Source organism: Peromyscus maniculatus, chromosome 1, assembly GCF_049852395.1.
Source record: "Peromyscus maniculatus bairdii isolate BWxNUB_F1_BW_parent chromosome 1, HU_Pman_BW_mat_3.1, whole genome shotgun sequence".
NCBI lineage: Eukaryota > Metazoa > Chordata > Mammalia > Rodentia > Cricetidae > Peromyscus > Peromyscus maniculatus.
This window is the reverse complement of record NC_134852.1, coordinates 5,633,871-5,705,959: the sequence shown is the minus strand read 5'-3', so window position 1 is coordinate 5,705,959 and position 72,089 is coordinate 5,633,871. Positions and strand designations below refer to the sequence as shown.

General features: G+C 41.8%; 1 protein-coding gene and 2 pseudogenes across 1 annotated transcript; 2 read left to right on the top strand and 1 right to left on the bottom strand.

The window, feature by feature from the left end:
- Nucleotides 1–859: 859 nt before the first annotated feature.
- On the top strand, nucleotides 860–3,521 carry LOC143272673 (insulin-induced gene 1 protein pseudogene; annotated as a pseudogene).
- Nucleotides 3,522–11,747: 8,226 nt separating this feature from the next.
- Nucleotides 11,748–22,683, top strand: LOC121826195 (leukocyte immunoglobulin-like receptor subfamily B member 3A). Its single transcript, XM_076568576.1, has 8 exons — nucleotides 11,748–11,822; nucleotides 11,987–12,022; nucleotides 12,195–12,479; nucleotides 12,617–12,922; nucleotides 13,871–14,155; nucleotides 14,271–14,579; nucleotides 14,824–15,126; nucleotides 18,322–22,683. Exons 1-8 carry the CDS (start codon nucleotides 11,789–11,791, stop codon nucleotides 18,531–18,533), a joined length of 1,770 nt encoding a protein of 589 aa, XP_076424691.1. The 5' UTR covers nucleotides 11,748–11,788; the 3' UTR covers nucleotides 18,534–22,683.
- Nucleotides 22,684–29,532: 6,849 nt separating this feature from the next.
- LOC107400377 (coiled-coil-helix-coiled-coil-helix domain-containing protein 2 pseudogene) lies at nucleotides 29,533–29,990 on the bottom strand (annotated as a pseudogene).
- Nucleotides 29,991–72,089: the final 42,099 nt, after the last annotated feature.

Genomic DNA, 72,089 nt, shown 5'->3' with positions numbered 1-72,089 from the left:
CTAGCACCTGGCCTACCCTGGTCAGATTAGTGAATATCCTAACTGTAATCAGAGGCTTCATCCAGTAATTCATGGAAGCAGATGCAGAGATCCACAACCAAGCACCAGGTCAAGCTCTGGGAGTTCAGTTGAAGAGAGGAAGAGGGATTATATGAACAAGAAGGGGTGGTGAAGATCATGATGGGGAAATCTACAGAGACAACTGAACCAAGTTCATAGTAACTTGTATACTTTAGACCAACAGCTGTGGAACCTGCATGGGACCAGACTAGACCCTCTGCATAGGTAGATAGTTGGACAGCTGGGTCTGTGTGAGGGGCCCCTGGCAGTGTGATCAGGATCTATCCCTGGTGCATGAGCTGGCTTTCTGGATCCCATTACCTATGATCAGACACCTTACTCACACTTGTTGAAACAGGGAGGGGCTTCACCCTGCCTCAACTGAATGTACGAGGCTTAACTGTCCCATCATGGGAAAACGTATCCTTTTGGAGGAGGGTATGAGAGGTGGGTCAGTGGTGGAATGTGGAGGTAGAGCAAATGGAAGGAGGAATGAGAGAGGGATCTGTGGTTTATATATAAAATGAATTAAAATTTTAAAAAACAGAGGTGTAGGTATTGCCTGGCTTCTGCCATCCATAATACTGTTTCCTTCTAAGATATAGGTATCACCTGGCTTCTGACATCCAGCATAATTTTCCCTTCAGAGCTTAGGTATTTCCTGTCTTCCATTGGCCAGGATACTTTTCTCTTTAGAGCAATAGGTATTGCATGGCTTCTGACAGCCAGGATATATTTCTCTTCAGAACTGTAACACTTAAAAATATAGTCTGGGCCGCTCCTGGGCAGTCCAGGAGCGCTACCCTTGGTGTCGTGGTGTGCTCCTCCCACTGTGCGCCTGGCCGCCGATGCCCAGGCTGCACGACCACGTCTGGAGCTGCCCAAGCGCTGGCGCTGCGAGGCCGTACAGCCTCCCACGAGGCACGATTGCGGCAGCCCGCTGTCCGCAGGGCCCCGGAGCCCCAGAGCCGGCGCCCCGGGGCCAGTGAGCGGGAACGGCAGGATGTGGCGCGCGGCCCGGCAGCTGACACCACGACCTGGTGCAGCGGAGCCTCGTGCTCTTCTCGTTCGGTATGGTCCTGACCCTGGTGCTCAACCTGCTGCAAATCCAGCGGAATGTCACGCTCTTCCCCGACGAGGTGATCGCCCCCATCTTCTCCTCCGCCTGGTGGGTGCCCCCTTGCTGTGGCACGGCAGCCGCTGTTGTTGGCCTCCTGTACCCATGTATTGACAGTCACCTGGGAAAACCACACAAGTTCAAGAGAGAGTGGGCCAGTGTCATGCGCTGTATCGCCGTGTTCGTTGGCATCAACCATGCCAGTGCCAAATTGGATTTTGCCAATAATGTCCAACTGTCCTTGACTTTAGCAGCCCTGTCTTTGGGCCTGTGGTGGACGTTCGATCGCTCCTGAAGCGGCCTTGGGCTTGGGATCACCATTGCCTTCCTAGCTACGCTGATCACTCAGTTTCTTGTGTATAACGGTGTCTACCAGTACATGTCCCCAGATTTCCTCTATATCCGCTCCTGGCTCCCGTGTATATTTTTCTCAAGAGGCGTCACAGTGGGAAACATAGGACGACAGTTAGCTATGGGCGCTCCAGAAAAGCCTCACAGTGACTGAACTTCAGGGCATGGTTCAGAGTGGAAGCAGGATGCAGAGACACTGGTCCTGGGTGTGATGAAGACTCTTTTTCCTCAATGTCCCATTTAGACTGGGCTGACGATGATAAATGACTCCTGAAGAAGTGTTCACATGGTCTAGACTAGCAAACGGAGGCAAGGACTACTGACCTAAAAGTCTTACCTTGCTCACCCACCCTCACACCTGTCTGCACTGGAACATTCCATCCCAGGCTGTATGTGAGAGTGGGGCAGGGGGCCAGTTTCCTGAGTATTAGATTTCATTCATCATTCAAAGCAAGTTGCCCTATTTCAAAGCCTTGAATCAATGAATTACCAACCTGCAGTTTTGTGTCAGTGCCCAAAGGGGAGAGGTTGATGGTGCTTAACAGACATGAAGTATGTGTAATAAGAATATTTATCCAGAATTAAAATGGAGGGTGTGTAAGGGGTGGGAGAGAAGAGCAGCAGTGAGGCAGAGGAAGGCCATGCTCCCGGTCGGTCCCAGTGCAGCCACATCTCCAGGGCACGCTCAGGCAGGTGCTCACATGTGGGCCTCACCAGTGGGGACCATGCTTTTCACTGCCAGGGATTTGTAGACAATCTTACTGAGAGCCAAGGGCAGCGCAAAGTCATGACTCTGCACCGTGATGCTGGACTTTTCACCTCAATTTAAATGAAGTTTGGTCCACGAGCTGGACGATCTAAGAGTGGGTAGCTGTCTGTGCTGTTTCAGTCATAATGAGCCGAAATTGTTTGTGTCACTCCAGAGTGGAGAGGACTTTTCCACAGCCCTATGGAGCTTGCAATCTGTGATTGCCTTGTAAAAGGTTGAGTGCGCATGTCACTGCGTTAAACACACGGTGTCCTGTATGCATTGAATGGCATAGACCACGTGGGACCTAATTTGCAAGTATTGGGTCTTCAACTTCAAGTGCAATGTGTATGAAAACCAATCGGAGCATTGTATTCTCTTAAATGTTTATTTTATTTTATTTTATTTTTAACCGCGTGAGCTGTTCCAGAGAAGGGTTCTGGGGTCATTTCAGAGCTGCGTGGAGGCGAGCTCAGCAATACTTCTGTCAGCTGTGACACTCCCTCAGTCACACCCTCCACTGCGCCCTAGTCCTCTGACATACTCCAGTTCTGTGAGTTTAGTAATTTGTACTTACAAATTTACTTTTTTTTTTATTCTGCAATGTAAGTGTTTTGGGTTTGTTTTAGATTCTGTAGAACTGACTCGATGAAACAGAAGTTGGGCCCTAGGCAGGACAGGAGCTTGGTGCCTGTGTGAATATCTGGGTTTGGGTTCACTCACGTGGTGATGCTCATTGGGGTTTTGCTTATTTTGTTTTGAGGAAAATGTCTGGAGTAAACTGGTTTTCTGAAACTACTTAGGTTAGGAGAAAATGGGTTGTTCTGGACTTTGGAGCAACCCTTAAAATTTCCTGGAAATAAAAACGAATGGTTGGTCCTTCGAAGGCATTCTTCAGCTAAGACTTAAGTGTCTTACAAAAACCACAAGTGACTAGAAGAAGAGCAAGTGAACTTGGCGATGAACTTGATCATATATGATGAGTATTTTTTTCTCTTAAACTGGAAATAAATCTAGTAGAAGTAATGTAGCCAAAAAATGTGAACCCGAAGGATATTTTTGCCAATAGCTTATAGCAGGTACATTGAACCAAAGTGATCAAATTTGTAAAAATGATAATTAGTACCAACCACATTCACTGTCCCCGATCTGAACACCCAGCGAGGTTCACGTCCATGCTAACTTTGCAGCATTGTGTTCTTTTTGCATTCTTTTTTTACTTTTATTAAAGGTTCAAAACCAGAATATATATATATATATATAGTCTGGCTTATGTTGGCCAGAATATATTTCCCTTCAGAGCTGGAAAACTTACAGGTATAGCCTGGCTTTTGACAGCAAGGATACCTTTCCCTTCAGAATTGTAAAACTTACAAACATACCTGAGCTGTGTATTTCCTGGGGTTCACTGGGCTTAGACCACATATAGGGACTTCTTGGTAGCCATAACATCTAAACTTCCCACTATACCTGGTTGTCACAGGACCCATATGGAAAAGATCCTAGAACTTACCAGGAGAGATACATATTGTGAGTCCAGGGGCTTGGAGTATACCCCATCTTCCTTGGTCAAAATGAACCTGTCATGGGCTGGAGAGATGGCTCAGAGGTTAAGAGCACTGACTGCTCTCCCAGAGGTCCTGAGATCAATTGCCAGCAACCACATGGTGGCTCACAACCATCTATAATGAGATCTGGTGCCCTCTTCTGGTGTGCAGACATACATACAAACAGAACACTGTATACATAATAAATAAATAAATCTTTTAAAAAATGAACCTGTCATATCTCTCCCATGAGACACACTGGAGTGCCATGCTCCTTCTTGAGGCCACCACAGAGCTGGACAGGGCTGACAATCTAGCTGACAGGGCTGAAGAATAATCCTACAAAGAAGAAAGTAGCATGTTACATGTGCTCATATAGCCTACCTCATCTTAAGAGTTTCCCTATGGGAAGAATGTTATGCCCAGATTGTGACCCCCCCAAAGAGACCACCGAAGACCTTGGATGTCCAGAATGCAACAGCAAGGTTATTCTGCAGATACAAGTCTAGACAGGGACTCATTCCTACACCCAATACAGTGAGGCAGGGAGGAGTCCCTCTTTCTTGGGAAGTTAGTTTTTATAGGCAAAACCCATAAAATTTCTTAGAGGGGAGGGGGTTAGTAAGGGTCCATCCTTGATTGGTCCAGTTTTTCCCGAGCCTGGACTTTACCTTATTCTAGCTTATCTGTTTGCCCTGTCAGGAGACTTACCACTCATTTCCGGGGTCTGGTCATGTTATCTCTGGAGAGGGGCATCTCGTGGTTAATTGGTTACCATCAGACATCCTGACTCTGTTCTTTTGTTCCTGGGGCTGACGCCATCATTTCTGGGGACTTGAAACTGGCCTGGGTCTATCTATATTGTGATATCTTTGTCTAAGGCCCCCTTTTTGAGACAATAGAGTGAGGGTCTTATTGTGCCTAGATCACTTCTCCAAAGCTGCTACTGGAGACTTTAGGTACAGAATGCAAAAGTAAGGTGTTGTCTAAGTATACAAGCCTCCAGGGAGGCTCTTCTAAATCTCTCACTCACAGCAGGGAGGTTGGAAGGAGCACTCCCCTTTCTTTGTGAGGCTAGTTCTTAAAGGCACAGACCACATAATTCATCTCCCACTGCCTGCATCCCTCTTTTAGGTTCATATCAGTAGTTTTTTTATGTTATCTTTATTTCCCGTTTGTTCAGCAACCGTGTCTGGGAGTTTTATGAGCTGTTTCCAGGGTTTGGGGAGTTTGGGATGTTTTATGACCACTTAGTCTCTGCCAAATGGTCGTATATCTGTGTTTTCTTAAATTTTTGTAGTTGATAAAGCCACCTGGAAAAAGGCGTCTAAGTTCTTATCTACATTTAAGAATCCTGGTTTTAGCTTCTCTTTGTCTGTAGGGGATGAAGTAGGTGGTTTACTGAGGTTTCACAAGGAAAATACCCTTGAGAACAGACCCCTTTTGTGAAACCTCAGAGCTCCTTCCAACCTCCCTGCTGTGTGAGAGAGGTTTGGAACGAGCCCCCCTGCCGAGGCTTGTAAACTTTATTTGAATAAACCTTGCTTTTGCATTCTGTACCTGAGGTCTCCTTGGCTTCTTTGGGGACATGATCTGGGCATAACACCTTTCATGAAGTTAGGGACTTGGTCAGGAAACCTAATGTGTCCACTTTTCTGTCCCCACCACAAGATAGGAAGATACACAGAGTGTATGTAGCCTTTAGGTGGTGGGATCTCCCTCCTATCACAGGCTGTCCTTTCATCAGCCTCAAAGGAAGAAGAATTTCCTTCTTTGGCCAACTGTCTTTGGTTTCCCAAATGCTTCAGCTCAACAAGGATCTAGATTATTATTTGTAGAAGGAGTTTCATGAAGCATAGACAGTGATCAAACTCATGATGATCCTCCCTCAGCTTCCTCTGTGCTGGGATTATGGGCCAGTGATGAGCTAGTCTTTTCTCACAGAATGAGCTTTTCTGTGGAATCTTCTATATCAGTCTGAATGATTTTCATGTCATCAAAGGCCAGGACTTAGCAATTAATGTCCTAGTTTCTTCTTGAGAAGTAACTTCCTAACTGAGAGTGACCTAGGCGTGGCCATTTTCCCTCAGAGCCTCCATGTCAGTCTTCTTCACTCATTCATCCAGACCATCCTCACTGTGGTGTGTGGTCCTAATCACAGCCAGACTGCTCCCCAGCTGTTAAGTTGTTTTGAAGACATTACATGAATTTTCCTGGAGACACATAAACACTGCGTACTCAACCAGATGGGGCATAACTAACAGAAAGAGTGACACAACTCCACCATGCCAGGCCTGGTGAAGGAGTTAGTTTTGTTTTATTGGTATTAAAGGTGAATTAGCATCTGTTTAATGTCCACATCACTGAAGAAAAGATTTTCCCCAGCAACCTTTAACTGCCTATCTGCTATCTGTCCTTAGGGAGAGGTATCATCTCCTGGGATTCTACATGAAAGAACACCTTAATGGGCCCAATCTTATATTCATCACCTCTAGGCCATCATAGGGACTAGGAGTTCAAGAAGGCAAATGTCATCCCTTGACTGCAGGACAGCATCCCACAGCAGGGGAAAATGCATATTGATGCTTCAGGGCAGAAGCAAAGCAGAGAGAGAGAGACAAACCACATGATTTTACAGCTCACAAGGAGCTTCTATCCTGGAGAGGAGCACAGAGGAGATACACAGGGAGATAGAGAGGGAAATGAGGCTCTTTTCATGGCACTCTGGCTTTATGTTTCCTTTGCCAACTTGTTCCCTGTAGATCCCTCCTCCACTTCTTATTAACACAAATCACTCCATCTCCCAAGAAGCAACATTCTCATCCATTCTTGTCTCTTTGGTATGCCATATTTCCCCATGAGATTGAATACCTGTGGTTGTCTATTTTTTCAAATATTCTCATCTTCTATGTCTATGTATTTATTTGTATCTGCTTTCTTGTACCAAAATGTTGCTCCTCTGCACCACACTACAGCTCAGTTGATTATGTTTGCATCCATGGACCCCTTATTATGATCCAGCAGTACACAAATCCAGTGTAGGGGCTCATGTCTATAATCTAAGTGTTCAGATGATGGCGGCAGGACAACCATTTATGCCACCCAGTGCATGCATTTAATATCAGCCTGGGATACATCAGACCTCGTTCAACAACAGACAAGTGAATGAACAAACAATCAGACACCTATACTGTACAGGTAATCCCTAACTTTTCCTCATATCCACTTCTAAGGAGACATGCTCATGCTCTTTCAGACACAGCAGCACCCAAGCCCTTGCATCTTATTCATGCTTGTCTGGTCATACACAGTATCACACATAGTGTTTCTTTCCTAATTATTCACAGATACTTGTTTTCTCTGACCTGAGAGGATGTGATGAGCTAACCCTGTGAGTCAGTCATACTTTCACTCAGGAGTCTAAAGATTCATATCTAATTTATTGTTTATCTTAACCAAGAAAAATTATAACTATCTAGTTTTTAACTACATCAAAGACCTCAGAAGAATATAATATTACCTAAGTAAACAGAAAGTGCATTGTAAGCAACTTTCAAAAATCTAGAATGACAGAGACAGCTGGCTGCCTGGACAGTCACCTAAAGTTCTTCTGCAATATTGGGACATCCATTTTCAGCCCATAGACCTAGAGACTCAGTCATTTTTTTCTGTGTCCTGTAGAATGTCTGGTAGTTTCTTCTACCCAAGCAGGAACCTGAAGGACCATCACCTTGAAGAGTTCAATGGTCACCTTCCTATGGGTCCTGCATGTCCAGTTGATACAACATTTTGTCAAGCAGTTCAAGCAAGAACAGTTTCTTGCCCAAATGGCTATTTTTGCCAAGAAGAAGATAAATTCCATATGGACTGTCTTTGACGCCCATCATCTTCCTTGAAGTAATTGGTCCTGGCAGAAGCAGACATGTCTCGTCGTCCAGAAAAGTCTAAGTTTTTAAAACATTTTAAGGCCAGGCGTGGTGGTGCATGCTTTTAATCCCAGCATTTGGGAGGCAGAGGCAGGTGGATCTATGTGAGTTCGAGGCCAACCTGGTCTACAGAGTGAGATCCAGAACAGGCGCCAAAACTACATATTATGTAGGTCTTTGAAGTGTTTGAAGATTACCTTCCTAATTGAAATATATATATAATATATATATATAATATATATATACATATATATAAACGTGACTGTAAGTTTGACTATCATAAAAGAATAATTATTAATCTGTATTAATTATCCATTACAATTTAAATGAGTTACATAACATAATACCTTAAATGAGAGTAGAAATAGAAATATACATACAGTATAACAAAATTAACTTTAAATTTGTATCAACAAACTAAAATCTATAGCAATGTAAAACATTTTAAACAAGTTGCTCTTTAAAAGTAGGTTCAGCAATCCACCCTTTTATCCTATCATATCTACACCTTATACTTCCATATCAGAAGGGACTGTAACCCTCCAGTGTTGGTCACAGTAGTCTTGGAAGATTCATGCTGTCAAAGGGAGGGGAACACATCATGAGTACTCTTGCTCCCTAAACCCACCCCTAGTTCACAGACACACAGCATGTTCATCCTGGGCCAACAAATGTTGACCCACATGAGCTCATGCAGATGTTCCACTTACTACAAGAATAAAATCACAGGTGTGGTCAATGCCCAGCAACACCCTGCAGCTTCTGGTCATAGGTGAAGAAGTTCCAACCCTGTTCCTGTGATTTCAAGACCTTAATGTCTTTTCTTTTCTTTGTGTTTGTGTATTTTTTCATTATCCTTTTTTATTTAAAAGTTTTCTTTCATTTTACATACCAATCACGGTTCCCCCTCCCACCCTTCTCATGCTCACCCCACAAATTTCACCTACCCTACTGACCTTCATCCAATCCTCAGAGAGGGTAAGGCCTTCCATGGGGAGTCAACAAAGTCTGGCATTGACAACTCACAGGGATGGAAAGACACGGAGGCTGGGAGAGGAATGTCCCCTTAAAAATGGATGTGATGAAATACTTGGGACATATCCACACTATGGGAGCTTTATACTAAATATATTTTCACTATTTCTTTGAAGATAATTACATGCATAAAATGTATTTGATCATGTTTACCACATACACTAGATGATATTTTTCTTTCCTTTTATGAGAGAGGGCCTGATATAGCCCAGGCTGACCCCAACACATTGCATAGTAAGAATGTCCTTAAACTCCCAATACTCTTAGCTCTGCCTCCTAAATGATTAGTCAAAGACTTGAGCCACAACATCAGATTTATGCAGTACTGTGAATCAAACCCTGACATCTAAGAATTTCACACAAGTACTACACCAACTGAGCACTTTTCTGGTGTAGTAAAGGACATACACAGACAGACATACAGGATGGTAATTATTCATATTGACATTGATACAGAGAGGAAATTAAGGATGTTTTGGGGCTCAGCAACAAAAGGGGGAAATCTTCACTGACCTCTGTACTATTCTCCATGTGACAAACAGGAAATGTTTGTGCCATAAACCCATCTTAAATGATGCTAAGTTAGAGAATTTTCCCCACGTGACATACTCCTAGCATGGGATCATTACTAAAGAGGAGGCTGAAAATTTTTACAGCCAACACATGGTGGATGATGACAAACTTTTCTGGACACTGCAGAATAGTCGAACATTTGAGATCACAGTGGTTGTGATAACATCTACAAGCCCCACACAAGCTCAATGCAGAACAAATCCAGTATTATGATGGGAGATCGGCAAAGAGCCCCACCCATAGATGAGATATCTACTGGGAGAAGGAGAATCAGTTTCTTTAATGGTGTGGCCCTGAGTATTATGCCCAAGAATATGGGAAGCACAAATAGAGCTGCATGGAAGAAATTTGACAGGTGTGTAAGGAAAATCAGTGGATTTTCAACAGCTAGAAGGTCACAGAAGGAATCAAAAGGAAAAATCAGTCAGAGCAGCGGTAGTGCTCGCCTTTAATCCCCATACTTGGGTGATCTCTGAGTTTGCGGTCAGGCTGGTCTACAGAGCATGATCTAGGACAGGCACCAATGCTACACAGAGAAACCCTGTCTCAAAAAACCAAAAAAAAAAGGAAGAAAGAAAAGCAGGTCAGTGAAAAGGAACCAGCCAGAGAGGGTGAGGGAGAACTGAGGGGTGGGAAGGTGGATTCCATCAAAACACAATACATCCCGACATCGCTGCTCACCTGGTGCGCTTGGCTTCGCCCTCGTGGGCACGTGACCATCTAATTGGACATTTTTAAACAATTAAGATCTTAAGACCTTGGCCAGGTTTGGTGGCCCACACCTTTAATCCAAACACTTGGAAGCAGAAGCATGAGGATTTATTTCTGTTAGTTCCAACCCAGCCTGGCCTACATAACCAGTTCCAGGACTGCCAGAGCTCCACATAGAGAGAGCCTTTTCAAAATCTACAACAAGAATAATTAAATGCATAAGAATAAGAAAATGATAGCAAATGAAAAAAATTAAAGTAAGATCAGAAATTTACCATTACAGGATAAAGTGAGTGTAGGTCAGGGGTCGAGTATGTTCTTAGAATACTGGAGGCCCTGCCATCAGTCCCTGGCACTAAAAGGAAAAGGAAATAAGATATTTTTACTGAGTTCTCTTTCTCTTGAATTAGGTCACCAAACAGACACAAATATGCTGTTATTTGGCAAAGCCCTGAAGTATAAGACCATCACCCTCAAGGCTTAGCCCGGTGACTTCATATAGAATGTCAAGGCTGAGGTCCAAGACAGGGAAGGCATCCCACCTGACCAGCAGCAGCTGGTGTGAGCTGCCAGCAGATAGAACACAGCTGCACCCTGGCCAGCAGCAAGGTCCAGAAAGAGTCCCACTGGTCACTGGTGCTGTGCCTGTGTGGTGGCCTCATAGAGCCATCCCTTTGCCAATTTCTCCAGAAACACAACTGTGAAAAAGCCATGTACTGCTGCCCACAAGTGCTGCCCACACCTGCACCCCTGTGTGGTCAAATTCCTCAAGAAGAAGGGTGGCCATACCAACAACCTGTGCCCCAAGAAAGTCAAATGATGCTGGGACCGTGTTTGGCCCAGGACTCCTGGGAAACAATGAATATTTTTTGCCTGCAGGAGAAGGACTAAGGAAAGTGATGATGCTAAGATTGGGCTAGTGACATGGACCAGTGTATGAGTGCTGGTGCCAACCTTCAGCCCTGACGCTGACCCACATTATGCAAAGAGAACACTGTCTTCTGTAGGTGTCCTCTGACCGCCATGCATGTGCTGTGACACATGCAAATATACACACATGAAGGAAAAAGTAAGTGTAATTTATTATTATTATTAAATAAGTGTAATTTAAAGGAATAAGCGTAAATAAATAAACAAGTGTAATTTAAAGTTGTAATGGAAAGTACACACAGCAAAAAAGAACAAACAACCGGAAACAGTGGTGCACATTTATAACCCAGCACTTGAGACTATGAGGAAGAGGATTATGAATTTTATTCCATGCAGATGTACACAGTGAACCCTTCACACAAATCTTCAAACATTTTGAATATGAAGCACTTCACACAAAAAGTGAAATAAAGCAAACCCACATGTAAATTTGTATTTCACATGTGTAATATTCATACATGTATTTTTCATGTGTAATATTTATACAGTTTCATCCAGGTGGAACTGACAAAGATGAGGACAGAATGAGACAGACAATGATGGGACTGTGGAAATGTCATCCCTCAAAGAATTGATTGCAGAGTCTACTGCCTAACATAGCCACAGCCTTGGGGAAGTCAGAGTCTGATGCCTGAGGATGGCACTTCCCCTTCCTGTGGGGCTGCTCCAGGACAACCATGTCATGGGGAGTGTCCTGCCTCCAGAGACCACACCCTGTGTCTCCCGTCCCTCCAGAAAGTCTCTGTAGCTCTGCCCATGAGCACAGCTGCAGCCTCCAGGAGGAGATGCCATGACCTTCACCTTCACAGCCCTGCTCTGTCTGGGTGAGATGTGGAGATGGGGAGGGGATACTGGGGTCTAGGGTTGATGCTGCCCCACAACCCAGCACTGGTCCATCAGGAAACCCCAGGGTCTCAGGAGATTCTGCAGGGTGGAAGGACCTGCTCAAGCTTCAGGGACAAACCTCTCACAGGGAACTCTCTTCCAGGATTGACTCTGGGCCTGGGGACCCCAGTGCTGGCAGGTGAGTGAGTGTCTGCAGATGTCCTGACCTTCACTTCTCATCATTCCTGCAGCCATGCCTGGGCAGTGAGGACAACACATGTGTGCTGCCCCTGGGGATGACTGGAGGGTTGGGGATGGGCCTGAAATCTGAGGCTGGCTGTCCTTGGTCATAGCTGCTCATTTTCTTGCAGGGGCCCTCCCTAAGCCTATCCTCAGAGCACAACCAGCCTCTGTAGTGTCTCAACATACTACCGTAATCTTCTTGTGTGAGGGGACCACAGAAGCCAAAGAATACATACTCTATAAAGGGGGATACCAGATTCTATGGAGCACAGAGATTCCACAGAGTCCTAGGAACAAGGCTGAATTCTCAATCTCAAAAATAGACCGTTACCATGCAGGGCGATATAGCTGTCAATATCAGACCCATGATGGATGGTCAAGGGAGAGTGACACACTGGATCTGGTGGTGACAGGTGAGAGAACACATAGGGTCCACAGACTCAGGCTTGACAGTCAAGAAGTGGGTCTGTTCACAAGAATGTCCCCCACCTCATATCATGGGAGATAATGAGACCTTGAGAACATTTACTGATTCCTGTTTCTCTCCTAGGAGTCTACAGTAAACCCAGCCTGTCAGCCCAGCCCAGCCCTGTGGTAACTGAAAGAGGGACTGTCACCCTCCAGTGTGTCTCAGGGCAGTCATATCACAGGTTCATTCTGATTAAGGAAGGACCTCAGAAGCACGCCTGGAAACTGGACTCACAGTATAACTACTCTACTAGAGAGTTCTGGGCTCTGTTCTCTGTGGGCCCTGTGACCTCCAGCCAAAGGTGGACATTCAGATGTTACAGCGTTAACAAGAACAGCCCACAGGTGTGGTCAGAACCTAGTGACCCCCTGGAGCTCCTGGTCTCAGGTGAGGAACCCCAGCCTTTCCCTAGAATGATGCTGAAATGATACAGATGCTCAGGGAGGCCTTGGTATGTGGTGTGTGTGAGGTGCCAGGGCTCCTAAGCCCATGACACAGAGCATGGTAGAGAGTGGGACACAAGAAACAGAATCCAAGGCAGAGGGTGACAGCAAAGCCCAGGAGGTCCAGGACGGAGATGAATCCTTATGGGGCCTTCTGTTACTCTGCATCAGCTCATGTGCCATCCACAACAGCTACAGGAACCCCGCAGAAGAGAGGGAGGAAGGGTTGCAGGAGCCAGAGCACTCAGGACATCAGGAGAACATGGACCACACAATCAACTAAGCAGGGATAATAAGGACTCACAGAGACTAAAACATCAAGCACAGAGCCTGCATGGGTCTGCCCTAGGCCCTCTGCACACATGCTGTGGTTGTTTACCTTGGGTTCTTTCTTGTTTTGTTTTTTAGAGTTTCACTGTGTAGCTCTGGCTGTCCTGGAACTCACTTGTAGACCAGGCTGGCCTTGAACCCACAGACATCTGTGGCATCTGCCTACGGAGTATTGGGGTTAAAGACCTGCACCACCACTGCCTGGCTAGCTCTGGGTTTTTGTTAGACCCATAACAATGGAAGTGGGGAATTCTCTGACTCTTTTGCCTGCACGTGGGATATTTTTCCTCCTCCTGGATTCCCTTGTCCAGTCTTAAAATGAGGGTGTGTGACTAGTCTTATTGCATGTTTGTCATGCCATGTTCAGATAATATCACTGGGAAACTTGATCTTTTCTGAAGGGAAACAGAGTAGTGGATCTAGGGGAGAAAGGATGAGGGAGGATGCTGTCAGAATACATTGTATGAATTCATTTAAAAGAAAAAAAGTGCCATCTGCAAGTGTGACTTTATCTGTGCCACTTTCAGACAGACCCACCTTCTTCTATTCAATTTTCTTCCAGGGACCCTCCACAAACCCACCATCAAGGCTGAGCCAGGCTCTGTGGTTTCTCTCAGAAGTGTTGTGACCATCAGGTGTCAGGGGAGCCTGGATGCAGAAATATGTGTTCTGCATAAAGAGGGAAGCCAAAATCTCTTGGATACACAGACCCCAGTGATGCCTGAGAAAACGGCCAAGTTCTCCATCCCTTCTGTGACACAGCAACATGGGGGACAATATCGCTGTTACTGTTACAGCTCAGCTGGCTGGTCAGAGCCTAGTGACACCCTGGAGATTGTGGTGACAGGTGAGGGTCTCAGGACCAGGCTCTGCTCTCAGGAGTATTCCCCTCCCACAGCCTAGCCCTGGATAGCATTCTGGCTGTGTGAGGCCATGAAACAGTCTGACTCCTTCTCTCCTAGGTATCTACTACCATAATAAACCCAGCCTGTCAGTCCTGCCCAGCCCTGTGGTGACTTTAGGAAGGAATATGACCCTCCAGTGTGTCTCATGGGAGGGATATGAGAAGTTCATTCTCACCAAGGATGACCAGAAGTTTCTCATCTCCCTGAACTCACATTTTATACCCAATATTAGGCAGTGGCAAGCCTTGTTCTCTGTAGATCATGTAACTCCAGACCACAGAGGCACATTCAGATGTTATGGTTACTACAACCATACCCCACACTGGTGGTCAGTACCCAGTGAACCCCTGGATATCCTCATCACAGGTGAGGACCTAAACAGATTCCCCTAGGTACTTAAACTCTGCATGGGCTCTCATGGGGGAGATAATATGGAGATTGCTGGGATGAGGGACAGGGATCTTATTAAGAAAGAGTTTTAGAGGCAGGAGAACAGGAATGGGCCTAAGTCAGAGAAAATAGACAGATTCCCAAGTGCTCAGGGCATACAGAGGTGAGGTGTCAGCTCAGAACATTGAAGGCAGCCTCTCATCCTCCCTCTTCTCTTTAGGACAGCTTCCCTTCAGTCCTTCCCTCTCAGTGAAGCCTAACTCCATAGTGCACTCTGGAGACAACGTGACCCTGCTGTGTCAGTCACCATTCAAAGTGGACACTTTCATTCTGTCCAAGGAGGGAGCTGCCCAACAACCCCAGAGACTAAAATCAAAGTCTGAAGCTTGGGACTTCCAGGCAGAATTCTTCATGAGTGCTGTGACCTCTGACCTCTCGGGCACCTACAGGTGTTATGGTTCCAAAGACTCATCTCCCTACCTGCTGACACAAGCCAGTGCCCCTGTGGAGCTCATTGTCTCAGGTGAGGTGACCCTGAACACTCAGAGTGACTTACAATCCAATCCCTAGGAGACCCCTTGACTTCGATGGGATTAAGGGGACAATAGGAAGGTTAGTCAGAAGGCACTTTCCCTGCCAGAGAAGTGGATGCCAGCAGCTGTCTTTCTAGTAATGTCCACTCCATCCTCTACTACAGTCTAGTTTGGGTAGACAGCATGAGAATTTTAGGGAGTTTACAGGGCAGATGCAGAAGAGCATGCACAGGCAGGGCATTGAGTTAGCATCTAAACCTCACCCTCCTACTCTTCTTTTTCCTGGGACCCATTAGAGCCTCCAGCCCACCACCCCCAAGACCTATGCCAACAGCTGGTGAGTATCAGGTAACTCAGTGCAGGGAGTATGCTCCATCCCCAGGCTGCCTCACAGCTTGTAGTCCAGAAACGTCCTCATGTCTCAGTCACTTCAGCTTGTGAGTGTGGAAGTAAACAGAGATTCCAACAGAGACCCAAGAAGCCCAGGGTTTAGTTTGTGACATACAGAGACAGATTTTTAGACTCAGTATGGAGGACTGGACAGCTGGGTAAAGTGGAGAACAGGAAACCCAGACACTCACCTCCCCATCCTGCCACTAAGGTCTTGAGAACACACTCCTCAGATCTATGGAGTCAGGCAGCAGAAAAGTATGTAAAGACTCTGTTGTCGTGTGGATCCTGATGGACAACAGCTAATTATGGACTTTATACAGATGCTATGCAAATGCTGACTTGGACAAATCCTTCTGTTTCTGGACTGCTGATAATCTTCATAAAAAATGGAGAGGGTGGCCCATACCTTTAAGTTTCCTTCAATGGTGACCTTGGCTGTGTCTTCTGACAGAAGAATGATCCAGAACTTGATTCTGTGGCAGATCAGTCTCACAATGGCAGGGACATGTGCAAGGGTGAGGCACAGGGCCATGGCACAGAATTCAGGTTTCTTCTGTCTACATCATGGGGCATGGATCTAGTATTCTCTGTGAGTTCTGTGACCTCCACTCTCAGAGGCATCTACAGGTGCTATGGAGACCTCAACTCATCACTTTATCTATTGTCATGTGTCATTGCCCTTGTGGACAGCTCTTGGTCCTAGGTGAAGTATTCTAATCATTCTGAGCTGAAGGGGTTTCTCAACATTATCCATCTACAATAATAATTGGTTTGGCCGGCCATTGGTGGCACTCACCATTAATCTCAGCAATTGGGTGACAGAGTCGGAAAGATCTCTGTGAGTCTGAGGCCAGCCTGGTCTACAAAGCAAGACCCAGGACAGGCACCTACACAGATAAACCCTGCATCAATAAAATTATTGATTGGATTGGATTATAACTGCTGCAGGGGATCATTCAGTTGGATATTCACCATTATGATGCTGGAGTCCAACATGGATATTTCCAGGAATGTTCACTCTCTTTCTTGCCAGTGGAATCCAGAAGGTTTCAGTTAGTCTGAAAGAACACTTTGGGGAGGCCTTGGACAGATTCAAGACACTAAGCAAAAGCTTGTTCCCAGTGACAACCTCTGCTCATCTCCACGTATCAGTATTCACAGACTCTTTCACTCAGTGTACCCATAGGTCTCTGTGTCTCCAGGGGATGAGGAAGCCTTGTGGCAGTAATTACAAAGCCTGCTGTATTCTCCTTCTGTTGAATGCAGACCCACATCTATAGTTGAACCATACAAGATATAATTCATCATGATGATTGATTATGAAGTCTGCAACCTTTCTCTTCAGGGTGAAATAGAGGAACTGAGAATGGATGGGTTCAGCCTTCTTTTATGAGGTGACAGATAAGAGTGTCTTTTGCCAATCCTTGGTGTGCTCATCTGAACAAGATGAGGTTTAGGGATAGGAACTCCAGGTATGATCCACCACTGACCCATTAGTCTCCTACACTGATTGGAGACAGGGACCACTCTCTCCTCACGCTATACCTTGTCTCTTTGTCTCAATAACTATTATGTGTAAAGATGACTAAAATAACAGTTAGATATGTCAGTCTTGGGATCTATGGTTAGTGTGAGCTATTCAAGCTATTGGGGAAACCATTAGGTAAAACCCCAATGTCTTACTATATACTGTCTTTCCTGGTACACATAAACACACACACACACACACACACACACACACACACACACACACACACACCATGCACACACACCTTACACACACAAATACACACACAGAGTCACTTCACACCTTCGTTTGAGAGCTAAGACTGCAGAACACTCTGCATGACTCTGCCCCACACCTTGATCCTGCTTTCGTACATGGTATGTGAGAGAAAAGAGATGTAGGACAATCTACATCAGAACGATGTGCTCTTAACTGAACTGGACAGAGAGAAATTTCTTGGTCTGATGTGGCAAAGAACATGTGGGAAAGATTAGCAACAGTAGACAGGTTCTCAACATTGGCAGAAACTATATCTCACCTCTGATTCTATATGGTAATTTCTCCTCAAGAAACCCTGTGTGATCCCTGGATACTCAGAAGGGATCAGGGGAATGCTCAGATCACAGGAGAGATAGCGGTGTCTGAGTGTGACAATGGAACAAACACTCGGCAAAAACACCCCTTTAGGAAATCATCTCAGACTGAGGATGTGAGTCCACACAACCTCTGCTGAGTTCACCAGACATACAGACACCACACTCAGAATGGCCCTGTGGCTGCTCAGTGCAGTGACTTAGGATCAGGGCCAATAATGTTTTAATAATTTATTCTACTCCGAATTGATATTTTCACTGATGTTTGAACAATGGTGCTAAAAAAAAACTAGTAAGAATAGGGGAGGGAACCAGCTATGCCATGGGAAAGAATCATCACAGATCTCTCTGAACTCATAGAATGAGAATGAAGGGTATTTACAGTAAATGAGAAAGTGAAACACTCAGTTCTCCTAAGCATGCACACATCCTCTTCCTCCTCTTTTGTTCTTGGTATCATTTGAGACTCTCAGTCCAACCTAGAACATGCCCAATCTCAAGACATTTGAATAAAGAGAATTCAAAATCATACCCCTGAAAAAGGAGGGACCAAGCTCCATCCAGGGAAGGCATGATATCTGGTTAGATATTTAGTTATATTGGGAACATTTAGTAATCTTGGGGGCATTTAGTTATCTTGAGGAAATTTTGACTGTTCCTAACCCCTGTAACTTCTTTGTCCACAACCACAGCCTCAGAGAACCATGATCACACAGTGGAGAATCTCATCAGAATGAGGATGGCTGTCATGATCCTCATAGTCATTGCAATTCTGGTCTTTGAGGGTTGGGGCAACCAGAGACAGATCCACCATGAAGCTGAGAGGTCATCAGAAGAGAAAGAAGTAAATCTTTCAAGGTTCCAGAGTCTGAGAAATAATTCTGATGATTCAAGCTTTCTGTAAGAAAATCCATTTCTTATGTCAGAGAATTGTCCAGGATGCAAATGTGATTTGGGTGAAGAGGAAGGTGTGAGGATTTTGGTGAGATCTTTCCTCAGCCAATTCATGTCCCTCCACCTGCTGTGGGCATTTTCTACTGAACCAACACTTCTGAATCTATAAAGTGAGGGATTATGCTGTCCCATCAGTCTGGCTTGGGTCCTCATTTCTATACATATTTTCTTTCCTCCCTCTCATGTGTCATTTTCCATTTTTATACATTGCCACATTCTCCATGGCAGGAGGCTCTGTCTATTTGACAAAAACAAGGAAGGTGCCTCAATACCAAAATGATGAGTAAAATCAGAGCCAAGAATTCAAATTACTCTGCCTATGATGCCCCAAAACCACCTCTGTGACTCCCCATCCTTTCAGTCTTCAAAACCTATTCTTCATGGAGTTTTTTTTAAAATATAAAACAAATAGTACCACACTGGTAGAATAAGGATTATTAAGGTAGTGTAGACACAAAAAAAGGTGTTTTCCTAACACAATTTTCTGATTTGTGGCATTTGCTGACCACTCTGTATGACCCCATCAAAGACACCTTCACAACAGCAATGTAACATCACAGATGTGAGGTTGAGAGTTGGATGAAATTTATGTGATTGTTATTCCACTCCCCACTGCCTATTTCCATATATGCAAAAGAAATTAGCATGCTGATCAACCATCTCAGAAACACCTTGCTAGGATGAATTATCATGCAATGATTCATAAGTTCTACATAAAAAATCGTGTGTTATCTTCAAACAATGATAGAGGTGTTTGTTTCTCTCTCTTCTTTTTACCTGTATTGAAATGCCCTTTTACTTTTATGCCATTTCTGTCTTAGCTAAGTCTCAAGTACAATGCTGGAAATGTTTGAAGAGAGGAGACTCTCTTACCTTCTTCAGGATTTAATGCAAAATATCTGTTTTCTCGCCATTCAGTATGATGATAACTTTGGTGTTTTGGCACGGGAAATAATTCTGACTCTGGAAGTTCTTTGTTCCTATTTTTTTCTAAGTGTCCATGGTGAATGGCTGTGGGATATTGACAAATGCTAACTCTTCCTCAAAAGCTGTCCCCATTATGTGTGTTTTTAATTGTAACCTTGTTACTATCATCAATATCATATCGTTTTGAACATTGAATGGGATTCCATGACTGGGTAAATTCTACTTTTTTGTGAGGTGTTCTTTTCATTTTATACTGCATTCTCATAGCTATAAACAGGATATGTTCTGAAGAATACACATTTAGTAAATGTTTATCACAGTGTCAGCATCATAGACTACTTAGCAAAATCTCATAAACATGATCTCACAGAATATGTACCGTTTATGACTGTCTTTACATGGTGAGAAATAATAATTTTTTCCATATTTTGCAGCTGTGTTCATGGGAGGTTTCAGCCTATAATTTGTTTCATCTAGTTTCTTTTCTTGATTTACACTTCAGTGATGCTGACCATAGAGCAGGTCTTAGGTTACATATTTCATTCTCTAGACCTGAAAGTCCAGATATTTGGGTACGCTGTACTCAATTTGTCCTTTTAACTGATAAGATCCTTTTGTTTTCTTTTTGTGTTGTTGTTGTTGTTTTGTTGTTTTTGTTGTTTTGAGACAAGGTCTCTCTACAGAGCCCTAGCTGTCCTGGAATTCACTATGTAGACCTGGTTGGTCTTAAACTCAAAAATATCCACCTTCCCCTTCTTCTAAAGTGCTGGATTTACAAAGATGTGACACCACAACTAGTAACTGAGCAGTCCTGAGGAGTCTACAATTGTCCACACCATCAGTATACCACCTCATTCTGCCCTAATGAAAAACACTAACTGGACCTATGATACATTAATCTGACTCCAGTAGGCACATGGTAGCAGGAGACATTTACTGATCCTGATTTATGATGTTTAGAGTGAACACTAGAAATGGGTTCTCTGATAGTTACTACATGGAGGTCAATGAAAGGGCTAAAAGGAGCTAGGATGACACATGATACCACCCAGCCTATATGTGCTAAGTCCTTTCCACTCTGTACACAACACTAGCTCACAAGATTTCATGTTGAGGTCTTTGATCCACTTGGACTGTTCTGTGCATGGGAACAGATGTGGATCTATTTGCAATCTTCTACATGTTGACATCCAGTTATACCAGCACCATTTGTTGAAGATGCTTTCTTTTTTTTTCTATTGTACAGTTTTGGTATCTTTGTAAAAAAAAAATTATATATTCATAGGTGTGCAGATTAATGTCCGAGTCTTCAATTCCATTCCATTGGTCCACATGTCGGTTTTTATGCCAGTACCAAGCTGTTTTATTATTGTAGCTCTAGAGTAGAGCTTGAAGTCAAGGATCATGATGCCTCCAGAGGTTGTTATGTTGTACAAAATTTTTTTAGCTATCCTGGAATTTTTGCTTTTCCATATGAAGTTGAGTATTGTTCTCTGCAGGTCTGTGAAGATTTGTGTTGGGATTTTTATGGGGATTGCATTGAATCTGTAGATTGATTTTGGTAAGATTGTCATTTTTACTAGGATAATCCTGCCTATCTATGAGCATGGGAGATCTTTCCATTTTCTGATATCTTCTTCAATTTCTTTCTTCAGTGACTTAAAGTTCTTGTCCTACAGGTCCTTCACTTACTTGCTTAGAGTTACTTCAAGGTATTTTATATTATTTGTGGCTATTGTAAATGGCGGTGTTTGTCTGATTTCTTTATCAGCCCCTTTTTTATTTATATAGGAGGGCTACTGATTTTTTTTAGTTAATATTGTATCCTGCTACCTTACTGAAGGAGTTTATCAGCTGTAGGAGTTCCCTGGTAGAATTTTTGGGGTCACTAATGTATACTATCTTATCATCTGCAAATAGTGAAAGTTTGACTTCTTCCTTTCCATTTTCTATCCCTTTGGTCTCCTTTTGTTGTCTTATTACTCTAGCTAGAACTTCAAGTATTATACTGAATAAATATGGGGAAAGTAGGCAACCTTGTCTTGCTCCTGATTTTAATGGAATCCCTTTGAGTTTCTCTCCATTTATTTTGATGTTGGCTGTCAGCTTGCTGTAAATTGCCTTTATTATGTTTAGGTATGTTCCTTGTGTTCCTGATCTCTCTAGGACTTTTATCATTAAGGGGTGTTGGATTTTTTGTCAAAGGCTTTTTCAGCATCTAAGGAGATGATCATGTTTTTTTTCTTTCAGTTTGTTTATGTGGTGTATTACATTGACAGAATTTCATATGTTGAACCATCCTTGCTTCCCTTGGATGAAGCCTACTTGATCATGGTGGTAATTTTTGATGTGTTCTTTGATTCAGCTTGCCAATATTTTATTGAGTATTTTTGCATCAGTGTTCATGAGAGACATTGGTCTGTAATTCTCTTCTGCATTGCATTGTTGTGTGATATGTGTATCAGGGTAACTGTAGCCTCATAAAAAGAATTTGGTAATGTCCCTTCTGTTTCTATTGTGTGGAACAATTTGAAGAGTATTGGAATTAGCTCTTCTTTGAAATTCTGGTAGAATTCTGCACTGAAACCATCTGATCCTGGACATTTTTGGTTGGTAGACTTTTAATGACTGTTGATCCAAATCACAAAAATCATACATGAAAAGGGAGAGATAACAACAGATAATGCAGAAATCCAGATAATCATCAGGTCATACTTCAGAACCTATACTCTACAATATTGGAAAATCTGAAAGAAATGGACAATTTTCTGGATAGGTACAATGTAACAAAGTTAAATCAAGACCAGATAAACTACTTAAACAGGCCAATACACCCTAAGGAATTCATAAAACATGATGAAAGGAAGACATTGCTGATAGAAGCATGAGCAGAACTATTGCTCCTCCCTCAGGGGACAAATGGTTGTCCTAACTTCAACCACTATCAATACTTAGTTACACTTCAGACAGTTCTTCATGAAGCTGTGGGAGGAGGAGTGAGCAACACCAAAGTGAACCAGAAGAGAAAGGGCTGGATGGATCCTGCAAAGATGCCCAGTGTCTATGAAAATACAGACCCTCCTCCTCCTACACCTAAGTCAGCAAACTACATGCTGGGAACAGGGGATGGAAGTGCTGTGTCAGGAGTTCCAAACTTTGCCCCCTGTATCCTCTTAGAGGGGTAGCATTAGACCCTAGGACCCCTATTTCCAAAGTGACTTTAAGTCTACTTCAAGATGACAAAATTTTTATTGTATTTTTTATTTTATAATTTAATTTAATTTTACATATCATTAACCAATGCACTCTCTCATCCCAATTCATATTGTCAGAAATAAGTATCCATAAATGAACTCCTGCATGTTACAGAATCAGTTGATTCTCACACTTTATTGTGCCCCAAGAAAAAGGCAGAGGGTTATTATTACCAGCTTCAGTTTGAAAGTCTGCAAGTGATATTCCTGCACATTACAGAGCAGCCTGAGCATTATTGCTGAGGGAATTGAGAACTGTCGTATCAGGAACTGTGTACAGAGACAAAGGAACAGAGGGAAAATCCCAGTGAGGAGGTTTGGAAGAAAAGGAGGGAGTAGGAGGGCCTTCCTGTGACAGAAATGAAGAAGTCAGAAGAATAAAAAAATTATCAGTTACAAACCACAAGCCCAGGCAAAGAGGGAAGTCAGCTTCCCCAGTGAGTCACCTAGAACTTGCAGAACTCTTTCTAAACTTCTGTGTCACTATCTGTGATGGTTATGATTGACACCCAAATTAACTTCAGGAGTGAAGAGTCTCCCTCGGTTACTCTATCTTTCCTGTCTCATTCTCATACCAACCTAAAACCAGCATTAACTGTTTCTACCACTGTCCCCTGGACATCAGCACAGCTCAAGTGCAGTGAAGACTCAAGACATCTGTATGTCCTATTGATCCTTGCACATGCAGCAGCACTCCAGGCCCCTTTCCCCCTTCATCTATTCCTTTAACCCTGCAATCCATCTTCAGTCATTCTACTCCAGGCCTTACCTCATCTATGCAGACTCCTTACTAAGGGATCTCCTTGCTGCAAGATCACAGAAGCCCTTCTGATGTTCAGAGTGAACACAGGTAAGCTCTCCCACAGACACCCATTTTTCCCTCAAGGCAAATTCAATTGAATACACAAGATGCAAATGATATACACTGATACACACATGCAGAGAGAGAGCGGGAGAGAGAGAGAGGGAGGAGAGAGAGAGAGAGAGAGAGAGAGAGAGAGAGAGAGAGAGAGAGAGAAAAGATAGAAATATGACCTGTCTATCACTAAAATGCCAGTAACACTCACACTAGCTTTCCTCCAACCATCAGAAACTAGGACATACTACTGCAGCCTCTGAACACTGATACTGGCAAAGAAATGTGCTTAGGTTGAACCACTGAATGGCAATATATTAATGAGTTCAGGTCCTTATTAGGGGTACACTGGGATCTCACGTACAACTTACTACAATGATGAACTCGTTGTCTGGATTCAGATTACTACTGGAGGTTTAACAGAATTTAATGCAAATGAGTCCATTCAGCTTTCTATAACAATTGACAGCCTAAAGCAGCAACAACTCAAATATTCTGTTGCCTAGACATTTCCCTTATTTAAAGAGGAAAGCACAGATCATATCCATTGCACAAGAGAGAGATGGAGTCACAGCACCCTGTGAGAGTTTCACTTCCTGGAATCGTTGTCGCTCGTCCTTTTTTTCTTTTTTTAATAAGGAATATTTGTTAGTTTTACATACCAACCATAGATCCCCCTCTCTTCCATCCTCCCATCTCTCTAGCTTTCCCTCCAAGCCCACCCCCCATTCCCTCCTCCAACAAGGTAAGGCCTCCCTCCCATGGGGAGTCAGCAGAGCCTGACATATTCAGTATAGGCAGGACCAAGTACCTCCCCCTGCATCAAGGCTATGCAAGGTGTCCCACCAGAGGTAGTGGGCTCCAAAACTGCAGCTCATGCACCAGGGATAGATCCTGATCCCACTGCCAGGGGCCCCTTAAACAGACCAAGCTACACAACTTTCTCACTTATGCACAGGGCATAGTTCAGTCTCATGCAGGCTTCACAGCTGTTGATCTAATGTTCATGAGTTCCCAATAGATTGGTTTGGTTGTCTCTGCAGCTTTGCCTATCATGATCGTGATGCCCCTTGCTCATCGAATCCCTATTCTCTCTGTTTGACTGGACTCCTAGAGCTCGGCCTGGTGGTGGCTGTGGATCTCTGCATCTGCTTCCATCAGTTACTGGATGAAGGCTCTCTTATTACAGTTAAGGTATTTACCAATCTGATTACTGGAGTGAGCAAGTTCAGGCACCCTCTCCACTATTGCTAGTAGTCTAAGGTGGGGTCATCCTTGTGGATTCCTGGGAAATTCCCTAGCACACAGTTTCTCCCTATTCTTATGATTTCTCCCTCTATTGTGGTATCTCTTTCATTGCTCTACCACTCCATCCCTGTTCCAGCTCAACCATCCCATTCCCTTATGTTCTCATCCCCCATTCCCTACCCTCTATTGGCCCCCTCATCCCAATGTCACTTTTTAGAACCTCTGATGTCAAGTGACTTTTATGCAACAAAATTTGCCTACTTACTAGCATAGATGGATACATTTCACATAAAACTATGATCTAAGCAATCACTTTCACATAAGTATGAGTCTCCTACTCTTACTGGAAGAAGTTCCCTTGAGATCTTCTCTGTCAGTCATTGCCTGGTCTCTGCTTCAGGGAAACCACTTTCTGATGGTACCATTTGGAAACTGCATATAATTTAGAAACATCAAAGTCCTAGCTATCCTGTCTCAGAAAAGGGTTCCTATGTGACTGGTCCTGTTACTGAATAAGAGGTCTTTAAGATTCAAGTGTGCTGTATTTGGTTAACAGTGTCATTCCATATATGCACACAACATATTTTCCCATTTCCTGAATGATGCTCACCTGAGTGACCTGATTTGACTACATTTATTGAAGCTCTTGTGAAATTTGGAAGTATGAGATACTGTAATTGGTGTTTCCAATTCCTTAAACTAAAGACCTAGGAGTAGAACTATCAATCATGGGATAAATGTGTTTAGCTTTCAAAAGAACCAGTTGTTCAAGCAGTGTACAGATTAATGTAAAAGTCTTCAATTTGATTCCATTGGTCCACATCAGTTTTTACACCAGTACCAAGGGGATTTTATTACTATAGCTCTATAGTAGAGCTTGAGGTCAGGGATTGTGATGCCTCCAGTGATTGCTTTATTATACAGTATTCTTTTTCTCTCCTGGCTTTTGTTTTTCCATATGAAGTTGAGTATTGTTCTTTCTAAGTCTGTGAAGATTTGTGTTGGGGTTTTGGTGGGGATTGCATTGAATCTGTAGATTGCTTTTGGTAAGATTGCCATTTTTACTATGTTAATTCTACCTATCCGTGAGCATGGGAGATCTTTCCATTTTCTGATATCTTCTTCAATTTCTTTCTTCAGTGACTTAAAGTTCTTATCATACAGGTTTTTCACTTATTAAGTAGAGTTACCCCAAGGTATTTAATATTATTTGTGACTATTGCAAATAGTGATGTTTCTCTGATTTCTTTCTCAGCCAGTCTATCATTTGTATATTGGAGGGCTATTGATTTTTTTGAGTTAATCTTGTATCCTGCCACCTTACTGAAGGAGTTTATCTGCTGAGGAGTTCCCTGGTAGAATTTTTGGGGTCATTTTTGTATACTAGCATATCATCTGCAAATAGTGAAAGTTCGACTACTTCCTTTCTAATTTGTATACCCTTGATCTTCTTTTGCTCTCTTATTGCTCTAGCTAGAACTTCAAGTACTATATTGAATAAGTATGGGGAGAGTGGACAGCCTTGTCTTGTTCCTGAATTTAGTGGAGGAATCGCTTTGAATTTCTCTCTATTTAATTTGATGTCAGCTATCGGCCTGCTGTAATTACCTTTACCATAGTAATTACCATAGTAATTACCTTTACTATGTTAAAGTGTGGTCCTTGTATTCCTTATCTCTTCAGAACCTTTATCATGAACTGGTGTTGAATTTTTTCAAAGGCCATTTCAGCATCTAATGAGATGATCATGTGGGTTTTTTTTTCTTTCAGATTTTTTATATGGTGTATTACATTGACAGAATTTTGTATGTTGAACCATCCTTGCATCCCTGAGATGAAGCCTACTTGGTCATGTGGATAATTTTTTATGTGTTCTTGGATTCTGTTTGCCTATATTTTTTTGAGTATTTTGCATCGATGTTCATAAGGGAAATTGGTCTGTAATTCACTTTCTTTTCTGCATCTTGATTTGGTTTGGCTATCAAGGTAACTGTAGCCTCATAGAAAGAGTTTGGTAATATTCCTTCTGTTTCTATTGTGTGGAACAATTTGAAGAGTATTGGTTAATTGGCTCTTCTTTGAAAATGTGCAAGAATTCTGCATTGAAACCATCAGGTCCTGGGCTTTTTTATGGTTGGGAGACTTTTAATGACTGTTTCTATTTTATCTGGTCTTCATTTAACTTTAGTATGTGGTACCTATCCAGGAAATTGTCCATTTCTTTCAGATTTTCCAATTTTGTGGAGTACAGGTTTTTTTTAAGTATGATCTTACGTTTCTATGGGATTCCTCATTTCTGTTGTTTTGTCTCCCTTTTCATTTCTGATTTTGTTAATTTGGATGCTCTCCCTTTGCCTTTTGGTTAATTTGGATAAGGATTGTTTTTCTTGTTGATTTTCTCAAAGAACCAACTCTTTGTTTCATTGATTCTTTGTATTGTTCTTATGTGTCTATATTATTGATTTCAGCCTTCAATTTGATTATTTCCTAGCATCTGTTTTTTCTGCATGAATATGCTTCTTTTTGTTCTAGAGATTTCAGTTGTGCTGTTAAGTGAATTGTGTGAGATTTCTCCATCTTCTTTATGTGGACATTTAGTGCTATGAATTTTCCACTTAGCACTGCTTTCATAGTTTCCCATAAGTTTGTGTATGTAGAACATTCGTTTTCAGTGAATTCTATGAAGTCTTTAATTTCTTTCTTTATTTTTTCTTTTCTCATTGGTGATTCAGTTGGGCATTATTCAGTTTTCATGATATCGTAGGTTTTCTGTAATTTTTGTTGTTGTTGAAATCTAACTTTAAGTCAAAGAAGTCCAATAAGATACAGGAGGTTATTTCAATTTTTTGTATCTGTTGAGATTTGCTTTGTGATGAAGCATGTGGTCAATTTTATAGAAGGTTCCATGTTTTGCTGAGAAGAAGCTATACTCTTTTTTGTTATGGTGGAATGTTCTGTAGATATCTATTAAGGCCATTTGAGTCATGATATCTGTTATTTCCCTTATTTCTGTGTTAGGTTTCTTTCTGGCAGACCTGTCCATTGGTGAGAGTGGGGTGTTGAAGTCTCCCACTACTAGTGTGTGAGGTTTAATATGCAATTTAAGCTTTTGTAATGTCTCTTTTACAAATGTGGGTGCCCTTGTACTTGGAGCATAAATGTTCAGAATTGAGGCTTCATCTTGGTGGATTTTCCCTGTGATAAATATGTAATGTCCTTCCCAAACTCTTTTGATTGATTTTAGTTTGAATTCTATTTTATTAGAAATTATGATAACTATATCAGCTTGCGTCTTAACTCCATTTGATTGTAAAGTCTTTTCCCAACCTTTTACTCTGAGTGTCTGTCCTTGAAATTGAGGTCTGTTTCTTGTATGTAGCAGAAGGATGGATGCTGTTTTCATATCCATTCTGGTAGCTTGTGTCTTTGTATATGTGAATTGAGTCCATTGATATTAATGGATATTAATGACCAGTGATTGTTAACTCCTGTTATTGTTTGGTGGTAGTGTTGCATATTTGGTATTTGCTGATGTGGGATTATATATTGCCTGCATTTTGTGGGTGTATCTAAGTTCCTTAAGTTGGATTTTTTCCTTCTAGTGCTTTCTATAGGGCTGGATATGATGGTATCTATCATTTAAATCTGGTTTTACCATGGAATATTTTGTTTACACCGTCGATGGCAATTGAGAGTTTTACTGGTTATAGTAGTCTGGGTTGGCATCCATGGTCTCTTGGTGTCTGCATAACATCTGTCCAGGACCTTCTGGCTTTTAGAGTCTCCATTGAGAATTCGGGTGTTATTCTGATTGGTCTGCCTTTATATGTTACTTGGCCTTTTTCCTTTGCAGCTCTTACTATTTTTTTCTTTATTCTGTATGTTTAATGGATTAATTATTATGTGGTGAAGGGACTTCTTTTTGGATCCAGACTCTTTGGCGTTCTGTAAGCTTCTTGCATCTTTATAGGAATTTCCTTCTTTAGGTTGGGAAAGTTTGAATCTATGATGTTTTGAATATATTTTCTGTGCCTTTGTGTTGGTATTCTTCTTCTTTTATCCCTATTATTCTTAGGTTTGGTCTTTTCATGGTGTCCCGAATTTCCTGGATGTTTGTGTTATGACTTTTCTGGCTTTAGTGTTTTCTTTGACTTAACAATCTATTTCTGCTATTGTATCTTCAATTCCAGAGATTCTCTCTTCCATCTCTTGCATTCTGTTGGTTATGCTTGCATTTGTAGTTCCTGTTCATTTACTCAGATATTCCATTTGCAGCATTCCCTCAGTTTGTGTCTTCTTTATTTCCTCTATTTCAGTTTTCAAATCTTGAACTGTTTCCTTCACCTCTTTAATTGCTTTTTCTGGCTTTCTTTAAGAGATTCATTGATTTCTTCCAATTTTTATTTGTCTTTTGCTCAATTTCTCTAATGTAATTTTTTCTTTTTTTTTAGAATAAAACAACTTTATTTCCATTAACTCACAAAAAAACCAATACAGTTGATTCAAAGAGATCATCATTTTTCATTCCCAACACTACAAGCCTCAGTGAATATCTATATAGTTAGAACTCTTTCATGGATATTCTGAAGCAATGGATCTATAAGAAATAAGGTTTGGTCAGGGTCCTCACTTGCACTGTCAATGTAGAGCCCATATCAATTTCTTCAGTTTGAACTTTTTGATTGCAATAAACCGTTTGCAATTCTGCACTGCCACAACACTTCATTGAATCCCTCAAAGAGCTTGACCGAATTCTGATTCTGGGCATACTCCAGAAACTGTTTGATCTCAAGAGAGCAAGGCCCACAAGATTGCTAGTCCAGCAACTGAGATCCGTGGGGCTCCTGGTAAGTGATGTCAGGCCTTGCAGGCTCAGCATCACCAGCTCCACTGAAGCCCCCAGTGATGGCATGACCCACGGTGGACTCCACTGCGGAGCCCACAGCCACACCAGCTACAGTGGTGGCCATCTGGGCCATCAGACTTGGCTGCCTGTGTGCAGAGGTGAGTCAACTGCAGATGGTGCAGCTGCTCCTGGAGGATGAGCTGCAGGTGCTTGTCTGGGAGCAGCCCTCATAGGAGGGGCCTGGCTGGCCGGAGGGGCCACCTGGGAAGAGCGGATTCAGCCCCATGGCATCCTAAGTGCTCACACACTCAGAGTCAGAAAATGACTGAGTGCTCATTTTTTCTTTAAAGGCCTCTATCATTTTCTTAATGTCATTTTTAAGGTCAATTTCTTCTGCATTTGGAAGTTCAGGTCTTTCTGATATAGAACCCCTAGGTTCTGATGGAGCCATATTGGTTTTTATGTTGTTGACTGTATTTTTGCACTGGTGTCTACCCATCTCTTTCTCCACTCAGTGCAAGCGGTGTCTGTGTCTGAGGGAGCCTCTCTTGAACTGATCGATACTCTTGATCCATTGGAGGCTCTTGGTCTAATCAGGGCTCTTGGTCCAATCAGGGCTAATGGACTTTGTGTCTTAGGAATCAGCTCGTAGTCCAATCGGTGCTGGCAGACTCTGTCTGAGGGAGCACCTGCAGTCTCGGGGGTCAGTGGAATTTGAAGGGGTGGGGTTTGTGATTACAGGGTCTGGTGGGGGATAGTGGTAGTCCAACCTGTCTGCAGGAGACCTGCCTACTGGCCTGAAACTGAGACTGCAATGGGTGATGGTGTGGGGGAGCAAGGTTGTACCCCTGGGCCCAAAGCCTACAGGCTGGGGTGTTTGGCTATATGGACAAAGACTCACCTCTTAGTCCAATCGGGACTGGCAGGGTCTATCTCAGGGAGCAGTTTCAGTCTTGGAGGCTGAGGGAGTGCTGGTCTTCCTTAACGGGTAAGCAATCCTAAGTGTGTCTTACCCTCTGATCAGGACTAGACTCCACCCATCTTCATTGCAGCCTTGACACTAGACTTGACTTCCACTGTTAGAGATACTCAACTTCCCTTCTATGTACCTCCCTCATGTGTAGAAAGCGGCCACTAATTTACCCATTATTGGTACCTTTGCAAAGATGCTTCTTCAGTATCAGAAAGGAGCCAGTTAGAAACACCAGTCACATTCTGGCCCAGGACTAAGTGTTTGTAACATGCTCTCAGTGGTTAATAATCACTGCATGGGTAATAGAAGGAAGCAATTCTTAAATAACTGAAGTGTCAGAGAAAGGGCTTGGCTCCATAAGGAGTGTAGTCATGTGCTCAATGTGTCTCTGTGGCTTTACAAGCCCTGTATCTTCACAAAAGCATCTTCAAGGCCAGAAAGATAACTAGTTGTAATAAAAAGTGCTGTCTAAATGGACAGGAAGAGGAAATGAAAGACACACATGCAGAGATTCTGAGAGAGAAGGAGCAACCACCTCTCTTACCCTGGGGATATTTGAGTCTCCTCAGATCAGGGAAGGGGACACTCATGACAGAGGAGGTTCTGATTGTGGGAGCATCTGAACTTACTTTTGCCTTAATTTCCTTCAGGATAATTCAGAGTAACTTATCACTGAGTTCCCTTTCCTCAGGATACTTTATTTCCACTTTGCACCAGCACAAGTCAGATTTGTTAGGAAAAGACACTTTACAGTCACCTGCTGAACATGTCCCATAATAAACAAACACTCAACTCTTGATGTAGTTTTCTTCATCTGTGCCTAACCTGCATAGGTTTGTTTCAAGCTGTGCCTTTTAGCAGGGAATTCATGGGGATATGCTCCAAATTACATGTTAAAAATTACAAATCACAGTCCACTGATAACAGGCCCTGTCCACATATTGGTGCCACATTCCCAGTGAGCATACAAGTTTTTAGACTATCATGGAGCATGTTGCCAGAGTGACCAGAACTTCATCCTGCATTTATCAAGTACAGTTCAGACTTCACTAACAATGAAGAAGACAATGTTTGGAATAACATGGAAGAAGACACTGATCCAACACAGGGACAAATATGAGGATAGTCTGTGAATTGGACTCTCATCATGAATTAACACAGAGGTCTTTTATTGAAAATCAATTCTTTTCCCATATCATGTATATTGGTTTCCACAACCTCATTTCTTCATAGAACCTCCCTCCTTCCCCTTCCATCTGGATCTATTCTCTTTCTTTATGTCATTAGAAAAGTATAGGATTCTAAGATATAATATTAAAATAAAACAAAATAAAATACAATGAGATTTGTTGCCCGAGTCCTAATTGGTCTTATTTAAAAAGTCGGATCCATATATTGGGGTACATACTGAAAGATCAGAGAGACAAAGGAACAAACCACTAGAGAAACTTCTCACCACTCATAAATCCTCAAGCTAAAAGGGGAGGCAAGATCCTCTCTCCATGAATTTTGTGACTAAATGCCTCGGAGTCCTCAGCAAAAGAGCCTTGCATTCCTTCTACTCCTGCCTTGTATGCCTTTCTCTGCCCAGCCTTATCACTTCCTGTGTCCGTCTTCCCAGTGCTTGGATTAATGGTGAACATGCTTCCCAAGTACTAGTAGCAGAGATCTGAGATCGCAAATGCTGGTATTAAAGATGTGTGCCACTACTGCCTGGCTCTGTTTCTTTTAGACTGGATTAATCTCATGTAATCTAGGGTGGCCTTGAACTCACAGAGATCCAAATGGATCTCTGCTTTAGCCTGCTGAGTGCTAGGATTAAAAATGTGTGCTGCCATTGCCTGACCTGCATGAGTAACTGTATGTCTAGCTCTGTTCTCTGATCTTGAGTTAAATTTTATTAGTGTGTGAAAAAATATCACCATAGAGTTTAAAAGAAAGACTATCACATCAAATTTGAATAGACACATAAACAGAAGGAAAGAGCCGAATAGAAGGCACAAGAATAAGAAACAAACTCATTTGAATATTCAGGCATCCCACAAAAACAGGAAACTGGGATCCATAATATATAAACAGAATTAGATTTACTCATTTTATTTTATGTGTGAGTGTTTTACCTATTTGTGCATATGTGGAAAAGAGAGCAACATATCTCCTGGAACTGGAAGTATGGATGCTTATGAACCACTATTTATGGCCCAGGAATTGAACCCGAGTCCTCTGTAAGGACAAAAAGTCTTCTTTACTCTCCAGCTCCCCTCCCACAAAAGCTTTTTTTAGTGAATTTTTTTCTCCACTTGGAATATCATATCTTTTTTCTCCCTCTGTGTGGTTAGAAAAATGTTTATATTTTAACAAGATGTGTGTCACGTTATCAAAATGACTTTGATGTGAGGGAACAGTTCTCCAAAGAGAAAAGGCAGGAAGGAAAGCATGGAATCAAACATCTCCACAGTTAACTGTGTGATTGCAGTTCAGATGACAAAAGACATCGTTCAGTGACTCTTTATCCTTGCTAAAATGCATGAAGACCTCTATTTTTGCTATAACTTTAAGTTGGAAAAATGCCCCTTTCCCTATGTTGATAGCATTTGTTTTCCTTATATTTGGACCTTGATTTCCCAGACCCTTGTCCATGTCCACCATTATTAGTGTAGATTGTCATAGTTCACAGTCAGCCCTTGGCTTCTGTTTTTCTTTGTTTCTTCCTAAATAGACATGTTGCACCTCTCTCCATAGATTTTTTTCAGTCCTTACCCTTTTGTCACTCAGTTCTTTTAAACATTTTTTCTATGTCTGGCCATTGATAGGTACACATTCCTTTACTAATGTCTAATTCCAACCACTTTTTCATATGATCCTTTATCCTTTCTAAGAACATGATAGGCCCCTTATCTTGTTGTTCATTAGGCCTTCTCAGTTTCTTCTCTGCATTTTGATGAAGCAAATTCCCTAGCCATCATGCTTTCAGAACAGAGAAATGGGACCCTGAGGCTTTTTTTGCATGAAGTAGTCTTTATTGTGTACTAGCATAGTATGTGGGATTTCTCCACAAAGCCAGAGATCCAAATATCTGGAACAAAATGTTTTATACATCCTTTGCTTCTTTGTCATTCACATAGCGTAACTTACATCCCTATTGGGAACTTTGCTATAGAATGTTTAAAAGCTGGAATGGGGAGAGCGGGAAAGGAAAGGCTGTTGCAGAAGGAAAGGGGTGTGGTTGCTCCCAGAGTCAAGGACCCTGACCAGATAATATGGCTGTTTCTTGATTTTCTTATTGGCTATTGGGAATCCCTACAATATGACCTGTTATCCTGCCATTCTGATCATTGTTGTCTTGTCTCAAATCACACAATATGTCTTCCTGCTTGAGTTATTTGCCTCTGCTGTGTCTTCTGCCTACAGTTGCTGGTTTCTTAGACATCTCTGTGGACGTCTCCATCCAGGCTTCCCCTCAAAAGACACCTCTCAGTGTCTTCCCTGGTGATTCACACTGGCCTTCTCTGGCCCACATAGTCAATGCCTTTACTCTGCTTTGTTTCTTCCAAACATTTTGTGCAGCATACACTCTGCCTTTATTAACATGTTGTCTCAGCCTGGCTAAGTAATTTGCCCTTTGCTCTAACTTTAATCTCCTCAGAGAGCCTGGTCAAAGATGTCTCTTGTGACAGCTTAGTGAATGGGTGGAGTTATTGGGAACATCAAGACTCATACTCAAATACTCAAAAGGGCTGAGAGTTGCAAACGCCAAGAATGGCTTTGCATAGTAAATGGAATAGAACAGCTCTGAACTATAGCTTACTTTTCCTGGTTTGGTCTGACAGAATGATTGAATGCTTTTGTACAAAAATCAGAGCCTTAAAAACAAGGATTTGGTGAGATTGTAAAATGGTGTGCCACTTTGGCAAAACAGTTTGGTGGTTGGTCAAAATGCAAAACATTGTTACTCTGTTACTCAACAATTCTACCCTTAGGAATATATCCTCAAACTACTGAAAATGTGCACCTATGAAACATGTACATGAAGGTTTACAGCAGTGTGTTGCTAATAGTAAAAAAGTTAAAACAACTCAAATAGCTATCAAATACTGGAGAGAAATAAAATGTGGCTTATTCATACAATAGAATATTATTAAGACATAAAAATGAATGAGAAACTGACAGATTAAATGACTTTGGTGAACCTTCATAATTTCATTTGTAGATCTTTCCATTTCTAACTTATAAATACATTTGGGGTTATAAATTATAAATGTACTGCCTCCTGTCAACATTGTATACTTCTATTTGATGATTTCTGTGTCAAACATTATATGGAAATGTTTCCAAGTATTTTCTGTATTAACTGTGAATGAATAGAACAAAATAAATTGCCTGTGATGGAAAAAAAAAAAAAAAAAAAAAGACTCATTTAGTCACATGACCTTCTGAGATCCTAGGAGCATGTTAACAACCAGACAGATGCCAAGGACCCACAAAGGGAAAAGGAGGAAGGAGACATGTGGTTCCAAATAAAAAAAACAGGGTAGAATGAGACCATAGCACACAGGAGGCAGGTGTTTGCAGAAGGGAGGGGTCAGCTGTGGATCTTCCTGAGGGTCTAGATGGGGAGAACAAAAAAGGCCCTCTGGACTAAATAGGGGCCCTAGTTCTTAGCACTGCCAATGGGGGCAGGGAGCTCACTCAACTCTCAAGCTCCACACTGTCCTCAGATTAGATTTCTTCCAATGAAGCACAAAATAAAGACAGAAAACAGGGAGTGTGGTAAAGTCCTGGGTTTAATTCCTCAGAATGTTGACCCCAGATCCTATCCACTATCCCTCTGATACTGAACTGATACCTGCCTGGGTCTAATCTCAGCTCAGGTACAGGTTCTGAGGTCAGGAAGGGGCATCTGCACAAGGAAAAATAATGATCACCAAGTGGATTGCACTCAAGTGGCCCCAAATAACTTAAACTGTCTTTATTTATACTTTAAAAATTTTACCAGTTTTGCCTACACAAACAGCTTTATAATTGGCTCCTATTTTTTACTTTGAAGAAATAAATCACATTTTAAGAAAAACATCACCATCACCATGAAAAGCCTTCACTGTTCCCCTTTATACTTCCCCAAGTACACTTTCTCACATTCTATACAACCTTATTCTGGATATAGAGTTCAGCATTTTTGCAGACTTAACTAAATATTGAGCAAGACACATCCTGCTCTGCAGCACTGATGTCAGCTGGCAGCCGCTGGCAGTTGCAAAGTTAAAAAATAACAAACAATGCTTTAAGGACAACAATATTCAAACACAAACAATTCTTTCATATCTGCAAGATATGCTTTTATACAGTCTTCCTTTTCTACAAGAGGGCCCCGTGTTTCAATCTCTCTGTATAAGACAGACTTAAATAAGGTATTCCTTTGCCATCCCTCTATACCACACTTCTTCCACAAATATAAGCTCCTGTGTGTGGTAAAGATGGATTTGTCCATCCCATATTTTACATTGCATTTTTCCATTGGTTCACACTAGGCCCTATCATTGATTCTATTGGCTTGGTGTCTAGGGAAATTACTCTCGACAGGTGGCACTATGCATATTCCCTAGGCATTTTTCATATTCTGTGTATGCATGTCTTACTCTCCTTTCCAGAACTGTGCGGCAATGTTCCACGTGCTCTTTTCTCAAATGTACCTAACTATCTCTATTGAGTTAGGGAAGTTCCCAGGATTAGGAGTTGTAGTTAGTAGTTCCAGATAAGAGAATTGAGAAGCACTAGCCCCCTGCTGGATCTTAAGGCAAATATTTGAGAAAGAAGAAAATTTCCATCGAAAATTAGACCTACTGCACATAAGACTGACTAAGAAAATTAAAAACTACCCAAAGAATCACAAATATAATGAGAGAAAGAGATGAGCCTGTAAGCCACATGAATTTTGCAAATTTATAAGCTGTCCTGTGGCCTACTGGTTCTTGCTAATTGAGAGTCCACTTCCATGGGTGCCTTACCCTAAGAAAATCCATTGGGAAGGTAGTCATATGCTAAACCAAGATGAGGCTGCAGAGAACCCAACAGATACCTTGTATTTCTCTCTCTCTCTCTCTCTCTCTCTCTCTCTCTCTCTCTCTCTCTGCCTTCTTCCTCACATGCAGGTTTTTTCATAGGTGGCAGTAAATAACCAGAAACTGGGGAAACAAAAGGCTGTTATTTGGAACTGAGCACTACCCAGCAGATGGTTGTTTGTGACGCTGGACAAAATTGACCTATTCTGAGGGACCTCTTTCCCTAGTAACTTGCTCCACAGATTCTGAAAAAGTGTAAGCAGTTGTCTCTCTCTAGACTCAAATAGAGCAAAGAGTCTCAGCCAGGATGACAGAGACCCTACAAGCCAGGGCACCTGCAGAGAAATGAATCTATCTTGGCAACTCATGGGATAAATTTCTGCAGTTGGAAAATTGCACAGAATGCTTGACATCTGCACAGACACTCAGATCATATTTTCACAGAAGTGTTTCTAAGTTTGTTTCCCAAGTTTTGGTGGTTCCCTGGGCTTGATGCCCAGAGACCCTGGTTAGATTGCACATAGGGAATCCCACCCCCTTCTGAGACCTGGGTCACCTATACACTCACCCATTCACACTTTCATACTCCTTCCTGAGTTTGTCTTCTTGGCTGCATCAGAGAAAAGGGAGGGTGAGGAATGAAAGGAACAGAAGGAAATTCACAGATACCTCAATGAGAAATTTAAGTAACTCTCCAACCCTGGGGCATAGATGATGTCAGGAATGAGAGAAGGCTCTGTCATTGGTATGCAAAAATGAATAAAAAAATCTTAATAAAAAATGAAAATAAAAAAGAAGACAACATGACCCTGCTCATTCCATCATGAAGCTGGGTGGAAAATTTCTTCATGTCTAAGGAGACTAAAAATACTGAACACAGCAGGAAACACATCATGGATTATGGTATGAGCATGAGTGTACTCCAGGATTCAAGGTTGGATAAAATATGTAAAACTACAAACTGCTGTGTGTGCTTGCATGTGCATGTGTGCTGGAGAGTGGGTATGTGCTTTGTTCACAGGGAATAAATAGTGTGAAATGTGTTCACTCAAATTGAAGAATAAAAAGAATTTAATCAAAAGATAATAAAATTTGAACCTTGCTATGGGATATCGTTTAGTATGCTGTGAATGTGTGTTGCTCTGGTTGGTTGATAAATAAAGTGCTGATTGGCCAGTAGCCAGGCAGGAAGTATAGGCTGGGTGAGCAGATGAGGAGAATTCTGAGAAGAGGAAGGCTGCATCAGGAGTCACCAGCCAGACACAGAGGAAGCAAGATGTCAAGGCAGAACTGAGAAAAGGTGACAATCCTTGTGGCTAAACATAGAAAGAATTATGGGCTAATTTAAGTGTAAGAGCTAGTCAGTAATAAGCCTGTGCTAATGGACAAGCAGTTATAATTAATATAAGCTGGCCTCTGTGTGTTTACTTGGGGGATGAAAATGGGAGAGATTTGTCCTAACCACTCGCTGGCCAGGACACAGGAAAACTTCTGACTACATTTGGTATACCAATGTGGGGCTCTTGAATTTCCATAAGGCCTAAAAGACTTAAAAAGGGCTTCTAAACACACAACAATGGAGCTATAAACAGCTTCCTCGTTGTGTCTCAGGCCAGCCATAAGCTACAGTATGGTGGGCTCATGGCATTTTGACTGGAGTGACAGCATGGTGGATTCCCACTGAGTTACACAGAGGTTTCTCCAATCCATGCACAGCACACTGCATGGCAGATTTAGCTTTTTCTAGTACAGACAAAAAATGTTTCTGGGCTACACGCTGCTTTAATGGTGGCATAGACCCACTGCTCCCGAGAGTTGTTAGTAGCATGGCTCCCAAAGCTGGTGGTAAATGTACCACCACCATGTTGAAAAACTGAGGTGGGAGGAGTCATCAGTCAAGGCTGCTGCTTCTGTTCTAACCACTCTTCAGTTTAAAGCAATAGATTCACAAAAAAAGAGATTCAGATGCAATAAACCTCTAAACAGTTTAAAATTTGTATAAAAACATATATAGGCTTAAAAGATAGAGGAAAATGAATATAGACAGTTATATATTAATGAGCTCAGGTCCTTATTAGGGGTACACTGGACTCTCACGTACAACTTACTAAAATAATGGACAAATTGTCTGGGTTCAGATTATTACTGGAGGTAGGAGGAGGGAAGAGGGGGATCTACGATTGATGAGTAAAATGAATGGAAATACTTTTCTTAATAGAAAACAAAGATAAAAAAACGTGGTAATTGAATGAGGGGGCCATGTTACAGAACCTGTAAGTGGCAGAACTTGGCAGCTTTGGCCATGTGGTTCTGACTTCAGAGTTGAAGACAGAAGAAAGGGGTTGTGGAATTTGTCTCTGAGCCTAAAAAGCCACTAAGACCAGTCATGTGTCGGGGCTTCACTGGATGGAGGTCTAGTAGACAGGACATTGTGTGATGCTGTAAAGTTGAAGCCTGGATTGCCCTGAAGACCCCAAGATGGTAGAGATGTCGGAGTCATGGAATACCCGCTGAGGGGAGCAGATAATAGTGAGAGAAATCAGCCCAAGAGAAAGATGTGTATTGCAGTCAACAAAACTGATAGAAGTTGGAGATCTGAAGAATGTTTGACCTCAGACATGGAGATGCAGAGTTTGTAATTTTCCCACATGGTTTTTTCCCCTGCATTTCCTTGCTATCCTCTCTTCTCTGCACTTTAGAGTGCTAATATATATCCTGTGCCATTATATATTGGGGGTATGTTATGTGCTTCTTGATCTTCATTTTTATAGGTGATTACAGTTAAGAGATTGCATGCATCTCAGAAGAGACTTTGAACTTAGACTTCTAAACATAAATATCTATCATAGACTGTGATAGACTATGGGAACTTTAGAAGTTGGACTAAATACACTTTGTATTATGATATTGTTTTTGGGAGTCAGGGAGTGGAATGTGGTACTGAACATAATTGGTAACCATTATTTCATTAGGAGTGACACTATTAGGATGTGTGGCTTTGCTGGAGTGTGTAGGTCCTTGTTGGAGAAAGTGTGTCACTGTGGGGGCAGTTTTAGAAGTTTCTTATGCTGGGTTTCCTGCTCCGTGTTTCAGTCACTTCCTGTTAGCTACAAGATGTATGATTCTCACCTAGTCATTGAGTACCTCATCTGCCTTCATACCACCATGCTCCCCACCGTGATAAAACTTGACTGAACCTCTAAACTTGTAAGTGAGCCCCCTCAATTAAATATTCTCTTAGGAGAGTTGTGGTCATGGTATCTCTTCACAGCAATAGAAACCATAAGACAGCAGCCCTCACATTGGCTGTCACATCCTGAATATCCACACTGCATCCTATATGGCTGTGGTTTCTGACTGGAATGGCTGGACTCATCACTTGTGATAAGGATGTATAGGAGGTCACTTGGGTGATCACCCAGAAAGAAGGCTGTGTGTATCATGTCATCTCTACTTGCTCTCATGGGAGGCACTCATGGGGCTTAGCATGTCCTCAGCTAGCAGCAAGAGGACAGTATGCCAGGAGAGGAAAGTGTTGCCTTTCCTTTCTTGCACAGAGCAAATCCATTGAAGCAGGTGTCAGATACACTGATGGTTATGGAATCTCCTTGAACAAGGATGGGATCGTGCTGAATCAGTAAAGAGGATTTCCTGGATGACCTTTCAAGGAAGATAGCATGTTCCTGACATGTACCTCTCATTCCCATCATGACCTATAGGTATTTAACATTCTAAAACATTAGCTTAAGTGCCAGGGGTTTCCTTCAGCTACCTCCTGCTTCGGACACCCCAGGGAGCTTAGCCCATGGGTCTCAAAATATGATCAAATCAGTGCTCAGGCTTGCATACCTGAGATGATATGGGAAACACACTCTGCTCCTGACCAACTCAGCACATAAACTAGCCAGACCCTGAGCAGGAAAACCAACCAATTCCTGAGCACAAAATCCAACCAATCTCTGAGCTTGTTCACACTCAGGGATTGAAATCCAGCAAATTCCCACCCTGAAAATCTTCACCCTGGAAAAATGCCACCCTGATAAAAAACTATATAAGCCCTGTACCTGTTCAGCTTGAAGCTGCCTTTTTCTACCTTTGCAGAGGCAGCTGTTCTTGGATTCCTACCTCACAATAAACTTCTTCAATGAGGTTTGAGTGACAGCCTTCTTTCCTGGGTGTTGAGAGGGCCAGGGAAGTAACACCTTTCACCAGAGCAGGAGCAGAACTGCAACATTTCTGTGCAGAAACTCCCTTAGCAGAGTGCTGCGGAGAAGTATTGGCCCTCTTGAAGAGGAGCAGAACTACTACATTCCTGTGGGAAAACATCACTTACCATAACAGCTGTAGGTTTTTGCCTGGCTTCTGACAACCAGGATACCTTTTCCTTCAGAGCTATAGGTATTGTCTGGCTTTGAGAGCCAGGATAACTTTCTCTTCAGAGCTGTAGCACTTCCAATGGCCAGGATACCTTTCCCTTCAGAGCTATAACACTTATAGGTATAGCCTGGCTTCCAATGGCCAGGATACCTTTCCCTTCAGAGCTATAACACTTATAGGTACAGCCTGGCTTCCAATGGCCAGGATACCTTTCCCTTCAGAGCTATTACACTTATAGGTATAGCCTGGCTTCCAATGGACAGCATACCTTTCTCTTCAGAGCTGTAACACAAACATACCTGAGATGTATATTTCCAGGGCCTCACTGGGATTAGACCACATATAGGGACTATTGTGGTAGCCATAACATCTAAACTTTCAACTGCAGGTGATTGTCATAGAATCCATATGGAAAAGAGCCTATACCTGCCCAGTAGATTTATGTGCTGTGAGTCCAGTGGCCTGCAGAATGCCTCGTCTTCCTAAGTCAGAATGATTCTGTCATATATCTCTTCTGTGAGCACACTGGAGTGTCATGCTCCTCCCTGAGGTCACCAGAGAACTGTACAGGTCTGACAGGGCTGGAGAAGAATCCTACAAAGAAGAAAGCAGTGTGTTACATGTACTCCTACAGCCCACCTTGTCTCCATGTCTCTTGCTCAATGAGAGAGAAACACCCATGAGAATAGACACCTTTAAAGAAATTAGGAACTTGATCTAGGAACCTAATATACCACGAACCTTGCGGCTGGAACACGAAATCTGGCGATGGAAGCCAAGGTTAAACAGCACACTAAACACCCAGTTTCAGTTCATCTCAGAAGCAGCTCTCTTTATTTGTACCAACATGGGCTTATATACCCCTCCAACAGCAGGGGTAAAGGAACAGCTACTCTGTATCGAGAGGCAAGCTGGACACTGCTTTCCAAACAGGAAAAACTACAGGGGAACTGATCCCCAGCATCATTCGGAATTCAACTGCACATTTTTCACACAAACAGCTTAACTGGGACAGCACAAAAAAAGGGGCATTTAAAATTAAGGCAGCAAGCTTATTGCTGCCGACACTAATATGTTCATTTATCTGTCTGCACCAACTCCATGGTATCACTGTTCTCGGCCAAGAAGGAGTCTTCTAAGAGAAACACGGATATTGCCTGACATTGGGATCATTTAATAAACAGGATGAGGAGCTCATCCTTCTATCAAAGCATCATTTGCATTTCTCTACGCCAGAATATAGGCTTTTATTTTGTAGAGAGAATTCCAGAAAACTGAGGATCACTCACATGAGATAGTCACGTGTCTTACTTGGGAAACCACAGATCCTGACTCAGCACTAAGGTCAGGCATTGGGAGGGTCCCCACATGATAATCAACTGCTCTGTCATAGGAGATCAGGCTTCAGATTCTGGAACTCTGACCCAGGATCCTTTTCAATTTCACAGCATCAACTAATATCTGCCATTGTCCATTTCTGCTCTCAAGAGATGATCCTTTGTCCTTAGTGAGTAGGGGAGATCAGACAGCATAGACACACCAACATGGAAGCACTGGGTTCCTGAGACTGAGACTCATTCCTAGAAGACAGTTAGTTCCCTAGAAGACAGCCAGCTCCCTGTGAGAGATTTCTCCCTAATGACTGAGTAGGCCCTCTCTTCCAGAAACACCTTCAGAGCTCCTGAGGTATCTGGATAGAACAGTGCCTGGCTGTGGAAAGTTAAACACCCACCTCCACAGTAGTATGTGTTCTCACCATCTTCACATCACACAGGCCAGAGAAAAGCTGGGAGAATTGTAGTCATGGCACCTTTTCCTGTTGCTACAACATTGCAGGTGGGACATAGCCTACACAAATGGGAAGACACACAGGATGTGACCTTTAGATGATGATATCTCACTTGTATCACAATACTGTCATTTCATCAGCTTCACAGAGGAGGAATTGCCCTCTTCAGTCAACAGGCTTTAGTTTCTAAAATACTTCAGCTCAAGCAGGATCTACACTGTTTCTTTTTAGAAAGAGCATCATGAAGCCCATGCAGTTCTTAAACTCATGATCCTGATCCCTCAGCCTCCTGTTTGCTGGGATTATAGGCCAGTGATGAACTCATCTTTCATTACAGAAGCAACAATTTCATGAATTTTCTCTACCTCTGTCTGAATGATTTTCATGTCATAAATGGCCAGAAATTAGCAATAAGTAGTCCTGGTGTCTTCCTGAGAAGTAGCTTTCCATCTGAAAGTAGTCTAGAAGTTACCATTCCCTTTCAGAGTCTTCAAATCAGGTCATCTTCACCCATTCATCTAGACCATCCTGACAGTGTTGTGAGGCCATAGTCATGTCCAGTTTGCTCCCCAGCCCTTGAGTTGTTTTGAAGATGTGTGAATATTCCTGAAGATTCATAAACATTGCATACTAATCCAGATGAGAAATTACTGAGAGAAACAATTACACAAATCCACCAAGCCAAGCTTGGTGAAGGAGTTAGTTTTATTGTATTAGTATGACAGGAGAATTAGCATCTGTTTAATTTCTACCTCACTGAAGAAAAGATTTTCCCTAGCATCCTTTAACTATCTATCTGCTGTCTGTCCTTGGTGAGAACTGGGAAATGCTGACACTCTATATGAAGGTACAGATAGTGGTCCTAATCTCATATGCATTGCCTTTAGGCTATCATAGGTGCTGGGAGGTCAAGAAAGCAAGTGTCACCCCACAGCAGCGGAAGGTGCATATTGATGTTGCAGGGAGGATGCAAAGCAAACTTTGTACCACATGGACCTTCTGTCCTGGATATGAACACAGAGGAGACAAACAAGGAGACAGGGAGGAAAATGGAGCTGTTCTCATGGTGCTCTGGTTTTAGGTTCACTTTGATGAAGTGTAACCCTGAAGGTTCCTCCTCCACTTCTTAATACAAACCACCCCCATATACCAAGAAGCAACTTTCTCAACTATAATTCTCTCTTCAGTTCCCCATATTTCTCCATGAAGTTGAATATCCTTCATTTCCTTTTTGTCAGTTATTTTGATCTTGTATAAGTATTTATTTATATCTGCTTTGTTATTCTAAAACATTACTCCTTGATACCACACTACAGCTCAGTTGATGATGTGTGCATCTATGAACACTTGCTATCATCCAGCCTTAAATAAATCTGGCATAGGTATTTGTATCTATAAGCTCAGGATTCAGATAATAAAGACAGGATGATCATTCGTGCCCCACAATGAGTTTAATATCAGCCTGGGATATATCAGACCATGTCTAAAAACAAACAAGTGAGTGAACAAAGATCAGACACCTACACTACACAGTAAATCGAAAACTTTTCCTTGCATCTACTTCTAAAGTGACATGCTCATCATCTCTCAGACACAGCAGCATCTGTGTCTTATTAATCCTTGTGTCCCGTCATGCACAGTATGACACATACTATTTATTTCCTATTATTCATGGGCACTTTTTTATCTGACTTGAGAAGATGTAATGGGTTAACCTTGTGAACCAGTCAGACTCGCAATCAGTGCTGTGAGCTCAGTTAATACCATCCTCCCCACAGATATCATTCACAGCAAGATAAAAGTGCTGCCCACTCCTAGTGGGATGAGGTCCATGTGATGAACTTCCCTGAGATGATATGTGGCCTCAACAGACGGCATCCCATCTGGCTTCTTTGATAACACACAGTGCATATTCAACCACAGCAGTAGCAGCATGCCCTTAGCAAGAAAGCAACTCACCAGGAACTTGGTTCCATGTTTATCCCCCAATCATGCCTCTGGGCCACCTCATTCATGGTTCATTATTCATGTATTATTGTCACTTGATGTACAGCTAGATGACCTCTACTGGCTTAATCCTGCAATCATGTGTCAACTAGTGTGCTCCCTACTGAAGACAGCTCTTTCTGCTCATGAGGGGAAGAAGCAGCCTCTTTACTAACTCAGCCTTGGTCTTGGGAAGGTTCTCAGTACATAGGTCTTGAAGATGGGCTCACAAGTGTCATGCGAATTCCTTCCTTGGCAGCACTTACAAAGTACTTTGTGAACATGGCTTGTTGGAATAGTGATTTTCTGTCCATTTCCCCATGGGTACATTTTTCAGATGGTTTTGGTGTATGGTTTTGGTGGTATGGTAAATCTCTGACATTGTATGACTTGTGTGGTATTTGTGTAGTCTCCATGGCCCAGTATTTCCTGAATACTTCTGGGTTGTCAGTGACTTTAAAATTCTACCTTTCTTACAGCAACAGTGGTTATCACCTGGAAATAAAGTAGAGAGACTAGTGACCTTTCTCTAGTAGATACTGGATTTTCCATTCTCATGATTTATTTCTGGGATTCACAAATGGATCAGATGACAAAATTGGGGGGGAACATATTTTTAGTAAACAAGTTTTCATAAACTGTACTTGTACTGACTTTCACACAGTCACTATGTGCCTTGAAAAAGTTTCCTGTAGTTTTATAATTATAATCTTAAATTTACATCTTCACAAACTTACTAAGGATAAAGGGGAGTACATGTGGCATAGAAAATACAAATGCCATTCCATTTTTCTAGGGTAAATACACCTATTTATGAAAGATAAGAGTGTTTCCACTGGTTCTTTCTAAATCCATTTGCAATTAATGAATCCTGGTCCCTGTTTTGACATTAATGAACACATCATGACTTCTCATCAATTTATCTTTCTCCATCTGTATTAGCAAACATGTTTCCCTTTTACTTTTTCTGGATGGAAAGTATCAGGTTGTTGGTTAAAATTCTAAAAATGAACTTTGATTCATGGAATGAACCTGTGTTGGTCATGTCTGTCATTCCTCTTACATAGCAGGGCGTTACCTGATAATACTTAGTCTTGGACATTATCTCTAATGCCTTTTGAGGTCCATGCCTATCCTGGTTTGTCCATAAGATACTGAGATTCTAGTTAAAACAAAGAGCAAAGCTGGGAAACTTTGGTCCACTATTTTTGTGAACATGTGTGTTTTTATGGATAAGCATTACCAGAATTATATAACATTTATGAACAGAGTTATCAAGACCTCTTTGGTGTCTGAATGAATGAGAATCATTGTGAGAATTGTACATGCTCACAGAGAGTTCACTAACCTTGTATATCCATGAATTTCTTTTTGTTTGTTTGTTTGTTTTGGTTTTTATCAGAATGTTTTCTTTTTATTGTTTTATTATATTTTTATTCATTTTACATACAAACCACATATCCCCCTCTCATCCCTCTTCATGCTCCCCTCAGGTTCACCTCCTATACATCCCCTCCTCTAAAAGAGTAAGGCCTCCCATTGCGAGTCACAAAGCCTAATACATTCAGTTGAGGCAAGACCAAACCACTCCCCATTGCATCAAGGCTGAGCAAGGCATCTGACCACAGATAATGAACTCCAGAAAGCCAGCTCATGCACCAGGGAAAGATGCTGATCCAGCTGCCAGGGGCTCTGAAATAGACCAAGCTACAAAACTGTCTTCCATGTGCAGAGGATCTAGTCTGGTCCCATGCAAGTTCCACAGCTGTCAGCCTAAAGTTCATGAGTTCCTATGATCTTGGTTCAGTTGTCTCTGTAGATTCCCCCATCATGAGCTTGACTCTCTGCCTTGCTCATATCATCTCTCTCCTCTCTCTCCGACTGGACTCTGGGAGCTCAGCCTGGTGCTTGGCGGTGGACCTCTGCATCTGCTTTCATCAGTTACTGGATGAAGGCTCTATGCTGACAGTTGGGGTGTTCACCAACCTGATTATGGGGGTCAGCCAGGTCAGGCATCCTCTACACTATTGCTAGCAGTCTAATCTGGGGTTGTCCTTGTGGAGTCCTGGGTATTTCCCCAGCACCACATTTCTCCATAACCCCATAATGATTCCCTCTGTCAAGATATCTCTTTTCATTGCTCTCAGACTCCATCCTTCCCCCAGCTTGACCATCCAATTCCCTTATGTTCTCATCCCCCATTCCCTCCCCTCTATTGCCCCCCATTTCTGAGTTTACTAATGGAGATCTCATTTGTTTCCCCGTCCCAAAGCCATCCATGCATCCCTCTTTAGGGTGCCCCTTGTATCCTAGCTTCTCTGGAGCTGTGGGTTGTAGTCTGATTATCTTTTGCTTTACATCTAGTATCTACTTATGAGTGAGTGCATACCATGTTTGTATTTCTAGGACTGGGTTATTTCACTCAGGATGATATTTTCTAGTTCCAAACATTTGCCTGCAAATTTCACGATGTAATTGTTTTTCTCTGCTGAGTATGAGTAGTACTGCATTGTGTATATTTACCACATTTTCTTCATCCAATCTTTGGTCGAGGGGCATCTCCGTTGTTTCCAGATTCTGGCTATTATGAAAAATACCACTATGAACATAGCAGAGCATGTGCCCTTGTGGTATGATTGAGAATTCCTTGGGTATATGCCCAAGAGTGGTATTGCTGGGTCTTGAGGTAGATTGATTCCCAATATTCTGAGAAGTCACTATATTGATTTCCAAAGTGGCTGTACAAGCTTGCCCTCCCAACAACAGTGAAGGAGTGTTCCAATTGCTTCACATTCTCTCCAACAAAAGGTGTCATCAGTGTTTTTATCTTAGCCATTCTGACATGTGTAAGATAGTATCTCAGAGTCATTTTGATTGGCATTTCTCTGAAGACAAAGGATATTGAGCAATTCCTTAAATGTCTTTTAGCCATTTGAGAGTTGAGAATTCTGTTGAGAATTCTCTGTTTAGCTCTGTAGCCCATTTTTAAATTGAATTGTTTGGTACTTTGATGTCTAGTTTCTTGAGTTCTTTATATATTTTGGAGACCAGCCCTCTGTCAAATGTGGGATTGGTGAAGATCTTTTCCCATTCTGTAGGATGTCCTTTTGTCTTATTGACCATGTCCTTTGCCTTACAGAAGCTTCTCAGTTTCAGGAAGTTTCATTTATTAATTGTTGCTCTCAGTGTATGTGCTACTGGTGTTATATTTAGGAAGTGGCCTGCTGTGCCAATGCATTCTAGGCTACTTCCTACATTCTCTTCTATCATGTTCAGTGTAACTGGAGTTATGTTGAGATCTTTGGTCAAACTTCGACTTTAGTTTTGTGCATAGTGATAGAAATTTATCTATTTGCAATCTTCTACATGTTAACATCCAGTTATCCCTGCACCGTTTGCTGAAGATGCTTTCTTTTTTCTATCATACAGTTTTGGTTTCTTTGTGAAAAATCAGGTATTCATAGTTGTATGGATAAATGCCAGGAAAGAGAACACAAGGGACCGGGATGGTTGAGCTGAAGCAGGGATGAAGTTGGAGAAAAATGAAAGAGATATTTTTATAGAGGGAGACATCATGGGGATAGTGAGAAACCTGGTGCAAGGGAAGTTCCAATGAATCCACAAGGATGGCCTCAGCTTAGACTACTAGCAATAGTGGAGAGGGTGCCTGAACTGGCCTACCCTGGTAATGAGATTGGTGAATTCCCTGTCATCATTGAGCCTTCTTCCAATAACTGATGGAAGCCAGGTGTAGAGATCCACAGTTCACCAGGCTGAAATGGAGGAGTCTAGTCAAAGAGAGCGAAGGGGGGATCTATGAGCAAGAGGCTCATCAAGATCATGATAGTGAATTCTACAGAGATACCTGAACCAAGCTAGTGAGAACTAAGGAACATTAGACCTGAATAGGATTAATAGCCTGAATAGGACTGGTCTAGGCCCTCTGCATAAACAAGACAGTTGTATAGCTTGGTCTGTATAAGGGTTCCTTGTCAATGGGATCAGGATCTATCCCTGGTACATGAGTTGGGTTTTTGGAACCCATTACCTATGGTGGGACACCTTGCACAGCCTTGATGCAGTAGGGAAAGGCTTGGTCTGGCCTCAGCTGAATGTACCAGGCTTTGCTGACTCCCTATGGGAGGCTTTGCCTTGAAGGAGGTGGGAATAGGGGGTGGGTTGGTGGTTGAAGGATGGGGTGTAGGAGTAGGGAGGAGAGGGGGATCTGTGGTTGGGATGTAAAGTGAAAAACAATTCTTAATAATAATAAAAAATAAATAAAGTTTCTATCTTACAAGAATTGGTACATTTATTACCAGTTATTAAAAAGCATATAGTGGCTGCCAGACAGTAGTGGCGCTCGCCTTTAATCCCAGCACTCGGGAGGCAGAGGCAGGCAGGCAGATCTTTGTGAGATTGAGGCCAGCCTGGTCTACAGAGCAAGATCCAGGAGAGGCACAAAGCTACACAGAGAAACACTGTCTCAAAAAATAAAAAAAGCATATAGTGGAAAGTAATTAGAAAGGAGTATAAATTGTGTATATGAAACAAAAGCAATGTGTCCAAAGAAAAATCTTTCTTTCATATATTTATGTAGAAAAGTAAAAGGACTCAAAAATAATAAAAAACAAATTATTAAAATATTTCAGTGTTTCATACATAGTTGCTTGTATGTGAATAATTATTGTGAAAAAATTCAAACTACTTTTGGATATTTGTAAATGTCATTGAAAATATCTGGGATGGGGTTAAAGAGATCACTCAGCAGTTAAGAAAGTTCCTTATAGAGGAACTAGGTTGGTTCCCAGCACCCACAGTATGGCTTCTATGAATTATATACACAACCAAGCAGATAAATCCTTCATTATCATAAAAAGAATGCTTCTTTAAAAACTTAAAATTAAAATTTTAGCATTAAAAGACTTAATAGTAAGACAAAAGTATTTTTCAAGATTGTTATACAAATGTCATCACACAAATATTCTGAAGATAATAATAGATTTATACACTTTTAGGACTAAATAATTCCATGTGACTTAAAGAAGTTCTACAAGAAAGCATTGTTTACAAAATTTCAAAAAGAGCAACAATAAACGGCATAAACAGAAAATTCAGAGTGGCAACTGTAGGGTAAAAGGGCCAGCCAATGAAATCCCCGGACCCTGAAACCAAAACCAATCAAGGAAACCCATGCTGACCATGAAACCAGAGTCAGTGAAAGAAACACCCTGGAGCTAAAACCAGAGCCAGTGAAAAAAACAAATTTTGGTCCTGAATCTAGAACCACAGAAACTCAACCTAACCCTGAAACCGGGGTCAAAGAGACACACTTTGACCCTGGAAACAGAGCCAATAAAAGACACACACCCTGCCCCTGAAAATAGAGCCAAAAGGCTGAAAAGAGCTATTGATGGAAACACATTTTGGCTCTGAAACGAGAGCAAAATGTGCCCCTGACCAGCTTTCACTCACTGAGCCCAAAACTACCAATCCCTAGGAACAAAATTTAGCCAGTCTGAGTTTGTTCAAACTCAAGGGGGTCATAACCTGACCAATTCCCTCCCTGAAAATCTTCTCCTTGGAAAAGCTCTGCCCCTAAAAACCCCATATAAACCTGTTCAGTTGGCATCTTTCCTTCTCCACTCTGGCAGAAGCAGCCACACTCCTAGATTCCTCCTTCCCAATAAATCTCTGGAAAGAGTTTTGCGTGAAGACCTTCTTTCATGAGCGTGGAGCCAAGTCTCTGCTGAAAAGCTACCTTAGGGGAGAGGAGCAGAAGTGAAAACTTTTCACCAGAGCAGACTGCGACATTTCTGCAGGGGTTTCCCCTAAGCAGATTGAAACAAAAGAAGTAACAACTCGGGTTGGAGCTGAGAAGAAATGAATATCTCTGCTGGGAAACTTCATTAGGGAAGCAGAGCAGAACTCAGCTATATCAACACTCTCTCAGAGAGAAGCAGGATTGCCACATCCTGCAGGGAGACCATCCCCCACCACAACCCAGCTTCAAGGATGGCCTGATTTCCCAACAAGTCAGGATACCTCACAACTGTAGGTATCCAGGATACCTTCCTTCACAGCTGTAGGTATAGCTGGACTTCCTGATGAGTCAGGAAACCTTTCTCTCCAGAGCTGTAACACTTGGGGCTGGAGCCCGACTTCCCAAAAAGTCAGGATACCTTTCCCACTGGAGCTGTAATACTTGCATGTACAACCTGACTTCCAACACTCAGAATATCTTTCTCAGTGGAAGTGTAACACTTGTAGCAGCAGATTATTTGCTGGCAACTTTCTACCTAGTCATGCTCAGAATCTCTACAGTGAACAGGTACCCACTGCTACCCCTCTCGAAATTCACTCAGTATGGAAGCCCAAGTGAGCTAAGAAGAGTCATGTGGATGAGTACCCATAGACAGGGGACACTTCTTTCCAAATGACTGTGACTGCAGAGGACACCTGCTTCCTAAACAATCGGACTCCCCAGGGATCTCAGCAGTCTGACCCCCTGCTTGGGGAGAATCAGGGACAACGCAAATGTGAGTGCTGTGCTTCATCCTCATAGTCTCTCAAAAAGAAAAACACTTGCTGTTCAGGGAGAGTCCCTGTTTCTTATCCCTAATGGACCCAGTTACATCTCTTTATAATCAGACACAGAATTGTCTTAGGTCCAGAACATGATAGGAACTCCACTTAACTGACAAAGCCACAAAAACTGCCCAAGCCACTCAACTGTGACCGACACTGAAGATCTTTTAAATAGCTGTGGACTGAGGAGAGCCACAGATGGAATTTTGCTGATTGGAACTGAGTTCATCTTTGTCAGAGTGTGAGATAAGGGGAGACCTGCATCAGAGGATGGAAGGGGGCAGCCATAGGGTAAAAATGAACCTAATGCCCATCCCCCAAAGAAGGGTACCCAGGCATTCATCAATAGTGCCCAGAAATGATCGGTTCTAGGCTATTTGAGAGACTTACTGTCCAGTGTTTCTTTGATGTCCAAAGATGGAGAAACTGACATCCCAGCATTCTCTGGACAAAAGCTTAGACTAGGTTCTCTCAGTGTGACTTCCCCTTGGGTTCGGTGAGCAGCTAGGGAGGGGGGTACAGTTCTCTCTGTGTCTCCAGTGGAGTTGCTGAACATTCTATCCTAGAAGATGAGTCCAGCGGATATTGTCAGAAGTCTGCACTTGACACACAAGGAGCCACTGTGGGATTCCAGATGGTGATAAACCTAATAAATGTTCAGAGTTCCTGGAGGGAGAAAGTTGGAGAGCAGAGTGATGGGAGTGGCCAAGTGATAAGAGACAGAAACACAAGTCCTCAGAGGCTGGCATGGTGAGATTTCAGCTGAGAAAAATGAAAGAAGCTATTTGAACACCCTTCTCTCTCACACACAGCTCTCTATACAGCCTTCTCTGTCGGTGCAGCCAGGCCTGATGGTGTCCTTAGGAGAAGACAGGAGTCTGCTCTTTCCATCATGAAGCTGGGATAGATTAAAAATCCTGAACTAATCTCCTTATGTTGTCTTATTGCTCTGGCTAGAACTTCAAGTACTATATTGAATAAGTATGGGGAGAGTGGACAGCCTTGCCTCGTTCCTGATTTTAGTGGAATTGCTTTGAGTTTCTCTCCATTTAATTTGATGCTGCCTGTTGGTTTGCTATATATTGCCTTTATTATGTTTAGGTATGTTCCCTGTATTCCTGATTGCTCCAAGACTTTTATCATGAAGGGGTGTTGGATTTTGTCAAATGCCTTTTCTGCATCTAGTGAGATGATCATGTGGTTTTTTTCTTTGAGTTTGTTTATATGGTGTATTACATTGATGGACTTTCGTATGTTGAACCACCCTTGCATCCCTGGGATGAAGCCTACTTGATCATGGTGGATAATTGTTCTGATGTGTTCTTGGAGTCTGTTTGCCAGTATTTTATTGAGTATTTTTGCATCAATGTTCATGAGGGAGATCGGTCTGTAGTTCTCTTTCTTTGTTGCATCCTTGTTTGGTTTAGGAATCAGGGTAATTGTAGCCTCATAGAAGGAGTTTGGTAATATTCCTTCTGTTTCTATTATGTGGAACAATTTAGAGAGTATTGGTATTAACTCTTCTTTGAAGATCTGGTAGAATTCTGCGCTGAAACCATCTGGTCCTGGGCTTTTTTTGGTTGGGAGACCTTTAATGACTGTTTCTATTTCCTTAGGGGTTATTGGACTATTTAAATAGTTTATCTGGTCTTGATTTAACTTAGGTATGTGGTATCTATCCAGAAAAATGTCCATTTCTTTTAGGTTTTCCAGTTTTGTGGAGTAGAGGTTTTTGAAATATGACCTTATAATTCTCTGGATTTCTTCAATGTCTGTTGTTATGTCCCCCTTTTCATTTCTGATTTTGTTGATTTGGATTCTCTCTCTCTGTCTTTTGGTTAGTTTGGATAAGGGCTTGTCTATCTTGTTGATTTTCTCAAAGAACCAACTCTTTGTTTCATTAATTTTTTGTATTATTCTCTTAGTTTCTAATTTATTAATTTCACCTCTCACTTTGATAATTTCCTGTCGTCTATTCTTCCTGGGAGACTTTGCTTCTTCTTGTTCTAGAGCTTTCAGATGTGCTGTTAATTCACTAGTGTGGGATTTCTCCAACTTCTTTATGTGGGCATTTAGTGCTATGAATTTCCCTCTTAACACTGCTTTCATAGTGTCCCATAAGTTTGGGTATGTGGTGTCTTCATTTTCGTTGATCTCTAGGAAGTCTTTAATTTCTTTCTTTATTTCTTCCTTAACCCATTGGTGATTCAGTTGAGCATTATTCAGTTTCCATGAGATTGTAGGTTTTCTGTAGTTTTTGTTGTTGTTGAAATCTAGCTTTAAACCATGGTGGTCTGATAGAACACAGGAGGTTATTCTGATTGTTTTGTATCTGTTGAGATTTGCTTTGTGGCCAAGTATGTGGTCGATTTTAGAGAAAGTTCCATGGGGTGCTGAGAAGAAAGTATATTCTTTCTTGTTAGGATGGAATGTTCTGTAGATATCTATTAGGTCCAATTGGGTCATGACATCAGTTAAGTCCTTTATTTCTCTGTTAAGTTTTGATTTGGGAGATCTGTCCAGTGGTGAAAGTGGGGTGTTGAGATCTCCCACTATTAATGTGTGGGGTTTTATATGTGGTTTAAGCTTTAATAATGTTTCTTTTACATATGTGGGTGCCCTTGTGTTTGGGGCATATATGTTCAGAATTGAAACTTCATCTTGGTCGATCTTTCCTGTGACGAGGATGTAATGTCCTTCTTGATCTCTTTTGATTGATTTTAGTTTGAAGTCTATTTTGTTGGATATCAGGATGGCTACCCCTGCTTGTTTCTTAAGACCATTTGATTGAAAAGTCTTTTCCCAGCCTTTTATTCTTAGGTAGTGTCTGTCTTTGAATTTGAGAAGTGTTTCTTGTATGCAGCAGAAAGATGGGTCCTGCTTTCGTATCCATTCTGTAAGTCTATGTCTTTTTATAGGTGAATTAAGTCCATTGATATTAAGGGATATTAATGACCAGTGATTGTTCATCCCTGTTATTTTTGGTGGTAGTGTGTGTGTACTTCTCTTCTTTGGGGTTTACTGTTGTGGCTTTATCTATTGCCTGTGTTTTCAAGTGTGTATCTGACTTCCCTCGGTGGGAATTTTCCTTCTAGTGCTTTCTGTAGGGCTGGGTTTGTGGATAGGTATTGTTTAAATCTGGCTTTGTCTTCGAATGTCTTGTTCCTTCCGTTTATGATGATTGAAAGTTTTGCTGGGTATATTAGTCTGGGCTGACATCCATGGTCTCTTAGTGTCTGCATTACATCTGTCCAGGTCCTTCTGGCTTTCAAAGTCTCCATTGAGAAGTCGGGTGTTATTCTGATGGGTTTACCTTTATAGGTCACTTGGCCTTTTTCCTTGGCTGCTCTTAATATTCTTTCTTTATTCTGTACATTTAGTTGTTTAATTATTATGTGTCGAAGGGACTTTTTTGGGGGGTCTAGTCTGTTTGGTGTTCTATAGGCTTCTTGTATCTTCATAGACATTTCCTTCTTTAAGTTGGGAAAGTTTTCTTCTATAATTTTGTTGAATATATTTTCTGTGCCTTTGAGTTGGTATTCTTCACCTTCTTCTATCCCTATAATTCGTAGGTTTGGTCTTTTCATGGTGTCCCAAATTTCTTGGACATTTTGGTTCATGACTTTGTTGGCTTTAGTGTTTCCTTCGACTGATGAAACTATTTCTTCTACTGTGTCTTCAATGCCAGAAATCCTCTCTTCCATCTCTTGCATTCTGTTGGTTATACTTGCATCTGAAGTTCCTGATCTTTTACTCAGGTTTTCTATTTCCAGCATTCCCTCTGTTTGTGTCTTCTTTATTTTTTCAATTTCCCTTTTCAGTTCTTGGACTGTTTCCTTTGTTTATTTCATTACTTTTTCATGATTTTCTTTCAGTGCTTTATTGTTTTCTTGCAGGACTTTATTGTTTTCTTCCAGGAATTTATTGTTTTCTTGGAGGGCTTTATTGTTTTCTTGGAGGGCTTTATTGTTTTCTTGGAGGGCTTTATTGTTTTCTTCTAATTTGTTTGCCCTTTCCTCTAGTTGTTTACAGCGTTCTTCCAATTTTCTTGTCTTTTCCTCTACTCAAGCCTCTACCTTCTTCATGAAGTTACTCATAAGGCTACTTTCTTCTGCTTCTTCCAATTTTTGGTGTTCAGGTCTAGATGTTGGAGGCAGGCTAGGTTCTGGTGATGCTGTATTGCTCTTCATTTTGTTGTATGTACTTCTGCCTTGACGTCTGCCCATCCCCTTATGGTTCTTTCTTGGTCTTATCAGTGTACTTGTTTCACAAAGAGCTGACAGATTCAGGAAGACTCTCTCTCTTGTCCAAAAGGGAGTTCTCTTGTCCAACTCTCTGGTCTCTGGACCAGAAGGGAAGAAGGGGGCAGGCTGGGAGCTGGGGGCCGGTCTCTAAGTCTCAGGAAGTGGCTGTGGTCTTGGGCAGATGGGCATGGGGGCAGGGCGCGGAGATTGCAGGGGCTGCCGGGGGGCTTGAAGAAGGGGATCCCTCCCGGTGGGGCTAGAAGGGGAGCTGCCCGGTGGCCAGAACTTGGTGCCAAGTTGGGCAGGTCTTCCCGGAGTGGCTGGTGCCCAGGGATGGGATCCGGGTTGGACCTGGGTACTCACCTCTGGTCCAGAAGGGAATTCAGGGGCAGGCTGGGAGCTGGGGGCCGGTCTCTAAGTCTCAGGAAGTGGCTGTGGTCTCGGGCAGATGGGCGTGGGGGCAGGGCGCGGAGATTGCAGGGGCTGCCGGGGGGCTTGGAAAAGGAGAACCCTCCCGGTAGGGCTAGAAGGGGAGCTGCCCGGTCGCCAGAACCTGGTGCCAAGTTGGGTAGGTCTTCCCGGAGTGGCTGGTGCCCAGGGATGGGGTCTGGCTTGGACCCAGGTACTCACCTCTGGACCAGAAGGGAAGAAGGGGGCCGTCAATGCATTTAATTATCTACCTTTCTCACAGCAACAGTAGACATGACCTGGAAATGAGGTGGAGAGGCTAATGCCCTTTCTCCAGTAGATTAGAGGGTTTTTTTCATTCTCATGATGTATTTCTGGCATTCACAAATGGCTCAGATGACGAATTTTGGAGGAGCTTTTTTATTTAATATGTTTTCATACACTGTACCTCTACCGACTTTGATATAGTAACTATATTCCTTGTAAAAGTTCCTTGTAGATTTTATAATTATAATCTTAAATTTTATATCTTCATGAACTTGTTTAGGGTAAAGTGAAGTACATGTGACTTAGAAAATACAGAGGCCATTTCAATTTTATAGGGTGAATAAAACAATTATGCAAGAGAAACATGTTTTCAACAGGTTCTTTGTCAAACCATTTGCAATTAATGAACTCTGGTCTCAGTTTTGACATTTATGAATCCATTATGACTTTCATCAAATAGTCATTCCCCACCATTATTAGTGAACATGATTCCTTTTTAATTTTTGTGGATGAGAAATACCAGGTTGATGGATAAAATTCTAAAAATGAACTTTGATTCATGGAATGAACCTGTGTTGATCCTATCTCTCATTCCTCTTACATGGCAGGGTATGAAACCTGCTAATATTTAGTCTAAGACATTATCTCTAATATCTTCTCTTTGGTGTTCAAGTGAACAGGAATCACTGAGAATTCTACATGCTCACAGAGAGTGCATTGACAATGTCCTTCCATGATTTTCCTACACTGTATCCCAACATGTTTAAAAGTTTTTATTTGGAACCTGTTCTCATTGAGATCCCTAAGATGATCTGAAGTCTCTTTATAGAATAGGTTGGCCTGAAACTCCTATTGTAGCCCATGGGGACCACAAACTCATGATCCCCTCACTTCATCAGATTAGTGTTAGGATTATATAGCTGTATACAACACTCATCTTCAGGCATAGCTTTCTTTCATTAAAGTGATTGATTGGGCGTTGCTGAAGAAAAACCCATGGTCCACCACATCAATGAATTTCGAATACCATTCTGCATGATCATCCTTAAGACCACACACTAAGTCCAGAAAAAAATTCTTGGTAGATAGTTTGACAAGTGACATTTGAGTTTCAGAGAGAACAGGACATGGGTGACTCTTGAGATAGTGAGGTTCATGAGGCACTCAGATATAAAAACTGCTTTGGGGATGAACCTGGGAAACTACAGCATCTGTTGGTCCATTTGAGGTCCCAGGTTCCAAGGACATGATCTGACTTTAGAATTCTGCTCTTAGATGCAATGAGGATAGGATGTTGCCTATTTTGGACAGAAGTGGTGTCCACCGGATGTCATGACTGAAACTTCTGAGTTACATACCTGAAGATACCAAAAGTCCTGTTTCCACTGAGGGGCAGGTAGCGCCAGGGAGCTGTGCTGGAGAGTGCAGTAGAATATTTTAAGGTGTATTACTTTTGCTTACATTGCACTTGTATACCTCTGTGAAGCTGTGTTGCTGTACCTGTGTAAAACACCTGATGCTCTAATCAAGAATTGGCCAATAGCAAGGCAGGAGAAAGAGTAGACAGGGATGGCAAGCAGAGAGTATACATAGAAGGAGAAAACTGGGAGGAGAGATCTAAGACCAAGCAGCTAGAGAAGGAGAAGGACATCAGGGTTCAGCCACACAGATACACAGCAAGCCATGGAGTAAGAGTAAAATTTACAGAAGTAAGAGAACAGGAAAAGCCCATAAGCAAAAAAGTCAGGATAATTTAAGCTAAGAAAAGCTGGCATGAAACTAAGCCAAGCTAAGGCCAGGTATTCATAAGTAGAAATAAGCTACCGTGTGTGATTTATTTGGGAGCTGGGTGTCAGAGCCCCCCAAAAAGCCAAAAAGCCACCACCAACAAGATAGGATAAGAGAAGGGATGCCAATTTTGTTCTGAGATGAGAAACCACCAAGTCCTTTCTCTGGGAACCTGAGAGCTCTGTCTTCTCTGCCATTTCATTGCTGTCCTTTCCTTTTGAGTGGATGAGTTGTCATCCCACAGAAGGCTTCCACCCAGAGCACCTTGAAGATGATTGGTCTTTGACTGGAACTTTTGGGCTTCTCCCCTGTGATCAGTGTTTCCAGTGGTCACAATGGTCCAGGGACATGGAGGAGTAGTTGTGTGAACCTCAAAATCTACATTGGTCAATGTAAGAGCCACTCACAGGGCTCATGGTAAAGTTGGTGTTAGGGAATCTAACCTGAAATTGCTAGTCAGGTCTCTGGAAGAGGTCACCTCTGCTTTTCTTGAGTGACTGATAGCTGATGCCATATTAACATTGGAATGTCAGATTTTCTCCAGTGGCCAAAATAGAGCCACAACAGTTTAACAAACAGCAAGGACTTCTTGCACAGCCCTAGAGGCACATTGGCTGTATGTTGAAGATGTGGGTCCATCCAAATATCTGTCCTCTCCCATGCAGCTTGCCGTTGTCCTTGCCTCTCACACTTGCCTGGCTCAGCCTTGATGCAGGAGGCGGCTGTGGGGTGGGGGTGGGGGGGTGATGGTCCTGCCGTAACTTGATATGCCATGCTTATTGACTCCCATGGAAGGCCTTACACTTTCTCAGGAGTAGAAGACAGGTATAAAAAATAGTAGATGAGGGAACAGGAAGAGAGGAGGGAGGGTAGACTGTTGTAGGTAGGCAAAATAATAAAAAAAATAATAGTAAAAACGAATGATTACAGATAAAAACAGATATTCTGCATCACTGGGGCATATGGACTCTGTTTAGGAATGACTGGTCACAGTCAGTGATTTCTGTGATTACAGTCTGCAAATGTCTATCATGTACTTCAAAAAGCAAGCAGTTGTATCAGATCAAACAGCCTTGCTGAGGATATAGAACTTATGAATTGTTGAAGATTCTGCTTTGGGATGGCAGGCTGAGAGTGCCAACACTCAGATATTTTCATAGTAAGAATGAAGTAGGATTGACCATGTGTGGGCACATCCATGCCATGGGGACCAAGTGCTTAGAGAATTGACAGGTGCAGGGAGTTTGTTTTTGTTTGTCTGTAGGATGGCTCAAGAGCTGACCAAAGAGACAAATGAGCAGGATGCTGCCAGAAATTTGAGTCCAGGATGTGATCACCACAGCTCCATTTCACACTTCATAATAGTCACAACTGTCTGACTAAACAGCTCTTATTCCATCTAGAATCCTAGCTATAGAGACAATGTGAAGCTGTCACTTGAGAGTCGTAGTTTGACCCACCTCCAACCAAGGCCCAGATGACCCACCAATATCTCCACGGAAATTCAATGAAATACAGAATTTGTGGAGTGCAAGTTTTGTAATTCCATCTTTCTGTATAGCAGCAGTTTTCCCTGTAGCCAGCATCCTTCCTTTTCTCTGCCTAGCTCTGGATCAACAACATTGAACCACACAGTTCAAGTCTGTCAAGAGAGTGTCTGTACTAAATAAATAGGTAGAAGAAAGGAAAAGTGTGTTGACGATGAACATTGTAATCCCATTGTGACAGTGAATTCATAATGTAGATGTATATAAAATCAGAAATTGCACATTTCAAACATATACACTTTATTAGCAATGTTTCATCTAAGATCAGAAAAGGATTTTGGTGTTTTGTTTTTCAATTTTGCCATTCAACATGACCATTTATTTTAGTTGCATAACACTGTTTAAGTGTAAATTTTAATTTATCTATACAATTTGATGAAATATTTATATAATTTGAATACTACCTCCAGAATAGAAATTTTTAAAAATTAAAATGTGATTATACTACTCCCTCTCCATTTTTATCACTCTAATCACTCCCATGTTCCTCTTCATATTCTCACTCTCAAATTTATGGCCTCCTTTTCATATACATGTGTGTGTTTGTGTGTGTGTATGTGTGTGTGCATAATTCCATAAACACAACGTGCTGAGTCCATTTAGTAGTCTTTGTTTCTATACGGTTTCATGGCTCACCATTTGGTATTGCATGAGAAATGAGAGGCTATCCCTAGGAAAAACTCATTCTTCCCCTTCCATCATTTCTAAATTGCCTGTTGTTATTTGACTAGGGGTGCACAGTGAGATTTCCTCCTTCCATGCTGGCATGTCTACTGGTGTTGTACTCGTTTGGGTCTTGTTTAGTAAGCCATGTTGTTGAAGGACCGTGGCTACAGCTTTTCTGTCATTTCTAGGAGACACAATTTCACAGATTTCCAGGTCTTAGGGATCACACAATCTTTCTGCCTCCTCTTCTGCAATGTTCCGTGAGCCTTCTGAGCAGAAGCTGCATGGAAGACGTATCAACTGGGAATCAGCACATCCAATCACAAGTTCTCTGCAATTTGTCCAGTTGTATGTATTGGGTCTTTCTTTGGACCTCCAGTTCCCAAATAATGACATGGAGACTTATTATTAGGGCTTCGCTTTAGCTTAGGCTTGTTCCCAACCAGCTCTTATAATTTAAACTAACTTATTATTATTATTATTACTATTATTATTATTATTAATCCAAAATTCCACAACTTGAATCCTTACCTCACGAGAGTACCATACATCCCACTGACTCAATGTCTAGCTGGCAAATCATCTGCCTCTCAGATTCTTTCCCTGAGTTTTCTCCCTGCAGAAGTTCCTGCAATCCTCTTGTGCCTACCTATTGACCATATAGGTCTTTATAAAGCAACCAGAATGTACTTTAGGTGGGCAAAGAAGGACAGAGACACATCTTCTTACAGTGTGATCAAATATTCCACAACACTTGTAGATTTCTGTAATGTTCTCTGTCTCCTACAAAGAGAAGCTTCTGTAATGAAGGGTGAGAACTGCACTTACCTGTTAATTTGTCCAGTGTTTTAAAACTAAAAGTAAACCAAGAAATTATAATATTACATGAGTGAAATGATGTAGAAGGTTCAGAGTGAATGTCTTTTCCTGTAGGTGTCAGATTATTATCAGCTATTAGAATGGTAAGGTATTTGTCAGAACAATTACTGGACTAACCACTCTGTGTTGGACAAATGATAAAGCAACTCATGCATGAGAGAGACTAATTCTCTGTCTTCTAATCATTATTAGATGATTGTCGTTCCCTAAGCCTGGAACCCCATGAAAATATTCCTTTTCGTATTAATATGTTCACTGATAGTGCATTGTTAAGTTCTTGTTTATTTCCGTGAAAAATAAATGAGCCGTTTCTTCAGCAATTTCCAAGAGAAACTGTTTTGCTGAAGAATTCCTGGTATTCTGACTCATACAATCTTTCTGCACCCTCTTCTGTCACGTTCCTTGGAACTTAGATGCAGGAGTTATGATGAAGAAGTATCTTTTGTGGCTGTACTCCCCACAATTCATGGGTCTCTCCTTTTGTATCCAGTTGAACACAGTGATGGGAGTGGACAAGTATTAAGAGACAGAGAAACACAAATCCTCAGAGGCCGGCATGGTGAGATTTCAGCTGAGAAAATGTAGGAAGCTATTTGAACACCCTTCTTCTCTCCCACACAGCTCTCTATACAGCCTTCTCTGTCGGTGCAGCCAGGCCTGATGGTGTCCTTAGGAGAAGACAGGAGTCTGCTCTTTCTATCATGAAGCTGGGTGGAAATTTTCATCCTGTCTAGGGATAGATTAAAATCCTGAACTAAATATTAGCAGGAAACACCTCCTGGCAAGTGGATGGAATGTTAGACATGATCCACATGAGCATACTCCAGAGTACATGTGCATGTGTGGCAGGATGTGGATGTGTGTGCCTCGTTAACAGGGATAAAATCATGAGAAATGTGTTCCCGTGAACTGAAAAATAATTTTATCAAAAATCAATAATCAAGATCTGAACATACTTGGAAAAGGATAGAAAATGATTCACTGCCCAAAAGAGCAAAACACTAGATACAGTGTGACATTAAAGAGGGCCAAACAAGCTTTCTGTGCCGATATCGCTCCTGCCAACTTGGTGAACGTTCCTAAGACCCCCCAGACGTTCTGCAAGAAATGTGGCAAGCAAGATTTACATACTTCAAACAGAGGGTATCCAACACAAAAGATAACAATCACAAATGGCAGAGCAAAGCCCAGTGCTACAGAATACAGGCCAGCTGCAAGGCTCTGCAGGAAATCCTGCTGCTCAACCAGGAGAGGGCAGCATGTCTCCTCACTGACAGAGATGCCTGAGGGGAGGTTTGTGTGAATGAGCTCACAGCACTCAGTGAAACCCTGACTGGTTCAAATGGCATGGCCCATCTCTTGTTCTCAGGTCAGGAGAGACAGCTGCCCATGAAATCAATAGGAAAGAGACACTATTCATGAGACACACCGGACATGACAACTCACAGGGGTGCAAAAGATTCAGGTGCTAGGATAGGCATATCCCTTAGAAATGGATGTGATGATATACTTGGACATATCCACAGTGTGGGGGCTTTATAGTAAATACATTTTCATTATTTCTTTGAAGATAATTACACCCATGAAATGTATTTGATCATGTTCACCACATAATCTAAGGGGCTTTTTTCCCCTTTTATGTGATAGGGCCTGATATAGCTCAGGCTGACCCCAAACTCATTCCATAGTAAGACTTTCCTTAAACTCCTGATACTCTTAGCTCTACCTCCTGAGTGATAAAGTCAAAAGACATGAGCCACAGCATCATATTTATAAAGTACTGGGGATCAAACCCAGACACAAGTACTCTACCAACTGATTATCTTTATGGTTCAGTAAAGAAAATATACAGACAGACTTACAGGATGGTAATTATTCATATTGAAATTGATACAAAGAGAAAAATTAAGGAAGTCTTTTGGGCTCAATAACAAAAGGAAGAAATGCCCAATGACATCTATTTCATTCTACATGTGATAAATAGGACATGTGTGCCCTGGACCAATCCTTTGAAGATATGCTAAGTGAGAGAAATTTCTCCATGTGACACATTCCTTGCATGGGTCATTACAGAAGAGGTTGAAAAACTGTAAGACCCAGACATGGTGGCTGATGACAATAAACCCTTTTATGAACTCTATAGAACAGCCAAACATCTGAGCTCACAGTGGTTGTGATGACATCTACAAGCCCCATGTCAGCTCCTGCAGAACAAATGGAGGATGGCAATGGAAGGCAGGCACAAAGTCCCACCCATAGATGAAGAGCTATTGACATTTCATGCCTACTGGGAGAGGAGAATCAGTTTTCATTAATGGTGTGTCCCATGGAACTATGCCCAAGACTATGGGAAGCACAAATTGAGCTGCATGGGAGGAAGAGAACAGAAAGTTAGGCGTGTACGAAAAGGCAGTGGATTTTCTACAACTAGCAGGTCACAGAAGGAATCAAAAAGAAAATCAGGTCAGTGAGGAAGGAACCAGCAAGGGAGGATGGGGGAGAAGAGAAGAAGGTAGGAAGGTGAATTCCATCAAAACACAATACATACTGATAAGACATTTTAAAACAATTAAGATTTTAAGTCCATGGCCAGGTCTAGTGGCCCACACCTTTAATCTGAACACTTGGAAAGCAGAGGCAGAAGGATTACTGTGAGTTCCAGCCCAGCCTGGCCCATATAACCAGCTCCAAGATAGCCAGGGCTCTACTGAGAGAACCTGTCTTAAGTCAATAACAAAAATAAGTAAGCCCATAAGTATAAGAAAGAAGATAAAAGATGAAAAAAATTTAAAGTAAGATCAGAAATTTACAATTACATGATAATGTGGGTGTGGCTCGGGGTGGAATATGGCTCAAGGGTAATAGCATATTGGAGGCCCTGCCATCAATCCCTAGCACTAAAAGTAAGAGGAAATAAAATATTTTTAACTGAGTTCTCTTTCTCTTCAACTAGGTGGCTGAACAGACACCAACATACAGGTCTTTGGCAAGGACCTGAAGGGCAAGACCATCCCTCTGGAGGTCCAGCCCCATGAGTCACTCCATAGAGAATGGCAAGGCTGAGATCCAAGACAAGGGAGGCATCCCACCTGACCAGCAGTGGCTGGTATTTGCTGCCATCAGATGGAGGGTGGCTGTACCCTGGGCAACAACAAGGTCCACAGAGTTCCTGGTGCTGTGCATGTGTGCATGTGTGGTGGCCATCCCTTTGCCAGTTTCTGCAGAAACACAACTGTGATATATCCATGTACTGCTGCCCACAAGTGCTGCCCACATCGGCACCCCTATGTGGTCAACTGCCTCTAAAAGAGTGGCCACATAGCCGGGCGGTGGTGGTGCACACTTTAATTCCCAGCACTGGGGAGGCAGAGGCAGGCAGATCTCTGTGAGTTCAAGGCCAGCCTGAGCTACAGGGTGAGTTCCAGGAAAGGCTCCAAAGCTACAATGAGAAACCCTGTCTCCAAAAAAAAAAAAACAAAACAAAACATAAAAGAGTGGCAACACCAACAACCTGCACCCCAAGAAGGTCAAATAATTCTGGGACCTTGTTGGAACCCCCAGGGAACCGTTGAATATTTTTGCCTGAAGCAGGACTAAGGAAAATGATGATGCATGGATCAGTGTATAAGTACCTGGTGCCAGTTTAAAAAAAATGATATCAAGAAATTTTCAGTCAAATGAATGGATCTAAAAAATATCATTCTGAGTGAGGTAACCCAGACTCAAGACAAACGTAGTATGTACTCACTTATTAGTGGATACTAGATGTGAGGGAAGGGATGTCCAGACTGCAACCCACAGCTCCAGAGAGGCTAGCTAACAGGGAAAGATCCTAGGAGGGACACATGGATGGCCCATCGAAGGAGAAGTGGATGAGATCTAAATGAGTGGACTGGGTGTGGGGGGTAACAGAGGGTGAGGAGTAGGTAAATGAGAACATGGGGAAATGGGAGGGTCGAGCTGGAACAGGGACAGAGTGGGAGGGCAGGGATGGAGATACCATGATAGATGAGGACATCATGGGAAAAGGAAGAAGCAGGGTGCTGGGGAGTCTCTCAGGAACCCACAAGGATGACACCACCTTGAATTGCTGGCAGTGGTCCAGAGGGTGCCTGGACTGGTCTACTCTGGTGACCCGTCTAGCAAATACCCTAACTGTCATCACAGAGCCTTTGTCCAGTGACTGATGGAGGCAGATGCAGAGATTCACCGCCAGGCACCAGGCTGAGCTCTGGGAAGCCAATTGATGAGAGAGAAAAGGGATTCTGCAAGCAGGGAACATCGAGATCATGACAGGAAGAAGTGCAGAGATGATTGGCCACACTATTGGAGGCCCATGAACTGTGAACTGGTGGCTGTGGAGCCCCCACAGGACTGGACTAGGCCCTCTGGATACAAAAGACCGTTATTAGCCTTGAACTGTTTGGGGAGCATGCAGGGATTGGGATTCATCCCTGGTGCATGGGCAGGCGCTTAGGAATCAGGTGCCTGTGATGTGGCATCTTGCACAGCCTTGGTACAGTGGGAAGGAGCTTGAACCTGCCTAGGATCAGTGTGCCAGGCTCTGCAGACTCCCCATGGGAGTCCTCAATTTGGGGGATGTGGGGATGTGGGGTGGCTTGGGAGGGAGGGCTGGAAGATGGGAGGAGAGGTGAGGTGGGATCTGTGGGTGGTATGTAGAGTGAGTAAAAATTTTCTTAATAAAAAAAAAAGAAAAAAGAAGTACCTGCTGCCAACCTTCATCTCTGACTCTAATCCACAATTTGCAAGGAGAAAATTGTATTTTGTACTTGTTCTCTGATCTCCATGATTGTCTGTGTTACATTTCAATGTACACACACACAGAAGAAATTAAATGTAGTTTATTATTATTAAATGAATGTAATATAAAAAGTAAGTGTAAATCAATAAATAAGTTTGATTTAAAGTTGTAATGGAAAGTACACACACCAAAAAAGAACAACTAGAGTGACTCCTCTCCAATCCAAAGAGTCCTGCCTCTGGGACCCAGGCCCTGGGACACAACCAGTCCCTGGGAAGCCGCACCCAACACTGTTCCAGTTGCTGGCCATTAGGGAAAACTCCCCAAGGCCAGGTTTCCCCACCAAAACCCGGTATTGGACCCTACAATCTATAAGACCCATGAACTACCCCAATACCCATCTGCCTGTGACTCCAGAAACTTCCTTAGACAAGGAATTTGCCAGCCCTCGTTGGACCAAGAGTGGCTTCCAAAGACGCACAATCTGCCAGCTCTCACTGAACCAAGAGAGGCTTCCTGAGACACAAAATCCACTTGCTCTGACTGGACCAAGAGATATGATAAGACCAAGAGTGACTCACTGAGTCACAGAATCAGCTAGCTTGGATTGGGCCAAGAGCAGCTCCCTCAGATACAGAATCTACCAGCTCCAATTAGACCAAGAGTTAATATTGGACACAGAGTGGCCCCCTGAGACACAGACACAACAAGCACAGAGTGGACTAATAGCAGCTCATTCAGACACAGGCACCTTTTGCACCTGTGGCTGAATTAGAGGAAAAGATGGGCAAACATCAAGGCAAAAATACATACAGCAACATATAGAACAATATGGCATCACCAGAACATAGCCCTCCTCCAACAGCAAGACCTGAACATCACAATGTAGAAGAAGCAGAAGAAAGCAACCTTAAAAGTAGATTCATGAACATTCTAGAAACCTTTCAAGAAAAAATGAAAAATTCTCTTAAAGAAATTGAGGAAAACATAAACAAAAAAATTGGAAGAGATCAATAAAGAAATTGAGGAAAAGACAAACAAAAATTAGAAGAAATCGATAAATCCCTTAAAGAAAGCCAAGAAAACCATGAAAGAGTAATTAAACATATGAAGGAAATAGTTCAAGATCTGAAAATTGAAATAGAAACAATGAAAAAGACACAAACAGAGGGAATACAGGAAATAGAAAATCTGAGGAAAAGAACAGGAAACATAAATGCAAGCAGAACCAACAGAATACAAGTGATGGAAGACAGAATCTCTAGTGTAGAGGATACAATAGAGGAAATAGACTCATCAGTCAAAGAGAACACCAAAGCCAAAAAGAGTCATAAACCACAAAATGTCCAGGAAATCTGAGACACCATGAAAAGACCACACCTAAGAATAACAGGAATAGAAGAAGGAGAAGAATACCTACTCAAAGGCACAGAAAATATGTTCAACAAAATCATGGAAGAAAACTTTCCAAACTTAGAGAAGGAAATACCTATGAAGATAAAAGAAGCTTACAGAACACCACATAGACTAGACCCCCCCCAAAAAAAGTCCCCATGCCACATAATAATTAAACCACTAAACGTAGAGAATAAGTAAAGAATATTAAGAGTAGTAAAAGAAAATGGTCAAGTGACCTATAAAGACAGACCCATCAGAATAACAACCAACTTCTCAATGGAGACTTTGAAAGCCAGAATGTCCTGGACAGATGTAATACAGACACTAAGAGACCATGGATGCCAGCCTAGACTAATATACCCAGCAAAACTTTCAAACACCATAGATGGAGTGATCAAGTGGACATTCCAAGACAAAACCAGATATAAGCAATACCTATCCATAAATCCAGCCCTACAGAAAGCACTAGAAGGAAAATTACAACCTAAGGAAGTCAGATACACCCACAAAAATACAGGCAATAGATAACCCCACAGTAGTAAAACCCAAAGAAAAGAAACACACACACACTACCACCAAAAGATAACAGGAACTAACAATCACTGATCATTAATATCCCTTAATATCAATGGACTTAATTCACCTATAAAAAGCCACAAGCTAACAGAATGGATAGGAAAGTAGGACCCATCTTTCTGCTGCATACAAGAAACACACCTCAACTTGAAAGACAGACACTACCTCAGAGTAAAAGGCTGGGAAAAGTCTTTCTAATCAAATGGAATTAAGAAGCAAGCTAGTGTAGCTATCCTAATATCTAACAAAATAGACTTCAAACTAAAATCAATCAAAAGAGATTGAAAAGGACACTACATATTTATCATAGGGAAAACCCAACAAGATGAAGTTTCAATTCTGAACATTTATGCCCCAAATACAAGGGCACACACATATGTAAAAGACACGTTACTAAAGTTTAAATCACACACCAAACCCCACACATTAATAGTGGGAGACTTCAACACCCCACTCTCACCATTGGACAGATTTGCCAAATCAAAACTTAACAGAGAAATAAGAGACCTAACTGATGTTATGACTCAAATGGACTTAATTGATATCTACATACCTTCCACCCTAACGAAAAAGAATATACCTTCTTCTCAGCACCCAATGGAACTTTCTCTAAAATCCACCACATATTCTGTCACAAAGCTAATCTCAACAGATACAAAAATATTAGAATAACTTCCTGTATTCTATTGTGCCACCATGGCTTAAAGTTAAATTTCAACAACAACAAAAATTACAGAAAGGGTCCCTGCATAAGTCCCAGATTTCAAACAGCTAACTCATTCAACGAGCCTTGATCTGGAGGAGGTGGGCATGGGGGGTGGGCTGGGGGGACGGGGAGGGGGGCAGGAAGGGAGAGAACAAGGGAATCTGTGGCTATTATGTAGAACTGAATAGTATTGTAAAATAAAAAAATTACAGAAAGCCTACAATCTCATGGAAACTGAATAATGCTCAGCTGACTCACGAATGGGTCAAGGAAGAAATTAAAGACTTCCTAGATCTCAATGAAAATGATTGTACTACATACCCAAACTTATGGGACACTATGAAAGCAGTGATTAGAGGAAAATTCATAGCACTAAATGCCTACATAAAGAAGTTGGAGAAATCTCACACTACTGATTAACAGCACACCTGAAAGTTCAAGAACAAGAAGAAGCAAAGTCACCTAGGAGGAATAGATGCCAGGAAATAATCAAATTGAGAGCTGAATTCAATAAAATAGATACAAAGAGAACAATACAAAGAATCAGTGAAACAAAGAGTTGGTTCTTTGAGGAAAATCAACAAGATAGACAAGCCCTAATCCAGACTAACCAAAAAGCAGAGAGTATCCAAAGTAATAAAATCAGAAATGAAAAGGAGATATAATGACTGACATTGAGGAAATCCAGAGAATCATCAGGTAATACTTCAAAAACTTGTCCTCCACAAAATTGGAAAATCTAAAAGAAATGGACAATTTTCTGGATAGGTACCACATACCAAAGTTAAATCAAGGACAGATAAACAATTTAAATAGACCAATAACCCCTAAGGAAATAGAAACAGTCATTAAGTCTTGCAACCAAAAAAAGCCCACTACCAGATGGTTTTAATGCAGAATTCTGCCAGATTTTCAAAGAAGAGTTAATACCAATACTCTTCAAATTGTTCCACACAATAGAAACAGAAGAAACACTACTGAACTCCTTTCATGAGGCTACAGTTACTTGGCTGACTCCCAAGCCACACAAAGATGAAACAAAAATAGAAAATTACAGACCCATCTGCCTCATGAACACTGATGCAAAAATACTCAATAAAGTATTGGCAAACCGACTTCAAGAACACATCAAAAACATTATCCACTATGATCAAGTAGGCTCTAAACCAGACATGCAAGGATGGTTCAACATACAAAAGTGTGTCAATATAATACACCATATAAACAAACTGAAAGAAAAAAAACCCATGATATTGTCATTAGATGCTGAAAAGACCTTTGACAAAATTCAACACCCCCTCACGATAAAAGTCTTGGAGAGATCAGGAATACAGGGAACATAATAAACATAATAAAGGCAATTTACAGCAAGCCAACAGTGAACATCAAATTAAATGGAGATAAACTCAAAGTGATCCCATTAAAATCAAGAACAAGTTGGGTAGTGGTAGCACATGCCTTTAGTCCCGGCACTCAGGAGGCAGAGTCAGGTGGATCTTTGTGAATTCGAGGCCAGACTGGGCTTCAGATTGAGTTCCAGGAAAAGCACAAAGATACAGAGAGAAACCCTACCTCATAAAACCAAAAAAAAAAAAAGAACAAGACAAGACTGTCCACTCTCCCCATATTTATTCAATATAGTGCTTAAAATTCTAACTAGAGCAATTAGACAGCAAAAAGAGACTGAGGGGATACAAATTGGAAAAGAAGAAGTCAAACTTTCACTATTTGCAGATGATATGATAGTATACATAAGTGACCCTGAAAATTCTACCAGGGAACTCCTACAGCTGATAAACATCTTCCCTAATGTGGCAGGATACATACAAGATTAACTCAAAAAAATCAGTAGTCCTCCTACATACAAATGATTAACGGGCTAAGAAAGAAATCAGAAAAACATCACCCTTTACCATAGCCACAAATAATGTAAACTACTTTGGGTAACTCTAACTAAGTAAGTGAAAGTCCTGTATGACAAGAACTTTAAGTCTCTGAAGAAAGAAATTGAAGAAGATATCAGAAAATGGAAAGATCTCCCATGCTCATAGATAGGTAGGTACAACATAGTAAAAATGGCAATCTTACCAAAAGCAATCTACAGATTCAATGCAATCCCCATGAAAATCCCAACAAAATTCTTCACAGACCTGAAAAGAAGAATATTCAACTTCATTTGGAAAAACAAAAAATCCAGGAGAGTTAAAAGAATCCTGTACAACAAAACCACCTCTGAGGGATCACAATCCCTAACCTCAAGCCCTACTATAGAGCTATAGTAATAAAAACAGCTTGGTATTGGCCTAAAAACCGACATGTGGACCAATGAAATCAATTTGAAGACCCTGACATTAACCCACACACCTAAGAACACCTGATTTTTGACAAAGAAGACAAAACTGTACAATGGAAAAAAGAAAGCATCTTCAATAAATGGTGCTGGCATAACAGGATGTCTGCATGTAGAAGATTGCAAATAGATCCATATCTATTGCCATGCACAAAACTCAAGTTCAAGTGGATCAAAAACCTCAATATAAGACCAGTTACACTGAACCTGATAGAATAGAAAGTGAAAAATATTCTTGAACACATTGGCACAGGAGACCACTTCCTCAATATAACACCAGTAGCAGAGACACTAAGAATAACAATTAATTAATGTGACCTCCTGAAACTGAGAAGTTTCTGTAAGGCAAAGGACACAGTAAATAAGACAAAACGACAGCCTACAAAATGGGAAAAGGTTTTCACCAACCCCACCTCTGACAGAGGGCTGATCTCCAAAATGTATAAAGAACTCAAGAAATTAGACATCAAAATAACAAACAATCCAGGCTTGGGGATTTAGCTCAGTGGTAGAGCACTTGCCTAGCAAGCGCAGGGCCCTGGGTTTGGTCCTTGTCTCTGAAAAACAAAAAACAAAACAAACAAACAAACAAAAACAAAAAAAAAGCAAACTCAAAATAACAAACAATCCAATTAAAAATGGGATACAAAGATAAATACAGAATTCTCATAAAAAGAATTTCAAATGGCCAAAAGATATTTAAGGAATTGCTCAGCATCTTTAATTATCAGGGAGATGCAAATCAAAGCAACTCTGAGATACCATCTTACACCTGTCAGAATGGCTAAGGTCAAAAGGACTGCAGACAGCTTATGTTGGAGAGGATGTGGAAAAAGGGGAACATTCCAACACTGCTGGTGGGAGTACAAACTGGTACAGCCACTTTAGAAATCAGTATGGCAATTTCTCAGAAAATTGGGATTCAATCTTTCTCAAGACCCAGCTATACCACTCTTGGGTATCTACCCAAGTAATAATCAACCATACCACAAGGATGTTCATAGCAGCATTATTC

Coding starts and splice junctions, on each gene's coding strand:
- LOC121826195 (XM_076568576.1), top strand. CDS start 11,789: ATGACCTTCACCTTCACAGCCCTGCTCTGTCTGG. Junction 12,480..12,616: donor ACTGGATCTGGTGGTGACAG/GTGAGAGAACAC, acceptor TTTCTCTCCTAG/GAGTCTACAGTAAACCCAGC. Junction 14,156..14,270: donor CCTGGAGATTGTGGTGACAG/GTGAGGGTCTCA, acceptor CTTCTCTCCTAG/GTATCTACTACCATAATAAA.